This window comes from Vicugna pacos, chromosome 6 (assembly GCF_048564905.1).
Source record: "Vicugna pacos chromosome 6, VicPac4, whole genome shotgun sequence".
In the NCBI taxonomy this organism is placed as follows: Eukaryota; Metazoa; Chordata; class Mammalia; order Artiodactyla; family Camelidae; genus Vicugna; species Vicugna pacos.
The window spans coordinates 71,012,489-71,083,395 of NC_132992.1; the positions used below are offsets into that span (position 1 = coordinate 71,012,489).

General features: G+C 47.1%; 2 protein-coding genes and 1 long non-coding RNA gene across 3 annotated transcripts; 2 read left to right on the forward strand and 1 right to left on the reverse strand.

Moving 5' to 3' along the window:
* The first annotated feature begins 10,671 nt into the window (after positions 1-10,671).
* On the forward strand, positions 10,672-19,027 carry VRTN (vertebrae development associated). Its single transcript, XM_006206067.2, has 2 exons — positions 10,672-10,813; positions 16,396-19,027. The coding sequence occupies exon 2, from the start codon at positions 16,397-16,399 to the stop codon at positions 18,536-18,538; it is 2,142 nt and encodes a 713-aa protein (XP_006206129.2). The 5' UTR covers positions 10,672-10,813; position 16,396; the 3' UTR covers positions 18,539-19,027.
* Positions 19,028-27,341: 8,314 nt separating this feature from the next.
* On the forward strand, positions 27,342-39,485 carry LOC140697151 (uncharacterized). The gene is made up of 3 exons (XR_012073990.1): positions 27,342-27,425; positions 38,549-38,675; positions 39,294-39,485. It is a non-coding gene; the product is annotated as an uncharacterized lncRNA (long non-coding RNA).
* A 1,591-nt stretch (positions 39,486-41,076) lies between these two features.
* SYNDIG1L (synapse differentiation inducing 1 like) lies at positions 41,077-43,372 on the reverse strand. Its single transcript, XM_006206068.4, has 3 exons — positions 42,956-43,372; positions 41,375-41,515; positions 41,077-41,235 (listed from the first exon to the last, which is right to left on the reverse strand). The coding sequence occupies exons 1-3, from the start codon at positions 43,370-43,372 to the stop codon at positions 41,077-41,079; spliced, it is 717 nt and encodes a 238-aa protein (XP_006206130.2).
* Between the last annotated feature and the right edge of the window lie 27,535 nt (positions 43,373-70,907).

Consider the following 70,907-nt stretch of genomic DNA (forward strand, 5'->3'; position numbering starts at 1 on the left):
AAATGGCCAATAAACATGAAAAAGATAAATCTTCTTAGCAACAGGGACAAACAAATTGAAACAATATTGCAGGGAGTTTCTGCCTTATTTTCCTAGGGTGCTTAAGGGGAATAACCTAATACTCATTGAGTACCTATTCTGTGCCAGGCATTGTGCTAAACATCACATTGTGCTAAACATTCCTAAACATCAACTCAGCGTTTAATCTGTACAGAAAGGTTGAGAAGTAGAAACAAACAGTATTGCCATTTTACTGATAGAAAACTGCAGCTCTGAAAGGTTAGTAACTTGCCTGGAATTCACTCAGCTGGGAAGGGCAGAGCAGGGTTCTGACCCAGGTTTGCGTGGTTCCAAGTCCTTCCTCTCCCCACCCTGTTTTTTCTAGGACTCCAGCTGGACGAACTTCTAATGCTTGAATACAGTGCTTTGGAGAAGGCCCTGGAAGCTATGAACCCCAAGCAGCCAAAGAGGAACGGAAAAGCAAAAATAAACAAAAACCTCAGAAAATCCAACAGCCTTGGGAGTAGGCCTGGGGAAGCAGAGTGGAAAGCGGGGATTTGGGGGACTGATGAGATGGGAGTTCAGAAGGCCAGCTGGGGGAGCGGGGAACCAGTTCACGGCCGCAATCCTAAGCAGGATGGAGTCTGGCTGGCCTGAACGTTCACAGCCTTAGAGGCTGGAACCCAAGGAATCTGTTTTTCGTCCACTGCATGCTGAGTTGTAAATTCTCATTTCTAAACCTTCCAGGCCGGAGTCCGCGACTCCCTCCCCCATTCTCGCACCTGCTGGCAGCGGGGGCGCCAATGAATAGACAAGTTCCATGAATTCTTGCCCCTTCCCCCACCTTTTACATAGCCAAGCCCTGGGACAAAAGGCGCCCGAGGTCTGGGGCTCCTTCCTCGGGCTCCTGCCAGCTCTGGGGAGTGCGAGACAGCTGGAGCCACTCCACACCGCACCATTTACATTTTTTACAGTCTCCCTCCCACCCCCTCCCCTCTCCCTCAGGGCCATGGCCAGGGCCACCGGTCTGCTAGGCCACAGAATTCCCTGGAGGTTGAGGGTAGTTGGCCATGAAACACACAGCCAGGGCAGCAGGAATACGGATGGGGCTTCATGCTGGGTCCACATCCTAGAATCCTGTCCCTTTGTTCAGGACAATTTTATCCCACCCACCTAACAGCAGCAACCGGAATTTGCTTCCCCGTTCCTTGTAATTCTGATTCTGGGCTCCACATGGTGACTTCCCTGTAGGATATTGGTCCCTATCTTTCTAGGGTGGCTCTCTAATCCACTGATAAATGCAGCTACTTTTTATTGAGCACCTACTGTGTACCAGAGACACTGCAAAATGCCCTTGCATCTTCTGTCCCCTCAGTTAATTCTCACAACCACTCAAGCTGAAATAAGTGTGGACCCCATTTTCCAGATGAGGAAAGATGAGGTTCAGAGAGGAAAGGCTCACCCCAGGCCTCCACACAGTCAGCCAAACAGCTGTCAGCGGCAGTGCCAGGATGTGAGTCCCTCACTTTGACTGAGTCTGAGGACCAACTGGACAACTCCTTCCTCAAAGTCTCTTGCACGATTCCTCAGTCCCTGCTCTTTACCTGTTTACATTTTCCACATTTTGTCTGAAACAGTAGTTCAGTAGGGCAGGCCAGGAAGAGGGACAGTCATTCCTCACTTCTGTGAAAAGCTTGTTTAAGATTGAGGCTTGGCTCGGATTTGCTGCTCCTTGACCCTCCTCCATCTCTTGGCAGGCCCTGCCCATGTGGACTGAGCTAAGCTTCAGACAAAATGGGTGCTGGTTGATTCTAACTGGCATGTTTCACCTCTTCTGATGGCCCCCGCCAAAGCGCCTCCAACTTCCTAGGTGATAGGCCAACACATCAAAAGGCACCCTGCAGGGAGGGGAATGGAAACTCTGTACCCTGGCTGCCTCCTGCCTTAGATAGAAAAGCCAAACTACAGCCATGGAGGTGCTCATGGTTCCGGTCAGGCCAGCCAGCCCTCGACCTCAAAGAGCCCAGTGATCCTGTCCTTTGAAGGGACTCAGAAGCTACTTCATCCACAGTGATTCCGTGGACATACCTAGAAAATGACAACACAAAGTGCTTTTTTCATTCATTTACCAAAACACCAAAATATTCAAGTATATAAATACCCATCTACATATTATGTTCTTTATGCAATTCCACTTTGTGAATCTTATAGAAATGTTTGCACAATATGTGCAAATATGTCTCCTGCATGTTGTTTGTAATAGTGGAAACTGGAAACAACCTAAATGTCCAATTGCAAGGGGCTGATTAAATACATTATTATACATTGCTACAGTAAAATATTCTGTTGCTGCTGTTAAAGGTGTCAGTTAATTTTATATGTACCAGCAAAGAACATGACCCATGACACATTGTTGGATGAAGAGAAGTAGAACAGAATATAAATGGCATTCTATTTTTGTTTAAAAAATTATTTATTAAGGTAGAAGGTAAATAGATAATTTTTTAACCTGAGTATTTAAAGCAGTGGGTCTCACCTTAACTGCACATTGGAATACCTGGGAATTAAAGACATCCAGAAGCCCAGGCCCACTCCAGACCAATTATATCACGATCTCTTGGGGTGGGAGGCAGGCATTTTTTTTTTTTAACCTCCCCAGGTGATTCCAATGAGCAGCCGATGTAGAAAACACTACCTTAAAGAACCAGAAGGAAGGAAATGTTGACTCAGAAAGGAAAATGAAATTGTAACCTCTTTATGTGAAATCTAAATAGACTTTACTGGCCCTGCTCTTTCTGGGGAAAACAAAGAGGCTGGGTTGCCTGGAATTATCACTAGCCTTCTGTAAGCACTGAATTAGTTGACTATAACCCTGAGCAATACCAAACTTCCTGACTATACTTGACTACATGACTTCAGGAGATGAAGTCTTCAAGAGTAAATGAGAGGTTAGGAGCCTGTATTGCTGTGCTTTCTGAAGGACATGGGCCACCACCTCATTAGTAAGCGGGGAACACGATTGAAACACTTTGCACTGTTCCTGACACGGTAGAGTATGAAAATTCTGCTGAAGATCATCTTGTACGCTCCCTGGGAAGACACAGACCCCTTCTGTGTCCCCTGGTACAGTAGGTGGTTCTATGGGATGCATCCCGTCAATAGATAACAGTAGCTGACTTCACATCACCGTTTCTCGTAACGACCCTCAGTGGTGGCCCAAAGCATGACACAGAAAATGCATTTCAGACAGCAGTTGTAGAGGGACCAAAATAATGTTGTCCAAGTTAGTATATCTTTGATCAGCTGGTTTGATCTAGTAATAACTATTTTATTAATTATATATAACTGATATTAATTGAGTCTTTTCTGTGTGACAGTCATTGTACTAGATGCGTTACTCATGTTTCCCCATTTAATCCTTACCACAGTCCTTTGAGGTAATTATCACTATAATCACCATTTTACAGATGAGGAAACTGAGGCTCTGAGAGGTTAATTTGTTAACCTCTCTGGGGTTTAAACTCCTGTTTATTAGAATCTGAAGCCAATTCTCTGAATCACCTTCTCTCCAGCCTCAGAAAATTTGAATATAGATGGTTTTAAACAGTAGTTTCTCCCTTTTACAAGTCTTTTTTTTATTTACCAAAAGAATGCATCTTTGTGGTAAAAAATGCAAACAAAACTTAAGTAAAAAAGTAAAGTAAAAAAGCCATCTCTTCCCACAAACAAGCTTACCAGGTTTCTCCTGTTTGTTCTTAAAATCTTCCAGACTTCCTTCTACTTGCTGAACATGTGTATGTACATATCAAGTTTGCAAAATGGGATCATAACATACATTTCACTCTGAACTTCCTCTTTTATGTGGCTGTATTTCCAGGTTGGTTCATGCAGATCTATTCATATCTTAGGAACAGGTATCACAGTTGACTGCTCCCCTCTTCTTAAAATATTTTCCCTGGGTTTTTCCTTCTGCCTCTGTTTTTTTCCTCCAGCTGACTCTAAAGGGTAGTCCCTTTTCTTTCTTCCCTATTCTTCCCCCTCTTCTTCCTCTGTTATCTCTCCCACTCCCTTGGCTTTAGAGCTTATCTATACACTAACAACTCCCAGACTTACTTCACTTTTTACCTGGAACACTACAATTTTCTCTATTTTCAATTTGCTTTGTTGTTAATTGTAAGTCTACAGGAAAATGTATATTTGCATGTGCTTATACTTACAAAAAGAAACTCTAGAAGGAAACTAATAAAAGGAGCTAACTGTGCGTGGAGTGGAGGGAATTAGGAATAAATTTACCAAGATCAAGGGCACCAAGCCTGAGATTACAAACAGAGTGACTGGGTGACTTCGGATTTGGTCTGTTGTCTTGCCTCCTCTTTATGGCTGAAATCAATTAAGGTGACAGAAGAAATGCAATGAACTTGGGAGGAGAGGACCACAAGCCCTTGAATTCTTGTCAGAGGACTAGCTGTTCCAGTAGAGTACCTGTGCCTGTTTCCTTGGGATAGAGGAGGGGTTAGTTATCCACAAGCCTTCTTCCCTGTCCAGGTAAATTGCCTAAGGGCAACTGCTGCTGTCCATCACCCCAAGGGCACCTAACAAAGGCTCTGTAAATAAAGTAGGTGTCAGTCCAATGACTTTCCCCACCCTCTGCATGCTGCCTTCCTGGCTAAGGACAGGGCTGCCTGCTCTCAGACTAAGTGGAATGCTGTTTGCAGGTAAGTTTCCCTCCCCTTTACTTCCATAAAGTGATACTCCTATTCATCAAAAATAGGTATTCAAGGTGGGGAGAGGATAGCTTAGTGGTAGGCTGTGTGTTTAGCATGCACGAGGTCTTGGGTTCAACCCTCAGGACTTCCATTAAAAAAATAAATAAATAAAGTAAATAAATAAATAAACCTAATTACCTCCCCTCCCCACAAATAAAAAATAACTTAAAAAACAGATGTTCAGACTTTCAATTATAAAGCTTATTACACACACATTAAACTGAGAAAATGGCATTATGAACCACCCTGAATGAATGGTAAAATGAAGCCCCGATTCAATAATTATTGACATATTGCTGTATACACTTTACCCTTTGTTCTTTTTCTCTGATTTTTAAAGAGCAAATGCCTAAGGTCTCACCATTTTAACCCTAAGTTCTTACAAATACATTTGAAAATTTAGAACATTTTCTTACTCTATCATCTCTAACAAATTTAACATTAATTACTTAGAATATACTCATACCCAGTCTATATTCAAATTTACCACAAAACGAAATGACTTTAAAGCCATAAATAATGCCAGATTGGTGTTGCACATGAAACCAGAGAAGCCAGCATCAACCTGACAGCCCTCTCAGCAAAGGTCTCTAAGAAATGCCAGTGTCCAGGAGTGAGAGGCTCAAGAAATACTTGTTCTTTTTTTGGTAAAAGCAAGTAGTTCTTTTTGACCACTTACTATGGACCCACCTGACTACATTACTCTTTGTGTGTCTTCACAGCACTGAACATAATGACTATGTAGAGTAGATGCTCAACTAATGTGATTTGAATTGATCATCATTTCTCCCTGGTCTTGAATGTTTCTTGACAGCCAAGGAGTGAGGTCACTGTTTAATTCAATCATTTGAATAGAGTGGATATTATTATCCCTATTTTACAAATGAGGAAAGTGAGGGCCAGATCTAAGTTCCCTTAACTAGGAAGTGGAGGACAGGTTGGTCCAATTCCAGAATCTGAGTGGTCATCTGTCTTGGTAATTGCCAAGGGTAGAGAGTCCTGGGCAAAGACAGGGTAAAAGGGAAGAGTGGAGGAGGAGAGAAAAGGAGAAAAGAGAGAAAGGAACAAAGAAAGGAAATTAGCAGGTTGTGATGTCATAGAATTAAAACTAGCAGCCACTGGACAAAGAGCCTTCGTGTACAGTGAACACAGGTGTTTGTTGTGCCGTGAAATGAATGGGAAGCCTTTTGTACATCAACCCTCAGACTCTAGAATCAGGTCCATAGATAACACTGTGGCCACAGGGCTAAACCCAGGACCAGGCCCCTATTAGGAGCTCAAATATCTGCTGAATGAATGACAGTTGAGTGAATGACAGTGAATGTGTGAGTAAATGAATCACTGAATAAGTGACTGAATGAATGATAGACTAATTATATCAATTATTTAATAAAGCATTGAGTAGCTGAATTCATTGAATGACAGATGGATGAATTCTTTAAATCTCCATAGAAAGAGAATGAGTAAGGAAGACAGCTAAATCTAATAGCAGTGTCATTTTCTGTGCATTTTATCACTAGGCCTGTGCTAAGAACTTCATAAACAGTTTTTCATTTAATCTCCATAGCAAACTCTCCAGTATTATTATCATCATTTTCAAAGTAAGGAATTAGGTCTGGAGATGTGAGAAAACTTGTTCAAGGGCACATAGAGGGCAGAGCTGGAATTTCAATCCTGCTGTTACACTGCAAAGCTCAGGCTTTTCACTATATAGTCAGTGTTCAATAAGTAATACTTCACTCAATACAGGACTTGTTTTCTGTAGCTGATGCAAATACAGGTGAACCCCCACTTACACAACCCCTGGAAAGCTGGTAAATTTGAACATAGCTAATTACTTATCTCAGCTCATTATGCAAAGGAGGCTTTTCTATTGTATGTCTTTTTATAAGTGAAGGATTACCCTCAACTCATCTGCTTCCTAAATCTGAATTTTGTTCAAAGCAAGGTATATATTAACTAAAGATGTCTTTTGTAGGAGTTGGCTTAATTATTGCTGGGAATCTGGGATCTTAAGACCAGGCCCTTAATTTTGACACTCCATCATAACGGTTTAAATTAAATGTACAAAATCCAGTAAAGGAAAGACAACATAAGTTCAATATACGTAAAAATAAAAAGATTTCTTCAGAATAAAAACCAACGTAAGCCAAGTCCAATTACAAACCACAAACTAAGAGAAAAATATTTCTAGTTCCTATTGTAGACCAAGGGCTGTCTTTATAGAAAACTCTCATTAATCAATAAGAAAAGGATGATAACCCAATAGCAAAATAGGCAAAGGATAGTTACAGAAAAGCAACATAAATGTAGGAAAAAGGCTTTCCTTTACTCACAATGAAAAAAGTGTAAATTAAAACCATACTGAGGGATGAAGTTTTCACCTATTAGATTGGCAGAGATTTAAAAAAAATGATAACACACTTAGGGGTAGGGCGACTATACTCTCAGACTTTGTTTTGGGGGAAATAAAGTGGTACAATCTCTACAGAGGGAAAATTGGTAAAACCCATATAAATTACTATATACATACACTTTCAAGGTATAGGTATACCTACATGTGCAAAATTTTGTATATGCAAGTCACCCACTATAGCATGGTTTAAGAGAAAAAGAAAATGACCTTAAATTCCATCAGCGGAGGACTGGGTAGTTAGTACATTATATTCATTTATAAAATAGAGTTCATGCTACAGCTAGGTATGTGCTAAAATATTTGCTGCCATCCACATGAGGCTATAGAACATTTGAAATGTGTCTAGTTCTTTCTTTCTTTCTTTTAAATTGAAGTACAGTTGATTTACAGTGTTGTGTTAGCTTCTGGTGTACAGCATAGTGATTCAGTTATACACATATACGTTCTTTTTCATTATAGGTTATTACAAGCTACTGAATATAGTTCCTTGTGCTATACAGGAAATGTGTCTAGTTTTAGTTGAGATATGCTTTAAGTGGAAAATGCATACAAGATTTTGAAGACTTGGTACGAAAAAAGGAACATGAGATATCTCATTAACAATGTTTTACACTGATTTTCTGTCAAAATGATAGTATTTCTGATATATTGGTTTAAATAAAATCTATTGTTAAAATTAATTTCACCTGTTCCTTTTAACTTTTCGAATATGGTTACTAGAAAGTGTAAAAGTAATGTGTGTCTGTCATTACATTTTATTGAACAGTGGTGGCTGTGGGTAAAAAACTGAAGTGCAAAAAGCAACGTGCATAAGTCTTCAGTGTACTACCATTTGTGCTTTAAAGAAAGGACAAAAGTGCTCTCTGAGCGATTTGCTTGTTTAAACATATTTCTGGAATGATACCCTAGAAACAATATTGTTTGCTTCTGTGGAGAGAAACTAGATAGGGAACAGGGCTGAAATTTGAACCCTGAATCCTTTAGTAAATTCCTGAACTAAAATTTACAAGCATTTTAAATAATAAACAGTGGCTCCCCTTACCCGCTGGGACCCCTGTTCTGAGACCCCCAGTGGATGCCTGAAACCCCAGGTAGTATTGAATCCTATAAATACTATGTTTTTCCTTATACTAACTAGGTGGGTAGTGTATACGGCATGGATAAAATGAACAAAGGGATGATTCACTTACTTCCCAGGTGGCACAGAGCAGGACAACGAAAGATTTCATCATGCTACTTAGAACAGCATGCAATTTAAAACTCATGAATGTTTATTTCTGGAATTTATCATGTAATATTTTTGCACTGCAGTTGACCATAGGTAACTGAAACCAAAGAAAGCAAAACTGCAGATGAGGGACTATTATTATTTAGATATCATTTATGTATATTATACATATTATGTATATACATATTAGTCAGAAGTAGTTTAAAATGTTTAACATAGGGTAAAAATATTCAGAGAAACTAGAAATAAACACACGTGTATGTGCACAGAAAAAGGAACTGGCCAGATAAACACAGTGAAGAGAATGGGTTGGATACTGAAAGTGAGGATTTGCTCAATGTGCTCAATTTTTTACTCTGTACTGTTTGGGTCTTTTGTAAAGAGAAAGTTTAATTTATGTAACTCTAATAAAAGAAACTAGATTAGAAAGAAATGTACCAAGATGTTCACAATAGCTGTCTTTAGAACATGAGATTATAGGTAATTTTCCCTTCCTACTACTTTAAAATTTTTCCCAATTACTCTACATTTTCCTAATTAGTCTATAAATAAGACTCTTTGGTAATGGAAGCACCAAAAACCTTTTTATCACTATAGTTCTTTTTCTTTTTTTCATAGTTTCTTTTAAAAAAATACTTTTAAAGACTCCATTAGCCTCTTAAGGAATTTTAAATTATTTTTGTTGCTTTTTTAAATGATAGCAAGTACTGTGGGCTCTTTATAAAATGTCAAATAACACAGAAGGATCATGGGGAAAGACAAAGTACCTCGTAATCCCATCTCCTCTACAAAATAACGACCATTCTCTGAAACTTTTTAAGTACTGCTTTTATATTAAGAACTTAATTTCGAATTAACTGGAGAGATTGAGACCTGGAATATACTTGCATTGTGCCAAGCACAGTCCTAAATGCTTTAAATTTATCTTATTAAATCTACCTAACAATTCTAGGGGGTAAATGAACTCTCTAGGGTAAACGTTTTGCGCCAGTAACCACTCTATCAGGGCTAGGAGGGTTTAAACAGTTTGCCTAAGGCCGTACTCCAGTATTGGACGGGGCTGGCATTCAAATCCAAGTCCAGGAGGAGTCTAAACCACTGCCTCAGGCGACTGCCATCATGGTGGGTGGGGCTGGTGTGACTAAGATCCAGGGACTGGACTTGAGTTCAGTCTGGTGGCCCCCTCATTCCAGCGTTCCCGAGAATGGGTGTTTGATAAAGGATTTTTGACTTAGGTGATAAGTGTAGGTAGGGTTCATGATTGGCAGAGAGAAAATGGCAATAGTGGAGCTGGGGCACAGCCATCACTGGGGGGCATTTTATAGTGGTAGCAAAGGATAAGGTGATACAGGAGAGGTGGGTGGGCTCGGGAGAAGCTGCTAGCCCCAGCACTCCAAAGGGTTAAGGCTGGGCAGGAAAGCCCCTGGGGGGAGCTACCACCAAAGGCTGCAATCTGGCAGCTCTCACCTCCCCCACCAGCAGGGACTGGACGGGCGGATAGGACTGGTTCCTCCAGGATGATCTGAGGCCTCTGGGCTGAGGTGAGCTGTGGGGAGGGACGGAAGCCCCAGGTGCCACACGCCCCTATCTTCCTGTGGGGCTCAGAAAACCAGGTGTCCTGGATAGGTGTCCTGGGCCCAGATCGAAGCATCTTTGGCACAGGCACACTTTGGGAGTGAGAGGTGTTGAACCTCAAGGCTGGGGGATGCTCAGAGAAAGGTGGGGATGGAAGCCTTTCTGAAAGGGAAGAGGGCCTGTACCAAGGTGGGGGCAGTGAGTTCTCCAGCCTCCTGTCTTGCAGGGCCAGGGATGGGGGAGTTGCCTCCGGAAGAGATGCAGCTTTTGGGTTCAGGGAGCCTCCAGTTCTCTGACCAATCATCCAAGGGTAGTTTCCCAGCTTCAGTTTTGCTCCCCGCCCCGCCCCCCACCCACAGCCTGTCCACAGACTTTCTTTCCTTAGGTCTTTCTATCTAAACCTTCTCCTCCCCTCCCCCCAAACTCTTTGCAAATCTTTCAGCTTTCTTTCAAATTTTCCCTGGGCAGTTTGGGGTCTGTTTCAGAGCTAGGTCAGGGCGCTTTAACACCCCCAGCTGGGTAGAGTGGACGAGACAATAGCTGCTATCACTTTACCATTGGAAGTGACCCCCGAATTTGCACTTCTTTCATCTTGGGACCGGAGCACTTGAGGGTGGGCGATTTCCTGGGGGGAGTGGCCTAAGCCGCTTCTCCACCGGCCAGTTGGCTGTAGACGATCCATGCTCAATGGTCCACCACAGATATGAAACCCGTTCTGGAGTGAGAGTGGTGCTTAGTTGGGGACGCTGCCCGCAGGGTACTTAAATGTCCCAAGCTGGAAGGTGGAGAGAGAAGTGGATGCCCCCTGGGCTCTGGGCCACCCTCGAGGTCAGTAAACTAAGATGTTTCCTCAAAATTTGGAAGGGTGGGTGCCTCATGCAGCTTGGAGGCCCCCGGGGTGTGAGGGGGTAGACTTGGGACACCAGTGGGCCCAAAGACTAAGGAGTGACTCTGAAGATGCTGCAAGAGTGCATGTGTGCGGGTGCACGTGTGCGGGTGAGGGTGTGTAGAGGAAGGTGAGGCTTTGTTTCAAGTTCTCTCTCCCCACCCCCACCTCCAGGCCCTTCCCCACCCCCACTCGCCTGCCTATCTCCCCTCCCCACCCAGCACAATGATCTGGCCTCGGCCCCTCCCCAGACTCCCAGTGGTTCCTGAGTTGGGTCCCTTGTTTCAGATGGCCCCAGCCAGCCAGCTCTTTTGCCAGCCGCCCACGGCCTCCTGGTGGCCTGCACTGCTACCCCTCATGGGCCACACTCCCCATTCTCCTTCCCTTCCAGACATGTGGTCCACTAGAGCTACTAAACTTGGGAACTCCCAAGGTGTGATTGACTCGGCGACCTCAGACCTATCTCAGTGCCCTCAGGCGCTCCCGCTGCCCTTGGTGGTGGGAGGTTCCTTGGGAAGTCACAGCCATGAGATTCTCCTGCCACCAAGCCCAGTGGCCGTCCATGCCCTGTGGGGCCTCCTGGCCACCGGGGAAAAAGCCAAGATGGCTGGCGCTCCCTTGAGCCAGGGGCGCAGCCCGGGGGCCAGGCCAGTGTAACTGGGGGACTGGAGGGCAGGCCAGAGAGGCACGGAGCCAGGTGGGGTGAGAGGCCAGCTGGCCTACCATGATCTTAGCCAGCCTTCCTGAGGCCTGCGTGGCCCTCCCTCATGCTAGTAGGTCCTGACTGGCTGTAGACTACAGAGCCACTTTATGAGGGATGAAAAGAGGGGGGCTGAGGAGAACATGCGGTCCTTGGTGAGTGGATGCAGAGCCCAGGATGAGGCTGGCAGGCAAGGTGTTCTAGAGGCCAGAGACTTTAACCAGCATTGTGTCAGCAGATCCCTTGGCCCATTCTTCCCTTGCCCTGCCAGAGCCCTGGCTCACCCTTTTAAAATGCAAGGGACAGAGGCCAAACCTGGGCTCTGAGACCCCATCTGCTTGAAATGAGAGTGGGGGAGGAGGAAAGAGGGCCTTGGTGAAGGTGAGGCTTTGAGTCACCTGCAGAGTTGCCTGTGTCCGTTCATTCATTCCTTGGCTTCAGAGTCCTTAGGTGCTAAGGTGCTGGCTGGGCGCTTTTTGGATGTCCTGTTTTCTCCCTTCCAACCTCCAGCCAGGGGAGCCTGCAGAGTCTGAGGAGCCCTGCCTCCTTGGTTTCATGCCTTTTTAGATCCCTTCCAAGAATTGTGGGGCCAGCGGAGGCCAGCTGGGCAAAGCCCCTAGATTAACTTTTTTTCTGCTCCTTTTCCATGAAGGCACCTGGTAAACTCTAGATCGGCTCTGCCATCGCGGAAAAGACTGTTCCACCTGAACCCCATCAACCAATTGTCTACTTAAGTATGGTTAGCTTCCCCATAGCGCCTCTGGCCTTTCCCCGCTGCCCCAGTCTCCTCTGGTCCAGACCCACCTTTGTTGATGCGAGGTGCAGAGTGTGTCCAGGGAGCTACGTTTCCTCAGCAAGCTCTTGAGGATAAAAAGAAGTAGGGTATTACCTACTCATATCTTCTCTTACCTCTTTGGGGAAGAGGAAGGAATGAAATAGGGTGGAGTGGGGTGGGACTGGGACCAGGAAGAGTAGGTAGGGTGGGACGGGGAGGGGACGGAGTGGGGTGGGGTTTGCACAGGAAGAAATGTGGTATATCTGGACATGTTGGAAGGTGTTTGGATACTGCTGCGTGAATTCAGGCAAGTCATCTTTACCTTTCTGGACCTCTATTTCCTTATTTGTAAAATGACCAGGTTTGTCTCAAAGTCCCAGGAATCCATGTGTTTCTGCATTCTGTGCATGATGAGCATTTGGGGCCATGTATTTCCCTGGGTGGTGGAATTTTAGGGGTTAGGAAGGTAGCTGTGGCATCAGATTGCTTAGGTTTTGTGGCTTCAATAGCTATGTGGTCTTGGAAAGGTTACTTAACTCCCAAGCCTCCGTTTCTCCAGGTGTGAACTAGGAGTTGCCATCCTAGTGGAAGTGCAGGTGTGATGGAGTTGTAGGTTCATGTGGAAGAAAAGTGAGAACCACGTATAAATAAAATTACCTCAGAAAAGCATCCAAATGCTCACTCAATGTTAAGCCCACAGAAATTTGTAATCACTCAAGGGAACGTTATGCTCTGCTCATGGAGTGGAAGGGCAGGAGGAATCCCCCACACAATTTAAATTAATTGTCCCCTCTTAATTTTTTTTCTGTGAAATTTTGGTTGAATCACCTAAGTTAAATGCATATAGTGAGCAGCAGGTAAATGGTGGCTAGTTTCATAATTTTGTTTGCAAAATATCTAGCAGAGCAGAGCGCTCATTTATATGCAGCTGTAGAACAGCGTTCAACAAGTGACATGCAAGAAAAACAAAAAAAGCCCAGCATCTTTGTTGTTTGCCAGAATGAAAAAGCTCTTCTGTGTGTACAGTGTGTTCCTCAGGGCTTAGTTTTTTATCGTGTATGGAAGTGCTCCCAGTGAAGTTTATCTCCTGAGTCCAAAAAAAACTTAACAATTAAAAAAAAAGTAAATATAAAGTATATAAAAGACAAAAAAGTAAATATAAAGTATATAAAAGACAAAAGTATATATACTTTATATATAAAAGTATATAAAAGTATATAAAAGACAAACAGATTAAAAGCCCAATTCCAGGGTCAAATAATGTGATGCAAATAGAAATTTGGTGAGAGGTTAGACGAGATTTGTTACAATAAACCCATTAAAAAAAAACACTACAGGCAAGGAATTTTATCTAAAGGTGATTCTGATTACTTGTTTTTAAAAAGCTTTCTTTTTTATGATTATCAAGTAAAATTATGGTGGTACAGCTTTGGTTCTTTAAAACTTTTTTCAAGTCTGCTGAACCATAATTTACACTCAAACACCTCCCTTGAAAGAATTCAAAACATCCCTTTCAAGTGTGCAGTTCAATGAGTTGACAAATATATACACCCAAACAATTTTTAAACCTAAGGCTAATCTAAAGGAATTTAATGAACTCTGAGAACAAAAATCTGAGAAAGGATAATGGTCTCCTTTTTAATTTAAAAACAGTGCCCACAGAGGAATATAACTCTGCTTTGCAATACAACACTGAAAACCTACGAGTAATTAGGATGATTAGTTTGTATTGAAAGGTGGCTGGCATGTTAAACTGCAGTAGATGAATCACAGGCCTTAAAGAGCATCTGGTTTCAACTCCTGGCTACACCACTTAGGTGAGGACTTGGGCAAATTGGGCAAATGAGCCTAACTTTGATTGTCTCAGTTTTTTCACCTGTAAATTGGCGCTAATGGTAGTATCCATCTTAAAGTTCAGCTGCCAGGATTAGGACAGTGCAATGGCAAATAGTAAATCAGTTATTAGATCTATGTCAACACAGTGGCTAGGCTGCTGCTACCCCTTTGAAAAGACTTTGTTCCAGGGCAGCAGTTCTCAAACTTTTTGCTCTCAGAACTCCTGTGAGCTCTTAAAAATGAAAAACTCTGAAGAGCTTTTGTTTCTATAGGTTACGTCTGGTCAATGTATGTTACATTCAAAATGAAAATTAAGACATTTAGAAAAGACTTATTTATTAAAAAAGAAAAAACCTGTCACACAGTAGCAAATAATAGTTTTTGTTAGAAAAAAAAACAACAACAAAACTTTTCCAGGACAAAAAATTTAGTGAGGACAGTGCATTCTTTTAAATTTTTCAAATCTTTGTACTTACCTGGTTTGACAAGAGATAGGTTCCCACCTGCCTCTACATTCAATCTGTTGTGATTATTCTGGTAGAAGAATAAGGAGAAAATCCAACTTCATCCAGACATGTAGATGGGCAGAAGAGTATTTTGATAGCTTTTCCAGTGGATATCTTTTTTTTTTTCTTGGTGGTGAAGGGAAGTGCAGCCTTTTCTGTAAAGGCACCAATATAAGGAGGGCGCGTGGCTCGTGCTCTGAAACCCCAAACTCAGTGGATATTCTTTGATAACTACACCAAAACTTGACAAGTGGTGGTTCCTCAAAGCTTTGTCATAATGCAGAATCTGAAACAGTATCCAGCAACTTTTGTACACTATTAAAATCCATTGTTTTCTTTTCTCTTTTGAATGGATCTTTTACCCATGCACCACCCATGGGTTATTTGTGAAATATGATTCATTTAAGTGATGCAGATCTCCAAATGTTGACCATCACATTAAGTAATATAAAAAGTTACATTTGTTAGTGTCACAACTGATCCCATCAGAAAAATCTTTAGGTATTGGGAAGCTGTCAAGTTCACTGTAGTGGATATAGTTTTTCCAAAATTTTGATTTTCAAATGAAAGCTCAAAAATTTTCACTGGCCATAAATAGTAGTTTTCCTTGAAGTGACAGGCTCATGTTACTCATTTTTGAGAAAATCCCTGCCAAATGTACCCAAGTTCAAATGACTAATGCCTCTCAATCTTTCCTTCAAGTAAGGATGATATTCCATGAAAAAGCAGCCAGTTTCATCATACAACCCAGACCGTTGTTACTCATGTATTATGCTTCAGTGCACAGCAGATGCTCTGGGTACCCCTGTCTTGTCACTCCCAATATTGAAAAGCCAAGTATTTAAGAGTTGTGATTAGAAAATAGTAATAATCTTTGTTGCGTCATCAAGGACATTTTTGAGTGAAGTAGCTTTCTTTTTCCTAACTGCAACTACACGGTGGTGAAGAACAATGCTTTCTAGTTCGATTCATGCTAAGGTACTACAGTTTTACTCAAATGTTAAAACAATGAAAAAGGCAAATCACAGTGTTGTTATCTTAGTGTATCTTAGTATTTTCATGAAAATGGTTTAACTTGCAACCCCCTCTGAATAAGTCTCAGGGAACCCCAAGGGTCCATGGAACATACTTTGAGAATCACTGTTCTAGGGAAAGGCAGACCAATTTTGGCTGTATGTGATTGTCAGTCTTTAACAGGTACAGAGTTACAGCTTTTATACCTGTACTCTATAATGCGTACGGTACTAGATGATACTCTAATGTATAATAGCTACCACTTCTATAATACTTTACTGTGTACCCCAGGTACTTTTCTAAGGATGAATGGAGATATATATATACCCGTTTATCTCCATCCTTTACTTTCATTGTCTCATTTATACCCACAGCAATCCACAGCAATCCTATAAAGTAGATACTTTTATTATTGTCCTCATTTTAACAGAAGCATAGAGTGGTTGAGTGACTCGTTCAAGCTAATGTGAGAACCAGAATTCAAAGCCAGGCTCCAAGACCAAGCTCTTCCTTAGCACCACGGAGTAATTAAGCCCCAGGAGGCACCTAGCCATTATCTGCTGTGGGGGAATGGGAGTAGATGGGCATTATATTGAGGGAGAAGGCACAGGAGTGGATGAGGCACCATTGCTGGGTATCATATGGGGACCTCGTCTCGTCTTGACCTCTGCCCTCCCTTCTTTGCCTCGGCAGGATGACATCTCGAGAGCAGCTGGTGCAGCAGGTGCTGCAGGAGCTGCAGGAGGCAGTGGAGTCCGAGGGCCTGGAGGGTCTTGTTGGTGCTGCTCTGGAGGCCAAGGAGGTCCTGTCTTCCTTTGCTTTCCCCACCTGCCGGGAAGGAGGCCCTGGCCCCCAGGTGCTGGAGGTGGACTCAGTGGCCCTGAGCCTGTATCCAGAGGATGCTCCCCGGAACATGTTGCCGCTGGTGTGCAAGGGTGAGGGCAGCCTGCTGTTTGAGGCGGCCAGCATGCTGCTGTGGGGCGACGCAGGTCTCAGCCTGGAGCTGCGGGCCCGCACCGTGGTGGAGATGCTGTTGCACAGGCACTACTACCTCCAAGGCATGATCGACTCCAAGGTGATGCTGCAGGCTGTGCGCTATTCCCTGTGCTCTGAGGAGTCTCCCGAGATGACCAGCCTGCCGTCTGCCACGCTAGAGGCCATCTTTGATGCAGACGTCAAGGCCACCTGCTTTCCTAGCAGCTTCTCCAACGTGTGGCACTTGTATGCCCTCGCCTCTGTCCTTCAGCGCAACATCTACTCCATCTATCCCATGCGCAACCTCAAGATCCGGCCCTACTTTAACCGCGTCATTCGGCCCCGCCGCTGTGACCACATGCCTGCCACGCTGCACATCATGTGGGCTGGCCAGCCCATCACCAGCCACCTCTTCCGCCACCAGTACTTTGCCCCCGTGGTGGGGCTGGAGGAGGTGGAGGTTGAAAGTGCCACCACTGGGCTGGCCCCGACTCCTCCAGCCCTGGCCTCGCTGCCCCCGCCTGCCAAGACCCTGGAGCTGCTCAACCGGGAACCCGGCCTCAGCTATTCCCACCTCTGTGAACGCTACAGTGTCACCAAGAGCACCTTCTACCGCTGGCGGCGGCAGTCCCAGGAGCACCGGCAGAAGGTAGCCACCCGCTTCTCAGCCAAGCACTTCCTGCAGGACAGCTTCCACCACGGGGGCGTCGTGCCACTGCAGCAGTTCCTCCAGAGGTTCCCTGAGATCTCCCGCTCCACCTATTATGCCTGGAAGCACGAGCTCGTGGGCTCTGGCGCCTGCCAGGCCCTGGCCTCCAAGGAGGCTCTGGCGATGGAGGAGCTGGAGAAGCTGCCGGAGGAGCAGGTTACCGAGGGGCTGGGATGCTCCTCGCCGGCAGCGTCAAGCCCTGGAATGGTCTTAATGCAGCGGGCCAAGTTGTACCTGGAGCACTGCATCTCCCTGAATACACTGGTACCCTATCGCTGCTTCAAACGCAGGTTCCCTGGCATCTCCCGGTCCACCTACTACAACTGGCGCCGAAAGGCCCTCCGAAGGAACCCCAGCTTCAAGCCAGCACCAGCCCTCTCAGCGGCCGGGGTGCCTCAGCCAGCATCTGTTGGGGAGAAGGCCTTACCCCTTTGCAAGGATGAGGCAGGAGAGGGGGCAGGGAAAGCAACAGGTGGGGGACCACCCGCCCCCCGGGAGTTCTTGCCTCTGAGGATGCCCCTGTCCCGCTGGCAGAGGCGTCTGCGCAGGGCAGCCCGCAGGCAGGTGCTGAGTGGGCACCTCCCCTTCTGTCGCTTCCGTCTCCGCTATCCAAGCCTGTCACCCTCCACCTTTTGGGTCTGGAAGAGTCTTGCCCGGGGTTGTCCCAGAGGCCTGTCCAAGCTCCATATACAGGCCCCCACTTTGGGCAAAGGGGGCATGCAGGAGGCAGAGGAGAAGCAGGAGAAAGAAGCTGGCAGGAATGTGACAGCTGTCATGGCCCCACCTGCAGGGACCCCACAGGTGGCAGCTTCTTCAGGAGAGGATCCTGGGAAGGCCCTGGGAGGGCCTTCCAGAGAGGGGGCCCTGCAAGAAGGGGCTGCGGCCCAGGGCCGGCCCCCCAGTGGGTCTCTGACCAGCCATCCTGTGGTGGCAGAGGCAGTGGGTGGCGGAGACGGCCAGGTGCTGGTGATGGACATGCTCGCCACCACAAAGTTCAAGGCCCAGGCCAAGCTGTTCCTGCAGAAGCGCTTTCAGTCCAAGAGCTTCCCCTCCTACAAGGAGTTCAGTGCTCTCTTTCCCCTCACTGCCCGCTCTACCTACTACATGTGGAAGCGTGCCCTCTATGATGGCCTCACCCTGGTCGATGGCTGACAGGGAGGTGTGATGGGCTGGGAGGAAGGGGACCACTTTGGAGGGGGTCAGGGACCTGAGTTGCCCACTGGCTTGGCCAGGATCCCTTTTGCTCCTACAGTGTCTACCCTGAATCCAAGGGCAGATTTGTGTTTCTCCCTAGCTCCAGGGCAGAGAGAACCAGAGGTCAGCCGTCTGGCCTCCTGCAGAGACTACAGGGCCGGAGATGTTCTCTTCAGTTGTTTACTGTTCTTATTTTTATTGTTGTGTCTTGGTTTTAGTTTTTGTTTTGATTTGAGTGGGTTGGCTGGGCCCCCTTGCTGATGTTGGAAGCTGTATGTGTGGGGATCTGAAGGGGGGGTTGGTTAGCTAAATCTGCTTTCAGCTTTTCCTGGGGACAAAAGGAGTATTGTAGCCTGGCCATCTGTCCGATTGGGCAGAATATGTCTTCAGTTCCTTTTGGGGGTTGGCACCCTCCTGACTCAAAGAGATTTCCCAAAAGAACATTAGAAATCAAGTGTGGAGCAGGTCAGCGGCTTCTGCCTGGCGCCCCTAAGGGAGAGGGTGTCAGGCTCAGTGTGAGTGGGAGCAGGGACCTGTCTGTATAGGAAGAACCAAGACTGGCCTCCAAGGGAAGGTCCTGAGCCAGATTGCTGAGGGCTGGCCCATCTCCTGGCTGGGAGAGAGGGCCTTGGGTCTCTGCTTGCTGGTGCTTGGCCCATCTGCATGGACCCTGCAGTCATCAGCCAGCCTGGCTGGCTCTTGGGGACCCCTGTCTTTCTGTTGAGCCTCTCCTTAAAGCCTGTGCTCCATCTGCAGTGATGGACCACACAAGGCCAGGCAGGAGAGAGACTGAGTTTGCGTTGTCCAAGAGTGAAGTTGGAAAATCAAAGAAATAAAGTGATATGGTGCTCACAGCTCTTGGTTTCTGGTATTTGTTTTGCCATATGTGACTGCCTGTTCCCACGTTTCCCTTTGGTTCAAGGGTACTGAGAGTGATCAAGTCTCTCCCTTGTTGCTCCCAGTTCCAAGGCTTGGAGGATGGAGGTGATTACTCTGGGGATTCTGCTTAGAATTGGATGTTGACCTTGAGTGTTCTTCCAGTTGGGGGCAGGGCTATGGCTGCCTGGAAAGATACTTCCCAACACTGGGAGAAAACTGTCCAACTCAGTGGGCTCAGAGGCCAGGCCAGCATGAGCATCCATCTGTGTCAGGCTTCTGTTTAGTCCTTGCAATGCACCAGGCAGGCGAGACCCAGCCATAGGTAAGGAAACCGAGCCTCAGCGTGGTTCACTTGCATGCCCCCTCCAGCGGGGCTGAGTGTTAAGGCCAGGCCTTTGCTTATTGGGATGTGACATCCTTGAGGAAAGGCCATCCTTAGGCCCTTTTTGCCTGTGTCTAGGTATCCTGTCCTCCTCCTGGCCTTGGGGAGTCATTCTTGGTTCTGCTATTTTTTCACCCCCATGTCCAATCCATCAGCAAGTCCTGTTGACTCTGACTCTAAGTATGCCCTCTATCCTCCCCTTCACGCTGCTGCCATCACCATCTCTCCTGGCTCACATCTCAGTTTCCTACCTGCCTCTTCTCTGCCCCATACTATCCATTCTCCAGAGGGCAGCCTGAGAGATCTTTAAGTGAAATCTGATTGTCACTTTTCTTGTCTAAAATGTGTCAATGGCTTCCCTTCACTCTTAGAATTCTTTGTGCTGCCTTACAAAGTCCTTTGTAAACTGGCCCCTGACTTCCTACTTCCTGCCTCTCTTGCCTTTACCCACCACATCCAGCCACACTGGCTGCCCCTGATCTTGAATGAGCTACACTGACTCTTGCTTTTGTGTTTGTTCCTTTGGCCTAGACAATGTCTTTCCCTGTCATCTTCACAGGGAAGGCTCTGTACCATTCAGATCTGAGTCACTACCACATATCCCTTCTGTGTTCTCTACGTGTGCTTAGTCCCATCTGTTTTTGTTGTTTATTTGCTTATTTGATTGTCCCCTCTCCCTTCCCCCGTTTCGGTCATAAACTCCATGAAAAGCAGGGCTCTCCCCTGACTAGCTTACACCACTGTATTCTCAGCAGGTAGATGAGTTTCTGTCACACAGTAGGTGCTACATTTTGTTGAAAGAAGGAAGGAATGAAATGGGACCACTATGATTTTCTGCTGTTACACTCTGGCATTTGTTTTTATCAAGTCTAATCCTAAATATTCCTCATGGGTCAGTTTTCTCCATCCTTGCAGCTACCGTCTAATCTAGGCCAGCGGCTCCTCTCATCTGTAATATTTGAGTGGTTTCCAAATGGACTCTGCCTCCACTCAAACTATTCCAGACAAAGGCTAGAATGACCTCATGAAAACCTAAATCTGGCTCATTGCCAGATTTCCTATTGCCTTTAGCACAAAACCCAAACTCTTAAGGCCTACCAATCTGATCCCTACCAACCTCTACATTTATTTTTCTCCACTGACCCCTCTCGCAGTAGCCCTCATCCAGACTAATCTTGCCCCTACCTGCTTCTCCTCTCCCATAGTGTAACCAAGCAGCAGTGTCATGGCATTGTCATTGCTTGTCTTTCTCGGGTCTTCACTGAAACCCTCCGCCCCCGCCCCCTGCCCAATGTAGTCTCTTGGTAGTCCCTTATTGTTTAGTGAAGGGGTTGCAGGAGTTATTTTCCTGCCTGGTCTGCGATGGCCACCTATGGCCAGCAGGTGGCAATCTGGTGCAACAAGAGACAGTCTGGGTTCCCAGTAGGCATAGCCCTATCTGGCTGTTTTCAACCCCAGCATACCCACCTTACTGCATTAGCTGTCAGAGGGTGGCATCAACCTCCCTCCTGAGAACTGGATGGGGCTCTGGATTCTCCTGTTTGCTCCCTGTACCCTCAGAACTAAAGCAGATCTGATGCCTAGAGCAGTGTCTGACGATGGGGTTTTAAAAAACACCTGGATCTCAGTCCCTGGGGGAGTGAGGAATTAAAAGTGTGGACTCCTACTGATTCTTAGACGTTGGAGAGGCAGTATATGCCCATGAGCGAGTTACTCAACCTTGCTGTGCCTCACTTTCTCCACCTATAAAATGGGGATTTATAGTAATGCCTATAGTATAGTACCTTGCACATAGCAAGTGCTAAGTGAGCATTTGTCATTGGTAACAATGATGTCCAGTTTGGGAACCCCTGGGAATCCAATTCTTGTTTCCTAGGAGGAAGCTAACGCCTGAGGAGACTCTTGCTTGAGGTTACCCTCTAAAGACACTTTTGTCCCAAGACTGAAAAGGCCCTTTGGCCAGAGGCCAGGACTGAACCTAAATCCATAGGGAGATATTTTAGCTTCTGTTGGAAAAAATTAAGAAAAATGGTATGTCAATATTTATTGATTTGGAGAAGGTTTTATAAGTATAGTTAAATTATTGTTCTGTAGAAAAACTCTTTTCTTTATAATCTGCTTAGAAAGGCAGAAATACCTAAGCAGTGACCATATTTCTAGTATGATTTCCCCTCCCCAACCCCAACTTCATGCTGATTTTGAAGTTGACATTTGTTGAAATTATTTGTATTTTTTGGGTGCCATTTTCTATCTCAGATGCAAATGTGGAAAGAAATGAACAATGTTTGAATAAAGGGGGAAAACATTTTATGAGATTAGCTTTTCACATTCTGTACTGTTATAAGCTAACAATAGGCTCTAAAATTTTGAATATAAAATCTTCACCCTAAAAAAGAAATCAAGTGAAACATGAATAATTAAAAAAAATTAAATATCCATGTATTTATCCCCTGGGGGCAGGGGTCCGGTGTTTTGGTTTTTTGTTTGTTTGTTTGGGGGGCATGATTAGGTTTATTTATTTTTAATGGAGGTACTGGGGATTGAACCCAGGACCTCGTGCATGCCTAGCATGTACTTTACCACTGAGCTATACCTTCCCCACCAGGGGTCCTGTATTTTGGTGGAGAGTATCTTGTCTACCTTGATGCATGAAGTTGCTCCTCAAATATTTCTGAAGTCCAGCACTCAGGCCCTTGGGTGGCTCTTGGGCTCTGAGCATTCATCTCATATTTCAACTACTCCTACTGAATACTCTATCCTCACCTTAATCTCACCAAACACCCATCTGGGCTCATTCCCCTCTTCTCTACCAACCTGCTCTTCTCTCAGTATTTTTCACCCTGGTTGCTGCCAGAGCCATATTATCAGATGAACTGGCCATAAAGCTAGATGTCATCCTAGAGTTTTCTCCACCCCCCCATCTCCATCTCAGCAGGACTCTAGGAACATTGCAGGTTTCACATGGTTTCACACTGCCGGATTATCACAGGGAAGAGAATTTGATTGGTACAGGCCATCCTCATCCTTTCCTCTGAACACAGCTCTCATGCCAGGTCACATCTGAGGCCGCTCAAGTCTGGTCCAATCATCTGTGGCTGAGGTGCTGGATCAGCCTTGCTCACCAAAGGGGTCTGGCAGATGTCATAGGCTTCTATCCAGCAACCCAGGATAGGCTGAGGCTTGTGCTGTAAGCAAAGGACACAGAGCCATTTGGCCTCAACGTTTGTCCTTGCAAAGGTCTCAGTTTATGGGCAGCTGTGGTCTCACATAATATGCTAGAGGCTTTAATAAGGAATGCACAAGAAGTGCAGAGGGGTCAGAAGGAAGCATATGCTGACTTTGGTATCTCATAGCTCATCCTGACCCCCTCCCGACTTGTAGCTTCCGAGGGCCGCCTCTTCTCTAAGAAATGTAGGCTGCTGAGGGTCTCGGAAATGCCTCAGTTGCTCATTAGATAATGCTGGTCGCTGGTTGTAAAACACACCAGTTTGGTGGTTGTCACGGGAGGATGGGAAGCTGAGGGACAGGGGCCCTGACACAAGGCAGTTGTTAAGGAAGGCAGAGAAGCAATGCTTGGGGAGTGTGGGCCTTGGGAGTCTGCTGTGGCCCTGGGCGCTTTCTGCTCACCTCACTGGCCAGACTTCTAGCAGGAAGATTCTAGTATGATTTCCCCTCCCCAACCCAGGGTGCATATAGTGTGTCACTAGTAGGTTCCTAAATATTCCCATTATAGGTTTATCTCATGAAAGGGGAGGAGGAAGCTTTCAGGGAGATGAGAAGCAGCAGAAAGTAGGTTTAACAGTATAAAAAATTTTTTTTCCCATGGAAAATGACTTTGAAAATAGCATGAAATCCGCTTAACTCTAGTGGCTCCTCCCTGCCAGGCAGAGAGAGCTGGAAGGGGACTTAGATCGGAGGGCAGCCAGGAGGAGGTGGGACAGACAGCTGCTCACGTATGGCCCTCCACCTGAGGGGCCACCGGGGTGTCCAAGGACAGGAGGCTGCAGGTGGTCCTCCCCGATGCTTCACCGATGCCAGACAGCAGCCCCAGGATGCAGGCTGGTGGGAGGCCAGAGTCTGGGAGGAGGGAAAGCACAGAATGTGGGGAGTAGGGAGGCCTTTGGAGAGCACCTGAGTGCCTTTGTGTTCTGCCTGCCCCCAGCCCAGCCAGGCTCTGAGGGGTCACTGCCGTTCTGTGGCTTGTGTGTTGACAGTCAGCCAAACTCAGTTTCGATGCCTCCTGACTTTGGGCAGAGTTATCTGTTGTTATTTAAGACAGAATTGGGGATAGTGAGGGGGTAAAACTAGGCTGCACTGCAGTACCCAGGACAGGTGCTGGTGGCTGTGGAGTCCAGACCTCACCCCCGTAGGGGCAGGAGGGAGGCTGGTATCTTTCGGATATTCAGTACCTCATTTATTTATTCATTCATTCATTCAGTCCACATTTGTTGAGGCCTGGAGGTGAAGGAGAGGAAGGATACAAAGCTCGGTAAGACCTAGTGCCCCTTGGAGTTGTTTAGAAACATTGACTATATAACTGGTTCTGAATCCTTAGGTTTAAAGAGTCTTCGGGCCCCAGTAAGTGTAGTTTGCAATTGTGTGTCTTCCTTCAGAATCTTCGATGATAATTCTAATTCGTTTCATTAGGGAGATGAGGATAGAGCCCTTTTACAATGATAATTTGCCATTGAAAGACATCTCGATGCAATAAGGCTCTGGTTTTTAAAGTCAGTCTCTCCAACCAGGGGCTTGTTATAAGCTATAAGCTGTAACAGAGGGAGGCAGTGATGCAATGGGGCACCAGGAAGCAGCCTGCCTCTGCTTGAGGACTGGAGAAAGGTTTCTGGAAAAGCCTCTTAAAAGGCTCATAGGAGCACCCTGCGAGGGTGAGGAGGAAAGGAAGGAACTGAGGATAATGAAAGGCCTGGAGCTGGGAAAACCCCCAAGAGAGCAGGATTTTTGACACAACCACTTGGCCCCAGCACTTTGATGAGGCCCCAAACCAGATAAAATATCTGCTTCCTGAAAATTACTATGTCACATTGGTAGCCTGAAATTGGCCATGAGGTAGTATTTCCACCAAAAAAACTGGCAAATCCTAGAAATCAGCCAGAGGGGGTGGAGCACCCCTAGACTCTCTGTGACATCCCTGTGGTCTTTCCTCTCCCTGGAACACACTTCCCTAGATCTTTACAAAACTGGCTCTTGTCAAAGCTCTTCAAGTCAAAGTCATGTCACCTGTTCAGAAAGGCCCTCCTGGAACCCTTCCCTCATGTGGGCCCCGGTCACTATTACCACGTTCCTTCACAGCTGTCATCACCATCTGAAATAGTTGTTTTCTGGATCATTGTCTGTCTCCCCCACTGAATGCAAGCCCCCAGAGAGCAGGAACTCATCTGTCTGTTCACTGCTTTATCCCTCTGACCAGAACAGGGCCTGGCACATAGTCGGTGCACACAAATATTTATTGAATTAAGAAATGAGTGGGTTTGGAGTGGGAGGCTGAGTGTTTCCCCCTGGGCCCTGTGCCAGGGACCCCCTCTGTAAGTTGCAGTGGAAAGGCTGGTGCCAGGTACTGGTCTACTCTTGGCCAGACCACTCTGGGAATGAGAGGGAAGGAAGAGGAGGAGGAGGAAGGGGAGGAAGTCCCCTATTGGTTTGGTTGCTACTGCACTAGATGGGAATGGGCCAAACACATCAGTTCCCTGTCTTGAGGATAGGAGTGCAGATTTAACAAATAAAAATGAGATATCCAATTAAAATTTAATTTCAGATAAACAAATAATGTTTTAGCATAAGTATGTTCTATCCAATATTTGAGACATACTTATACTAAAAAAATTATTCATTGTTTATCTGAAATTCAGATTGAACTGAGTGTCCTGTAGGTTTTCTGGCAACCCTACTTGGAGAGTCTGCCATGATGTGCTGGTGAGTGCTCCCTCAGCCCTCTGGTCTCATTAATGTCCTCTCTCCTCCCAGCCAAGAGCTGTTGTCAGCTCTCTCAGGCTGTGGGAGGTGGCAGGAACCCCCTCTTTCTGGCTTGCCTTCTTGCTGTATCTTCACTTAGCAGAGAGAGGAGAGAGAGCTTTCCCAGGTTTCTTCTTATAGGGGCACTGATCCCATCCTGAAGGCTCATTTTCATGACCTAATTACTTCCCAGAGGCCCCACCTTCAAATACCATCACAGTGATGGTGAGGCTTCACCATATGAATTTTGGGAAGACACAATTCAGTCCATAGCACCACATGACCCAGAAAATCCACTCCTAGGTATATATACCCCAAAATTGAAAACATACTAAAACAGATACTTGTATGTATGTGAATATTCAAAGCAGTATTCACAACAGCCCAAAGGTGGAAGCGACCCAAGTATCTAGCAACAGATGAATGGATAAACACAATGTGGTACATCTATACAGTAGAATATTGTTCACCCATAAAAATGGATGAAGTTCTGATACATCAAACAACATGGTTGACCTTGAAAGCATGCTAAGTGAAATAAGCCAGTCACAAAAGGACAAGCATTCTGTGACCCCACTTATGTGAGGTATCTAGAATAGGTAAACTCACAGAGACAGAAAGTAAATTAGAAGTTAGCAGGGCTGGGGTAGGTGGGGATAATGCAGGGGAGTTAGTTATTGCTTAATGGTGCCTGAGTTTCTGTTTGGGGTGTTGAGTTTGGAAATAGGGGTGATGTTTTCACATCACTGTGAGTGTAATTAATGCCATTGAATTGTACACTTAAAATGATTAAAATGGAAAATATTACATTATATGTACATTTTACTACTAATAAATATTTGTTGAAGATATTATGTACTGATACATGTTACAATTTGAATATACCCCAAAAATATGCTAAATGACAGAAGCCATACACAAAAGGTTATCTATTGTATGATTCTTTTTATATAATATATCTAAAATAGGGACATAGGGACAAAAATGTAGGTTGATGGTTACCAGGGGAAGGGAGGAAGGGGAAACAGGGAGTGATTGCTTAATGGGTTCTGGGTATTCTTCTAGAGAGATGAAAAAGTTTTGAAGCTAGGGTGAGGTGGTGAACACTGTGAGTGCACTACATGCCACTCAACTGGACATTTTAAAACGGCCGTTTGCAGTGTGAGCTTCACCTCAACTTAAAAGAATATTGAGCAACCCTGTATGGGGCCCCTCCCCAACCCTGTGCCTCGTCCTCCCCTGGTCTACAGGGTGGGACTTCTATCCAGGAACTATAGAATCAGATTCAGTTCTTATTTCTAAGAACATGGCCCATCACCAACGGTAGCCCCTAAAAACCCTTCTCTGGGTCCTCAGGAGCTGCTGGGAAACAGGACCTCCTGACTGTCTCTTGCCTAATTCAGTGATACTTGGATTCATTCATTTATTATGTATCAATTGTGGATCAAATTAGGTCATGGCCTTTAGGTTGCACAAAACCTGCGTGGGTGAGGAGATGGGAACAGATCAGGTATACAAACAGACAATAATGGCATGCAACATTTACCCTGGAAGTCTGTGCTAAGTGGAAGGTGTGATTAAAAGTGCCTGGAGGGGAGAGGCGGCTTCTGAACGGTGAGGAGGAGGAAGAGGAGGGTGGGAGAGTTCCTGAGAGAGGAAAGGGTATCCTAGGAGCAAAATCACCTGGAATAAAGGGCTGTTGCCCAGTGCCCCTGGAAGTGGAGTGGTGTGGGCAGAGGATAAGACCAGAGCAGATGAGGGGCCAGGCTGTGGAGGGCAGGCAGGTGGGGGATTTGGGCACATCTCGTAGACCACAGTGGACTGTGATCTGGGGTGTCCCTCAGGGGCTGTGGGCCTGCCTTGAGGTTGTGTATAAAATTGCTTGTGCAGGTCTGCGTTTTTCTGGGGTGGGTCCTCAACTGCCATCATATTCTCAAAGGGGTCTGTGTCCCCAAGGAGGTTAAGAAGTTAACTGTTAGCCGAGCTGATTATTGTTGCTCTCCTCCGGCCCCCCTGCTTCTAGCCAGGTCTGATTCCTCTCCACTCCCCAGCCTGGTGCTGGTTCCAGGCTCCGGCTTACAGCCTGAACCACCTATCCACCCCCACCTCCTATCACCCCTCTCCATCCGTGGCTTCCAGGAGCTGTTCCCAGCAGTCTTCACCTTGGGCATATGGACAAGGAAATCTTTAGTGTGAATTCCTAAGAGCAGATTCACTAAGCGATTGTTCTTGTACTGTTGATGGCTACCTCTGTGTGCGTACTGCAGCGCCCAGGCCAGTACATGGTGGACTATTCGTTGAATAGAAATCTTAGATGTGGAGTTCTGAGCTGGAAAGGGCCTCAGAGGTCACTAGTTATTATTTCACATGTCTATGGTGGGTTCACAGATGCGCAAATGGGGGTCTCTGCCCTTGAGGCACTCACAGAGGAATAAGGAGGCATGTGTGAAACGGTTCCAGCCAGCCAGGTGCTTTAATGAGGGCACGTGTGAAATGCAGTAGGAGCATTTTATAGGTGTTGAAACTGAAGCTCTCAAGCCTAAGTGATCTTACCGTGGCCACCAGTGTGGACTGTGGGTCTCTTTCCCCCTTTAGACTACACGTTTTTGGGGAGTCAGGTTCTGTCACATCTGTTCTACATCTGTTGTGAGCCTGAGCTCCCCTCCCCCTGCAGTCAATCTGCACTAGTCATTATGACATACCAGCCTTGAAATTTGCATTTTTATACCTAATCTCATTTAAATATCCCAACACCCCTTAGGGTAGGTTGTTGCCACTTGACAGCAATGTTCCCCCGTCCCCCTCCTCCAGACCTGCTGCCTCCTTGCGGAACCCACGTTGACTCCATTCTGGCCTCTGGCTGGCAGTACTGCTTGGTGAGGTGTGACCAAGAAGGCCACCTCAGTGCCCCAGGCAGACAGTGTACCAGGTGGCTAAGGGTTTGACCTCTGGACCCAGGATCAAAGCTCAGATGCCAATGCCACCACTATTACCTATGTGACCGTGAGCAGTGAATTTTGCCTCATCTGAATGCATCATAGTGATAGTCTCTACTGCAGACAGCTTGAGGGTGAGAGTGAAAGATAAAGTCATCCAATGCCTAGACTGGTGCCTGGCCCACTGTGAGTGTCCAGAGATGGAGGCTGTTTTTGTGGGCCCAGCTACATTACTTTATATAGAATCATGGGATCAGGGCCTGGAACCTGCAAGCGCCTCTTTTGCTGTACTGTCCATATCTTTTTTTTTTATCTTAAAACTTTTTTCTTTTCATATGATTTTTAAAGGTTACTTTCCATTTACAGTTATAAAATATTGGTTATATTCCCTGTGTTGTACAATACATCCTTGAGTCATCTTACACACAGTGGCTTGTACCTCTCATTCCCTCACTGCTATGTTGTCCCTCTTCCCTTCCCCACTGATAATCACTAGTTTGTTCTCTATACCTGTGAGTCTGCTTCTTTTTTTGTTTTGTTCACTAGTTGTATTTTTTTTAGGTTCCACATATAAGTGATATCATACAGTATTTGTCTGTCTCTGTCTGAATTATTTCACTTAGCATAATGGCCTCCAAGGCCATCCATGTTGCTGCAAACGGCAAATTTTCATTTTGTTTCATGGCTGAGTAGTATTCCATTGTGTGTGTGTGTGTGTGTACACCACATCTTTATTCATTCATATTTTGGTGAACACTTAGGTTGCTTCCATATTTTGGCAATTGTAAATAATGCTTTTATGAACATTGGGGTGTATGTATCTTTTCCAATTAGTATTTTTGTTTTTGTTTTGGATATATACCTAGGAGTGGAATTCCTGAGTCAAATGAAAATTCTGTTTTCAGTTTTTTGAGTATCCTCTATATTGTTTTCCATAGTGGCTGCACCAATTTACATTCCCACCAACAGTGTACTAGGGTTCCTTTTTCTCCACATCCTTGCTAACATTTGTTATTTGTGTTCTTTTTGATCATGGCCATCCTGACAGGTGTGAGGTGATATCTCACTGTGGTTTTGATTTGCATTTCCCTGATGATTTGTGATGCTGAGCATCTTTTCATGTGCCAGTTGGCCATCTGCATTTCCTCTGGAAAAATATCTTCAGTTCTTCTGCCCATTTTTCACTTGGGTTGTTTGTGTTTTGATGTTGAGTTGTCTGAGCTGTTTATATAAATTGGATGTTAATCCCTTATTAGTCATATCATTTGCAAATATTTTCTCCCATTCAGTAGTTGTCTGTACTGTCCATATTTTATAGGCTTTTGTCTACCAAACATATTTTAGTCAGATAGTATGGTCTTATCATAGATTTGGAAAAGCTTTTAAAAATAGCTCATGGTATCAATGGACAAATGGATAAACAAATGTTGGTATATCCACATGATGGAATATTATTCAGCCATAAAAAGAAATAAGCACTGCTAAATGCTGCAGTGTGGATGCATCTTGAAAACTTCATGCTAACTGAAAGAAGCCAGACACAAATGGTCACATATTGTATGATTCCATTTATATGAAATGTTCATAATAGGTAAATCCTTAGGGAAAGAACTCAGCTTGGTGGTTGCCAGGGGCAGGAGGGGCAGGAGTGGAGAGCAGCTACTTAATGAGTATGGGGTTCATTTTGGGGGTGATGACAATGTTTTGGAACTAGATAGAGGTGGTGGTTGCACAACATTATAACGCACTATTTGCCCCTGAATTATTCACTTAAAATGGTTAATTTTATGTAATGAGAATTTCACCTCAATAAAAAAATAGCTCATGGCCCCCCGCCCCTCTGATGCTGTTAAGAACTCCAATTAAGACCCCAGTTAGAAACCAGCAATCCTTTCACGTTCACAAAGAAGAAGCCTTAGGAGGTGGGATGGAGAGAGGCTCTCCGAGGGTGACAGAGCTAGTCCCAGCTGGAATAGAGACAGAATGCAAGTCCCTCTCACAGAGCAGATCTTTATTGAGAACCAGTCCCTGTTCTAAGCACTGAGGCTTCAGTCAGCCATGAATAAGACCTAAAGTCCGTTTTCATGGAGTTCGCATTCTGATGGGGGAAGGCTGACAAACACACAGGTAATAAAATGTTGAGCAGGGAGAGAGTAGGAAGGAAGACAAAGCAGATAAACGGTAGGGGTGAGGCAGCTAGGAAGGGCCTCTAGGATAAAGTGACATTTGAGCAAGCAATGTAGAGCGAGTATCTGGAGAGCTTCTGGTGGAAGGACCAGGACCAGCAGATGCAGAGGTTTGGTGTTTTCAAGGACCAGGAAGGAGGCGGTCTCTGTTTGCCTCACTTCTGAAGAAGAGAGACTCATTCTGCTCTGGGGAACATGGTAGACTGTTCTATGCTTAACAGATACTCAGCCAATATTGAACTGATGCTCAATATTGGAAGTTGGGAGGCTGAGAAGAGTCTGGGACAGGGGTTGGAGCTACACAGGTTTCTGGCTGGTGGAGAGGTCAGGGCAGTTGCCATCTGCCCAACCTGGTGCCTGGCCCATGACCCCTGCAAGGGGAGCTCCTGGCGGCGGCTCCCTGAGGCTTCCTGAGTGAACTCCTGGTGGGTGGGGGAGTGGTGGTGTTCAAGTAGCTCTGAGTCAGGCAGCTCTGCCAGGATGATGGTCTTTAATTGGTTTCTCTGCGTGTGGAGTCCTCCATGTGCCACCCCAGGGAGGTGGTGCAGCTGGAGAGAACTGCTCATCACCTCTCCGCCTGCAGGCTTTGGTGGGGCGTGGAAGGAGTGGGGCTGGAGCTGGTAGGGGGGTTGGAGGGGACTCTGAGTTAAGGTGGGGCTCCCATGCTGAGCAAAGGGCTGGTACGTTCTGAGGTGATTTCTTGCTCGAACATCTAGACACAGCTCCTGTCCAAGTTGGGGAAGAGCATAAAATAAGAATTGTTTCAGGCATGAGTGGAGGCTGTTCCCTGATCCCTCATCATTATTTTACTTTCTGAATCACCCTTGCTGGGTCAATGGGGTTTGGGGTCCAGACGGTTATTTTAAGACTGAAAACTTGGCAATTAATTGTAAGGCTCCCCAATTTCCCAGCTAGTTAGGCAATTTACTTTATCTCTTTGAGCCTCGGTTTTCCATCTGTAAAATATGGGTTATACAAAAAGAATGAGCCCAGTAGCCGGCACATGGGGGCACTCGGCAGTCCAAGCCTAAACCCTGAAGTTGCCTTTCAGTTTCTATCTGAGGTTGAGAAGATCCCTGCTTCACCCCACCTGAGCAAGCAGCTCTCCATGGGGACTTCTGACTCCAGTGCCATTTCTCCTAGCTCCCTTTGGCAACACACAGGTCACCTGCTTGGGCAGGGTGGCAGCTGACCTGTCCCCCAGGCATGGGGCAGCATTTTGGGGAAAGGTGTAGAAGCAAGGACCTGCCTTCGTGCCACAGAGCCATGCTTCCTGTGTCTCTAGCTGGATACCTGCCACCACCCCAACCCCATGCATGAACCCCTCCCCAGGTCCTGGTGGTCTTGTTTTCCAAGATTCCTGCTCCCTCTCTAGGGACCTGAATAAGCTGTGGATTCCTATGGCTCTGCCCTCACCCCTCATAGGCCACGCAGAAGAGGGCCAGAGACTATTCTTGGTCTTCTCCATCCACCAGGTGGCTTGAAAGTTGCTGGGCATGTTTACTGGGCTTCTTGGGTTACAGGGAGCAAATATTCCTTAAAATATGTTGATGGTTAAACATGTGGTCCTCTCTCCATGACCCTAAACCCTGCCCAGTATCATTTAGGGAAGGGAAAAGGAAAGAATCAATGGGAAAATTTGGGGGGCAGAAATGTGACTCTGGTGACATCAGACTTGGGCAAGATAGGGTAATGATCCAGGCATTTTGGGGGGAACCTCCATACTGTTTTCCATAGTGGATGCATCAATTTACATTCCTACCAACAGTGTCCTAGGCTTCTGTTTTCTCCACATTCTCGCTAACATTTGTTATTTGTGGTCTTTTTGATGATAGCCATTCTGACAGGTGTGAGGTGATATAGCATTGTGGTTTTGATTTGCATGACAGTGAATTTGTTTTTGTTTGCTGAAGTTGTCATCTACCTGGGCATTGGGGTTACAGTGGAGGGAGACAGACATTAATCTACTACTCAGAGAAATAAATATTCAATTGCAATGGGGATCTGGGCTTTGATAAAAGGGAATGTGGGGCTTGGGGAATGCACAGTTCTGGGAATAGACCCAGCCAGGCTGGTGACAGAGGGCTTCCTGGAGAAAGTGATTTCAGAACCGAGATTTAGAGGGTGAATAGGAGTTAATTAGTCCAAGAAGGGAGGAAGCATTTCAAGTAGAGGGGCTAGCAGAGACCCTGCACGTGTGAAGGGCTGACTCTACCAGATTTGCCTTCAGAAAATTCACTTTCGATAAAGAGAGGTCATTTGGGAGGCTTTTTTTCCCCAATTAAAATCATCTTTGAAAAGAGACTGAACAGATTTATAATAGTATTAGAGTATTTCTTTAGCATAGTAATTATTACTTTTCCCAATCTTTTAAAAAATTATGGTAAAAAAGCTACATAACATTAAATTTACCATTTTTCCATTTTTAAGTGTACAGTTCAGTAGTGTTAAGTATATTGACAATGTAGTGCAACTGATCTCCAGAACATTTTCATCTTGCAAAACTGAACCTCTGTCCCATTAACTAATAACTCCCCATTTCCACTTCTCCACAGCCCCTGGCAACCACCACTCTGCTTTCTGTTTCTGTGAATTTGTTCTAGGTACCTCCCAGAAGTGGAATCATATGGGATTTGTCTCTTTGTGACTGGCTTTTTTCACTTAGCGTAATATCCTCAAGTTGTAGCAGGTGACAAGACATCTAGGAGGCTTTTGCAGGACGCTGAGTGAGAGCTGATGGGGGCTGGGACTAGGGCTTGGCAACGAAGAGGCGAGAAGTGGATGGGATCAGGGAGATTGAGGAGAGGTGGACTCACAAGATTCCGTTAAGGATGGGAAGGTGGTAAGGTCAGGTGAGGCGGTGCTCCTGCTTTTGGCCTTGGACTTCAGAGGGGGCTGTGGCCAGTCCAGTGGCACTCAGACTTGTGGGCTTCTTTGGAGGATGGGGGTGGGGCGTGATGCAGGGGCTGAGTTGTGAGCAGAGGAAACTGAGAAAGAATCTCTTTACTGTCCTCAGCCCAGAGCCTCGTGGGGACCAGAGGGGACAAGGAACCAGCAGCCACTCTGGCTTCTTGGCCACCTTGTTTATATCTTCCTACAGAGCACAGATCTTGCTGCATCGGAAGGATGGGTCTCTATGGCATCCCAGATGGAAGGCAGGAGGACACATCTAAGAGTTCTGCCCTCTGTCCCTCCCTATTCATAAACCATGAGGCTGAGCACTGCAAGGGTCCACCCTGCTGTCCCTGGTTTGTTTCATTCTCCTTGGAATGGTATAGCCCTTCTGGCACAGAGACCCTCCTCGCTACTCCCATCTCCCCCAAGAAGTGGTTGTTTTCCCCTCTGAGAGATAAATTGCCTAGGAAAGAATCTTGACCCTGATCCTCTTCAGCTCTGTAGCAAGTCATTTTTTCCCCCAGTGATATGCTCGGAGAGCCCAGGTTGAACGTTTACAGAGAGCAGACAGGGCACCAGACCCAGCGAGGCCAAGACAGAAGCGGGCCCCCCCTCGGAGGAGCAAAGGGCTGTAGATGTGGCCATGATATCAGTGTAAACAGGTGTAGTGGTGGCTCATGAAAAAAGGTGGTTAGTTCCACTTGGTTTTGGTGTGAGGCAGTGGGAAAGAGTTGTCAGAAAGCGCTAGAGAAGATGTGATTTTCCAGGACTGTGTCTTGGAAGATTTCTATCAGCTTGGATGAAAAATTCAGGAAGTGGATCAGACATGGGAATTCCCAGCAGGGAGACACCCGAAACAGGCTCGTGCATTCAGCTTGTTATCAGCAGGCATCTGCCGAGAGAAGTCAGCTGGGTCTCCACACACCACGATGTGGCTTTAGTCTCTCTGGCTGTAGAAGGGGTGGGGGTGGAGGGAGGTGAGGAACTTCCAGCAGAGAAGCCATTAGGGTGGTGGTCAACTGGAGATAAGTAAAAATATTTTCCATATAACACTTACTTGACCCCCAGTGCTGTTGTAGAAGCCATACATGTATGAATTTATGTAATAATCACATGAACCCTACACAGTAGTCACCACCATGGTGTCCATTTTCCAGGTGGGAAAACACCCAGAGTTGCACAGAGCAGGGGATAGGATTTGAACCAGGCAGTCTGGCTCTAGACTCTGTGCTTTCAACCACTGTGTTAGGCTGTGTCTCCCAGCCAGCTCTGAGCAGAAGCATTAGGAGACCAAGGAGGGAAAATGGCCTGGAGCGGGCCTCCGATGAGATGTGGGTGGAAGCGAGGGTGAAGCCATGACAGGTGCCCAGATGCTGTGGTACCATTCACTGAGCTGCCTTCACTGAAATGTGGAACCAGGAAGAAAGAGAGTCTTGCTGGCCTCGTTCTCTCTATCTGTAAAATGGGGACAGGAATACCCATCTCAATGGTATAGAGCCTGCATGGAGGTCATTTATATGCACTAAAGGTGCTCTGTCAACATAGCTTGCCTCTGCCGCCTCCTTCCTGGCCCTGCCCACTATTGCAAATGTGCCTGTTGTCCCCTCTGTCCCCTTCCTGGCCACCTCTGGGGGCACCCTGCCCTCTGGGAATTTCTTTCTCTGTCATTTTCTCATGGAGCTAGAAGTGGCTTTGAAGCCTGCCCGGCTCTTTAGAGAGAGAGAGGTAAGAGTAGTTCAAGGGATGTAGGTTGGAAGTATTTGAAAATGCAGATGGGCCACACGAGTACCTTTTATTTCTGTTCAGAACATCTGCGTGTCTCTATGGTCCCCCTACGCCCCAGAGTAATACCTCCCCTCACCCCGTTGCAGAGAGGATGTGAGAGCGCCCACAGTGGGAGGGGGGCTGCTGTGAGCTCGGGGCAAGGGAGGCTAGGCAAAGCTGTCACCCACCCGCCCCACCCTGCCATGCCACCAAAATAGAAGGGCCAAGGGGTCAGCCCCAGGGAGGGGCTGGCAGGGAGAGCCTTTGAAGCAGGAAACAGCCTGGGAGGGAGGCTGAGGGAAGCAGTTTGTTAATATTCACAGCGGAGGCAGCAGTCTTCTCTAGGTTTTCAGTGTTTCCGCAGCAGGCAGAGACATCAGCAACCTCGCTCAGCAACGCCAGGGCCTGGGAGGCGAGGCCTGGGTTTGGCTCATAAATCCCTGGGTGACATTGGGCATCTCACCTCCATCTCTGGGCCTTGGTTGTCTTTTTTGTAGCATCAGGGACTGTGATTAGATCACCTTCCAGGTTCTTCTCTGCTGTAGCATTTGGGATTCACATCCTCAACAACTTGGCCACTGACCCCTGCCTCGGCAAACCCCCTTTCCATCCTCTGCGTGGCACTCAGGCTTGGCTAGACCCAGGAAATGTGCTAGGAATGTCTCCGGACCAGCAGGGATGCAAAGGCAGACTGAGGAATGGTGGGCCTGACTAGAGCCCGCTCCCCGGGAGCATCCTCAGGAGAGGGGCTGTGGGCACATATATGATGTCTTAGTGGGACATCTGAGGTATTTAACAGTCAGGGCAGCTCAGGCAGGGACTGATGCACTTGGGGGAGGGGGCGGCTATGTGCTGTTAACCCTTTGGGGGATGGCTGAGTGTCCTGGGGGGAGTGGCCAGGGAGGTGGGAAAGGGAAATACTTGGGGGGCTTGGGGCAGGGCCTGTTTATCAACTGTTAGGAAAATATTTCAGCATTTTGACAACCCGTGTGACTGTATCAATGACCCACTGTCTCTCAACCCTGTCTGTGGGGAGGGAGGGACACGGAAGACTGCTGGGCCACTGGGAGCTGATTTCTAGCCATTTCCACCACTCAGTGTAGATGGCGGGTTACTGTTCCCACTTGGCCCTGTGTCCCAAACCCCCCTGGCCTGCCACCTCAAGGATACCCCCTCTCCTCCTGCCCTTGGGTACAGTGAAGGGGGTCTTCCACTCCCAACTCCTTTCTACCCAGCATCTTAGCCCAGCAGCTGCCCTGGACCACTCGGCTTCTGCTTCTTTTCTGTCTGCCTCACTCAGCCATCCTCCCTCCTTGACTCAGGGCCTGTTTGGTCCCCACCCTCAAATCCCCCATCCCCCAGGTGATGACCTTTCCCATCTCATTCTGCCTGGCCAATGGGGGAGAAAGTTGAGCTGGGGTTGCAGGCTGGGGTTAGGGGGAGCAGGTGCAATTTAAGGGCAGCTGGTGGAGGAAGATCCCGGATACCTGGTAGAGGGCCCCAGCTCTACCCACTGCCCCAACTTCCCTATGCAGCAATTTCAGTTTCTATTTTAAACAGTTTGGGTTGGTTGCTTCCCTGCCTTCCTGCTGGGTGTTTATAGTGAGGAAAATAATTGGTAATATCTGCACAGATGTGCTGGCACTGCAGCTCATCACAGGCACCTATACCCAGGGGACCCTCCCTGCCCCAGCTTCTCTCTGCCAGCCTGAGGAACCAGCAGAAGGGGGGAAACCGCAAGCCCCCTGCCTCCCTGGAGCCTCAGGCAGTGAGGCACAGGCAGAGCTGGGAAGCAGGAGGTCAAAAGTGCCCCAGGCATGCCCAGAGGCAGGCCTCAGCATGACAGGGAGGGGGCCCTTCCTGAGCGGCAGGGACTGACCAGGAGAAGCCCAGGCTCCACAGGCTGGGCCCTTCTGAGGGGGCTGGGGAGGGAAGCCCCTAGGGGCTCCGTTTTTGATTCCATTTTCTCCTGCAGAGCCTGAATTTGCAGCTCGGGGTAGGGGAGGCAGGTGAGGAGCGTGAGGAGCAGGACGAGGGTTGAACATAGGAAGCCATTTGGCTTTTCTCCCTTCTCTCAAGGCCTTGAGCAGCATTCTGGAGGGCTGGGGAGGGAATGGGAGCTGTGGGGGCTGTGAGGCATCCTGCCCAGCCTGAGCAGGGCCTGGACTGGAGTGCATGCTGCCCATGGCCCACTCCAGGGCCCAGACAGGCTGGGGATCGGGAGACTGCAATGCAGGCGGGGCTGGGTGGGGCTCCTCAGCCACCGTGTCTCCTGTTTCACCCCGGCACGTGCATGTACTGCACGTGTGGACACATGCAAGTGTGTGCACGCAGCATCTGTGCATGTGTGCACGGAGTGCGTGGCTGTGTGCCTGTGCCCGTGTGTATATGTGTAGGTGCGGGCAGGTATATGCTGCATAGACATGTCCATGTGTGCGTGTCTGTGTCTTGGTTTGGGTTCCCCCGGAAGCTGACTCTGAGACTAGGGTTCCATTGTAGGTGGTTTATTGGGAGCTGATCCCAGGAAGCATGGCGGGGAAGTGAAAAAGAAAATTGGGAGAGAAAGACAGCCAGTGAGAGACATGCTCTTAAGCAAATCACCACTGCAGGCAACTGAAGCTGTCTCACTGGGAACCCTGAGAGTGTGTCAAACATGACTAGTGTCCTCCCATCCAGAGGGGCAGGGAATCTGGGTATTTGTCCACCAGCTCCCATCCGTCAGTGGTTGAAGGCACTTTTGGCTTGTACTGCCTGTGGGTCAAGGGTCAGATTCGAGTGGCCAGGAAGGAGCCCTCAGTGTGGGGTGGTAATGCCGAGGGGATCTAGGTGGCACCACTGAGCCTGCGCTTCTGCTGCTGCGCGGTGGGTGCGGTGGGTGCGGTGGGTGCGGTGGTTGCTGTGCTGTGCTGCTCAGGCCCCCTCAGGAACGACGGGCTGAGTCCTCCAGTTGTTGCAGGTGCTGTCAGTAAACAGTCTTCTGGGCAAACCTACCTTGGAAACTGTCCCATCTGAAGAAAGCCACCATGCCTGACGTCACACTCCTTTTCTGAGTGGCCCACGTCCAGTGACTGACTGATAAACAGGTATAAAAGCCTGATCCTTTGTCCCCACTTAGGTTAACTCTGAAGGGCATCTTGGCGCTAGTTCCCACCTTGGGTTGGCTCAGACTGTCATTTGGGCCTGCATCACAGCCTGGCCTCCCCACTGTTGAGCTCTGCCTTCTGTTCCCTTCCTTAAATGCTATCCCAAGAGCAGCCTTAATGTACCGCACTAATCTCTCTGAGTAGTACCCAGCCCACACAGTATGTGTGTGTGTGCGTAGTTCTGTCTTACAAGTAGGCACATATGGGTGTGGGTGTGTTAAGGCCCTTCATGCAGTGACCTAGAGGCCGGGCTGGTCCCTCTGCCAGCCCAGGCAGGCTCGTAGGGGCCCGGGACCGAGAGGCTATTGGGGATTTCGTGTTGAGGCTGGGGTCTGAGGTAGGCAGAGATGGTTTCTTTCGCACACCACCTGTGAGCAGCCCCCAGTAGGGAGATATGAGGGACTCGAGAGAGGCCATCAGGGGACTGGGGCTCCTCGGTGCTCCAGGCAGCTCAGTAAAGCCTCAGTCACCCTGGCTCACATCCCTTCCTCCTGACTTCCAAGGCTCTTAAGTCTAGAAGGGCTCTTTCTTCAGCATGGACCTTGCCTTGCCTTGCAGAATCAAATAGATGCCATCACCCTGCATCCAGGCTACTCCAAGCACAGAAGTCCTCCAAGCCAGAGTGCCTACTCCTCCTCCTAAGACCTGGATGTGGGCATGTCCTGTCAAGAAGGCTCCTGGGGGCCAGGAGGGCTTGAGGATGGAGGTCAGCCTTGCAGAAAGAATGGAACACAGTTGAGGTGGAGGCAGGCAAAGGACAGTAAGAGGCCCAGCGGGCACCAGGTGCTACAGAAATGTTTATTACAAGGATAAATATATACAATAATGGGACATTAAAACTGCTGATCCTGGGCCTGTGAGACCAGGGGGTACAGGGAGTGGAGGGCTGGGTAACTCCTAGGGTTGGGGAGATGGTGGGACAAGATGGTGGATCCATAGCTCCAAGCTCTGGATGGGGCCTGGGAATGACCAGATCCCCAGATTGTGCAAAATGAGATCCTATAGCTTGAACCCCAATGAACCTGCCCTCCCGATGCGCTTCCCTCTTGCCTGCCTGGATGTTCCCTAGTGGCTGAGGATGTTGAGTGCAGCTCTGAGCAGGGGTGCCAGTGAAGAAGCTTCAAGGCTGAGCAGGAGTCCACTGCTGACCTCCGAGGAATCAGAGGTCAGAAACCTCATTGGCCTTTGAGAGGAAGGCCTGACCTTCTTCTCCTTTGAGTTTGGCTCCAGCCTGGATGCTGTAGGCATAATCCAAATAGCTTGGAACGCCCCTCCTTGGGAGGTTTCTGCCATATCCCTACCCACGAATACTAAGTTATCCCTTAGTATCCCTTAGATACATTCTCCTCACTCTTGCTCACCTCCTCTAGGAAGCCTTCCTGGGCTGCTCAGCTGCCATGCCAAGCCTGTGTCCCTTCCGTCATCTACTCTCACTGCTCAGGATGAGCGCTGCATTCCCACAGGGCTGGACTGAGGGCCCTGCTCTTAGTGGCTGCTGGGCTGATGGCACTCTCTCGCTGTCTACTTGGGATGGTGCCAGCTCAGAGAACCCCAAGAGGAGCCCAGGAAAAGATGATGGGGGCAGGGAACAGGGGCAGAGTGGGGAGCTCTGTGTGGTCCCGCAATATTTCAGGGCCCTCCTGGCTCTCTATCTCGTCTGCCTTTCGTCCCTGCACAGAGAAGCTCCAAGAACCTACCCTTGGTGCAAAGTTTACATGCCTGAGACACCCCTTCTTTACCTAGAATCTACACTGTCTTACAAGCCCACAGGAGATATGAGCCCCCTCCAGAATCAGAAAGACCAAAGGATCCCTATGTTTCTGTGTATTTCCCTCTTGGCTGGCCGAGGCCTGGTCATCATGGGCCAGAGTTGGGGAAGTTCAGGTGGTCCCCTGGTGGAGACTCCTCTGGGCTGAAAGGACTGGGTCAGGTCCTCTGCCCCCTACGCAGCCCTTTCCTTCCCTGTAATCTGTTCTTTCTCTGAGGAGAGGTTAGGTAGTGGGCTGCCTGTAGGGCAGACCCTTTAGGGAATGAGCAGAATGGGGTGAGCTCCCAGCCAGAGGCAGGGTCTGCTTGAAGGGCCTGGTGGGCAGCCTACCCTCTCCTGCTTCCCAACATGGCCTGGCCTGGAGAGGGTGCCCTTGGCCCTGCTCTGGGCTGGTTGCAATGGGTAAGAATTGAAGGTTTTGCCCCGGAGGCTGCAGACTGGGAGGCCTCCTCCCGACAAGCCACCCTCATCGGTTGTCTGCAGGGGCCAGGGCTTCCCAGAGAGTCTGCAACCCCGAGCCCCCCACCTCCTCGTGCAGAGTGGTGGGGTCAGGACGCCAGGCCTTCCTGGCCACTAGCTATGGCCATTCTGGGACATGTAAGCTGCCAGAGCCACCACCACGGCCACATAAAGACCAGTTCCTACGGCGATGGAGAGTGTGGCCAGGAAGAGGGCCCGGCGGGAGGTGGTGCTGGCCAAGCGGAAGTCCCCCTTAGAGATGGCCTTGCTGGTCTAGGGAGAGAGAGACACTGATGAAAGGGAGCATCACCACGGCCAGCAAAACAGCCCCAGCCCGCCAGGCCCCTGGCCCCAGGCCCCTCAGGGGAGGGGAGAGGCCAGAGCAGAAGCCCTGGGCCCCACTGGCTCTTACCCCCTGGGAGAAGTAGAAGGCGGCAATGCCCAGTGGCCAGAAGCAGCAGAGCATGGAGAAGATAGTGAGACCCAAGTGGTCCCTGGGAGGCAGCGTAAGGAAGTTGTCTTCACTTTCACTCTCTGTCGAGGTTGCGTCACTCTGTAAAACATGAGTGGGCTTCTGTGACCTGGCCTAGGATCACCCACTGGCAGTGAGTCTCATCTGCCATTAGTGGGAGTGTGGGCTGGACCCAGCACTCTCTGCCAAAAGCCTTGACAACGGCCCAATGCTTCCACCCTTAGGAATTTACTACCAGGAAAGAATACAAGTATACACATACAGGAATGTTCATCATAGGAGAGTGATTGTGAAGGATTAGAAAAAAATTTCAGTGCCCAATGACTAGGCGAGTGAGTTAGTAAGTGATAGAAGAATTTACAGTGGGATACTATGTAACCCTTAAAAACCACCTTGAAGAAAAAAGTTACGTGGAGCAATACGGAAATTTGCTGCTTAAAGAGGAGCATTTGGTAATAGAACTATGTATAGCAACATCTCTTTTGGAGAGTAGGGTAGGAAAAAAAATATGAATAAAAAAGGCTAGAGGATCATCCACTGAAATAATAGTGATCTCGGAGTGGTTTTCTGTATTGAGTTTAAATTACTTATATAATTAAAAAACAAAAGAACAACATGAATTTCCTCAAAGACTAAATGTCCATCAATGGATGGATGAATGGATAAACACAATGTGACCGATGTATCTACATCTATATGCACAATGGAATACTATTCAGCCATAAAAAGAAAGAAATCCTGCCATTTGTGACAACATGATTCTTGCTGCTTTATGCTAAACAAGTCAGAGAACAACAAATGCCATATGACTTCACTTATATGTGGGATCTAAAGAAGCTGAACTCATTGAAACAGAGAGTAGATTGGTGGTTGCTAGGGGCTGGGGAGTGGGGGAAATGAGGAGACGTTAATGAGTACAAACTTCGAGTTATAAGAGGAATAAGTTCTGGGGATCTAACGTACAGCATGGTGTCTGTTAACAGTAATGTATTGCATACTTGAAAGTTTCTAAGAGAGTCGATCTTAAATGTTTTCACTGTAACAACAACAGCAAAATGGTAATTTCGTGAGGTGAAGGACGTGTTAACTAACCTTATCGTGGTAAACTTTTGCAATATGTACGTGAATCAAATCATCACATTGTATACCTTAAACTTACAAGTTACATATCAATTGTATCTCAATAAAGCTGGAGAAAAACAAGAACAAAAATGCTATTAAAATTAAAGAGTCATAATCTTTGAAAATTGTGAATCACTATGTTGTACACCTGAAACTTATATAATATTGTAAATCAATTATACTTCAATAGAAAGATACTCTAAAAAAAATCCTAATGCAATAAACATTAAAAAAAAATTTAGTCAGCCCAAGCTAGTGTTTCTCGAAGTGTGGACAGCACCTGTGTCAGAAGTGCCTTTTCTTTGATGACATGCAGATTCATGGGCCTGAGCCAGGCCTATGGAATCTCAACACCCAGAGGCGGGCCTGAGAATCTGCATTTTAAACACATGGACTCACCTCCTCCTCCTCCTGGTCATCCTCTTGGCCTTGCAACTCCTCTTGAACCCCATAGGACACAGTCTGGATGGTGACATCCTCTTCTGCTGGGCCAGCGTCCGTGGACTGCTCCGTAGGCCCAGCCTGGGGCTCCCTGCTCTCTGTGAAGCTGGTCTCACAGCTGCCTGCCCTGGGCTCCTTGACCTTGTCCCTCCCTAGGAGGCAGCTGGGCCTGTACCAGGCCTCCACAGCCAGCTGCAGGGACCCTGGGTCCAGGAGCTGGTGGGCATGAGCAGGGCCAGCACTGCCCAGGAGGTAGGAGTAGATCTTCTCCTGGCACGGCCAGGGGGGAGAAGCCTCGGGGTAGGGGTAGGAGCCGGGGAGGTGTGCGGGGTTCCGAGGCAGCAGTGGATTCTGTAGCTCACTCAGACTCTCCATGGTTCTGGGGGCAGCTCTGGGGAGGGGAACCCCAGAGCCCCGAGACTTGATGGCCAGCTGAGCAGTCCTCAGAGAGCCTGCTGGGAGAGCAAGACAGACTGATGCTGGAGGCAGGGCTGGAAGTGGTCAAGAGCACAGGCTCTGTGGTCTGACCTGCCTCAGACCCCGCCTTTACCACCAGCCAACCTCGGGGCCTCGAGCTGGCTGCTCAACTTCTCAGAGCCTCCGTTTCTTTGTCTGTGAATCAGGGAGAGCAGCAGTACTTACCTCATAGAGCTGCTTCATTCATTTATCCATGCAACACAGTTATGGAGCATCAGTGATGGTCAGGTACTGTGCAGATGCTGGGGATGCGATGGTCAGAAAGGCAGGAAGTGAGGAGAGGAAGAAGGATGCACACTTGTCTTCCCGGAGCTTACAGTCTGGTGAAGACACCTGCCCTGAAGAAGTATAGCAGAGGGTGTAAGAATGGACAATGGATAGAACTGACACAGAGGCGCAGGGGAGGGTTTGGAGCTGGGATCTGAGGGAAGAAGACGAGTTGACAAGATGAGGGGGGCAGGAACATATTTCCTGAAGAGGCAGGATAAAGGATGGCAGGTCTGGGAGCCTAGGGGAAGGCTGGTGTGACTCAGGGTACAGAGATGTGAGACGGAGTGTGGGGTCAGACTGTGCAGCCCTGTTTAGGTCTAAGGGGCCTTCAGGGTTCTTGGCAGGGGTGATAGGATGAGATCTGGGTCCTGAAGCTTTATCCTATGGCTGTGTGTGGGGAGTGCCCTGGAGAGGGCTGACCATGACGCCATGCTTTGCCATGGCTTCAGGTAAGCTGAGGACAACTAAGACTCAATAGTAAGGCAGATGGAGAAAAGGGGGGAGAATGTCTTGGGAGATATTAACAGGACTTGGTAGCAGGTGGGATTTTGGGTTGAGGGAAGATCTGTTTTAAGGTTGGATGGGATCACGCTTAGCTCCTAGCACGGCACAGGCCACATGGTCACAGAAGTCAGCTCTTCCTGGGTGAGGATGCTTCTCCCCAGGTATGGCCTTAGAGGGATGCACTTTGGCTAATCTCACTTCTAAGGCAAATTGTGGGAAATGGGGCAACTCCTCCTGGGTGCTGAGGTCTGAACTTGCACATGCCAACTGGAAGTGTAGACACACTCAAGGGCTGCCTCTTCCTCCTTCAGCCAGCCCTGAGCACCCACTATGTGCCCTTCCCAAGAGTATAGCAGATGCCCAGGGCTGGCTGAAGGAGGAAAAGTCAGCCTTTGAATGTGTCTACAACAAATCCACAATCGGGGCGTGGCAGGTAGAAGTGGGGTCTGCAGAAAGAGTAGGGGCAGGCCAGGTGGCTTGAGAAGCCCTGATCTCCAGGAACATCATCTGTAAAGTGCAGACGACAATCCCTGCCCACAAGGTGTTTTGTGTTTTGTTTTAAATGGAGAAGTACTGGGGATTGAACCCAGGACCTCATGCATGCATGCACACTACCACTGAGCTATATCCCCTCTCCCCTACTAGATTGTTCTGAGGGTCAAAAGAGATGGCTGAGATGCAAGTATGTTGTAGATTGTAAGTGGGAGGGGCTGCTGCGCTTATTTCTGAGCTTCAGAACTTGTCCTCACCCCGTCCCTGACCAGGGCCATTTCTGGCCTTCTATCGGGTGTTCTGCTAACAGTAAAGGGAAAACTGGGGGAGATATTTCGGTCCTCAGGGTTGGGTTTATCCTCCCTAGTCTTATTCTCCACCAAGAATTCACAGCCAAAGCCCGGCAAAGGTCATTTCTACTTCTGCCCCGAGAGGAGTGGCTGGATTTTCGAAAGCTGGTTCTTAGGGAAACTAAAGACAGAGCATAGCCCCAGAAATAATGCCCAGGGAGTGGGACAAAGCAAGGGGAGGAGGAGGGCCAGGCAAGCCTGGGGGAGGGCGGCGAGGGGGTGTCTGTGGCAGGGCTGGGCTCCCCTGGCTGGGCTGCTAGAAGGGTGGAAGTGGGCTGTTGCCTGCTTAGGGGCAAAGAAGCGAGGAGCAAGAAGAGGCTGCCCTTGTCTCAGAGGCTCTGAGCCCCTCAGAGGTGTGGCCCTGGGGCTGGGGCTCCAAGAATGTCTAACAAAGACTCCTGGAAGGGTGTAAAGAAGAGCATGTGGTCCAAGTGCCCAACTCTTCACCAGGGAGGGCACAGATGGTGCTGGAGGTACTGGACTGCCATGTGTCCGGAGGCCCCGTTGCCAAGTTAACCAGCTATGGCAGAAGCTTCTCCACATGCAGAGAGGAGGGCTGAGAAAGGACAGAGCTTAGGTCACTACTCTCCAGTGCTGACAAATACAGGGGCCTCACTACTTCTCCCTCCTCCTTCCTCTCCAGGGGTCAAACATGCAGGGAACCCCTGAGTGACGCGGAGGGGCTCTTCCCTCCAGGCGAGGAGTGCCCAAGGCAGAGGCCTCACTGGGCCAAGCTCATGCCCGGGCTCCTCTGGGTAGATTCCCAGCAGCACTGGGCTCTCTAATCCCCAAAGACATCTTCTGAGCCCCTGTCACAGCCTCCCCCGCCACCAGCAGATGTGACCCACAGATGTGGAGCTGAAGGACATGTGACGATAGGATCATGGGTCTGAGAGTTGGGTGCACTGAGTTTCCATTCTGGATCCATCCCCATTAGCTTTTTGACCTGGCACAGTTACAGTCAGTTTCCCATCTGTAACAAGAGGGACTGGATTAAATGATCACTGATGTCGATGGTGACACTAACATTCCATGATCCCATAGCTTCAAGGAGGACTTCTATTTCACAGAAGTGACATCCCCCCACTCCCCGCCCTCTTGCAGTAGTCAGGAGAAGATGAGGACACTCAGAGCCCAGTGAGCTCAGTTGCCACCTTCCCTACCATGGCCCCTCCAGCCGGTTGAGGGAGGCAGAAGAAATGCACGACGTCTGTTTGCCAGACGAACTGTGGGGCCATGGAGTCTTTGCCCGGTTTCTCAACTCCCCCTGGGCTGCCCCTCTCCGAGCCCTGTCCCTCCACCTGCCCCCTGCTGTCACTCATCTTGCCCACCCTCTGGGCTTCCATTCATGTGGGCATAGGCACACAGGTGCCTTTCTGAGGGGGTAGAGTTGGGGGGACCAGCCCCAGGGCCCTCAGAACAAATGAATGCATCAAACTCACCCCTGCCCCGTGCCCTGCCTCGCCAGGAAGCCAAGCTCTAATCCTCCAGAAGGAAAGGAGGGAATCAGGCCCCGGAGCTCTGGAGACTGCAGGGGCATTTGCAGGGCAATTGTCCAGGGCAGGTAGGAGTGGTTGTGTCCCAACTCACCCCTCTGCTCCTACCAGCCACCCTCTCTTGGTCAAAGTACACCCAGCTGAGCCTCTGAAACCCAAGCCACACAGCCTTTCCTGGATCACCCCCTACCCCACCACGCACATACCCCAATCATGCCTTTAGGCAGAACTTCTCAGCTCTTCAGGCACAAAGATGTATGATCTTGGATTTTCCACAATAAGGACAAACTGGAAAGCACCTGAACATCCAACAATCGGGGACAAGTTAAGTGAATTATGGTGCAAAAACACAGCAGTACAAGGCCTTCGAACAGGTTTGCAAAGAGGAATAATGTGAGAAAATGCTTTCTGCAGATTCAGTGAGAAGGAAGAAAAGAACACTGTATGCGCGTGTAATCTCAACTCTGCCAAAATGTCAACAGTGATTATCTCCAGGGGTGGGAGCACAGGTGCTTTTCTTTTCTTTTTTTTTTAACACCATGTTTTTTTCTGTTTTCCACATTTATTTTTTCCAATGAGCGTGCACTACTTTTGAACCAGAAAGAAATTAATAGATTTCTCCTGAGCCAAATTATCTAAAATCAGTTTAAATGCCCCAGGCTGGGCCGTTCCTTCTGGGTTTGGAGGCCAAGCCCAGGATCGAAACCTGCCCCACCCTCACCTTAATATCAACAGACAGGCACACAACACATGCACACACACACACAAGCACATACTCACACCCACACCTCCACTTCCATAAAGCAACCAAGTTAGGGGCTGCAGCACCCACCCGCTCGCAGTCCAGCCAAGGGTCACAGTTCTTTAATGGGTCGTGTTCTTCCCATAACCTGCTAAGGCCACCCAGGAGTTCAATGAGCTGACCCTAAGGGCCAGCCCTGAGTCCTGGTCAGAAGTCCTGGCCTGATCCTTTGGCTTGTTGCTTAGGGCTCCTTCTCTCTGCTCCCTGGAATAAGGGACCAGAATTCAAAGCAGAGCAATTTTCATCTCCACCTCTACTGCCTGGTCTGACCTAGACTGTGCGTCCTTTCAGGCTGTGTGCGGTACTGTGTGTGGTACTGGGCACAAAGACTTGCTGGTGAGCATGCCTCTGTGAGTGTGTGTGCGCACGTGTGCACTCTGCTCCGTGAGATGTCTGGGATTCTGAATGTAAAAAGATTGTTCCAAACTTGTGGTTGTGGCTGGGGATCTGGGCCCCACAAGAGGAGAGGGAGAGAGGTGGATCTGTGAGGCCACAGTCCCTGGCTTTTTCCCTTTTGAGCTGAGAACAGGTTTTCCACACCCTGATTTAGGGAAGGAGACCACACTGCCACCTCCCAGACTAGGACGGAAAGCCATCCAGGAATCCACTGGAGTCCAAATGCAGCTTCCCACTGGAATCTAGTCATGCAGTGTAGTATCAGTTGGCTTACCTATAAAATGTGTGGAAAGGGTAGGAGGAGTCGATTTTTAACAGCTCAGCTCAATACGAACCTGGAATTCTACTGGGAGAAGAAGAATTTCCATTTATTGAGCTTTTTGTCACATGTCAGGAATTGAACTGTTCTAAATGCTCACTTTGACTCTATAATTCTAGTGGGAGAATAGCCATAGGACAGAGGGCTTCCTTTTCAGAAATTACAGACCAACTTGCGCTACACCAAATCTGCCAATGATAGCTAGAAAAGCCAGGGAAAAACACGAAGGCATTGAAAAATCACCAAGGAAGCAAGAACTTGAGGGGCCAAAGCACCAAGATTCCAGGGGGAAGAGAAACACAAACAGGTGAGCCTGACTTTGGCACCACTGGCTCCTTCTAGCAGTATCAGGGGCCAGGAGAAAAACCAGAGTTTGGGGCCCGTTCAAGACGAAGGGCCCCGGTGAGAAGATTCATCAGCATCACCCGGAGGACTTGTTAAACCCAGACTGCTGGCTCCCACTCTCACAGTTTCTGATTTTGGGATGGGGCTTGAGAATTTTCATTTCTAGCAAGTTCCCAGGTGATGTTGAATCTGCTGGTCCAGGGACCCACTTCAAGAACCACTGCTCCGATAATCCCTGAAAGAAGAGTAAAAGAATGTACAACCAGGAAGCTAATAGATGGGGGAATATGAAAGAACAAAATACTGATTTGTCCAAAATGAAGCAAGAAAAGATAGAAAAAATGGAATATAGAACTGACCAAGACAAATAGAAAACAAACAAGATGTTGGATATACACCCAACTATATCAGTAATTATACTGAATGTGAATAGAATAAAATTGTTCCCAAAAGACAAAGATAGTCATATAGTATGTTATTACATTTATAAGAAATTCTAGAAAAGCCCAAACTATAGTGACAGAAAGCAAATCAGTGGTTGTCGAGGGCCAGGGTTAAGGGATACATTGTAAAGGAGCATGAGGACCTTTTGGAGTGATGGAACTGTTCTATATCTTGATTGTGGTAGTGGTTACATGACTGTACGTATTTTTACAAAACTCACTGAATTGTACCCTTAAAATTAGTGATTTTTTTGTATGTGTATTATACCTCAAAACTCATTAAAAAAAAGACAAAGACTGGATTTTTAAAACAGCAAAATCCAACTGTATGCTGCTTATAAGCAATGTACCTTAAATTTAAAAATACAAAAATGTTTAAAGTAAAAGTATGAAATAATAATAAAATCTCACACTAAGTTCTTACTGTGTTCCAGGCACCGTTCTAAATGCTAAATATCTCAGTTAATCCTTACAGTAACCCTATGAATCATTCTCTCTATTTTACAGATAAAGATACTGAGGCATAAGAAATAAATGCCCACAGGCACACAGCTGGTGAGTGGTGAGCTGGACACAAGCCCTGGAAGTCTGACTCCAGAGTCACTGTGCTCTGGTGTCACTCTGTTGGCTGCCATCTATTGAGTGCTTTCTTTGTTCTGAACACTAAGCCAGGTGCTTCAAATGCAGTATCTCAATCCTTCCTCTTTCACGTGGTGGGGAACTGTGGCTCAGAGAGGTTAAATAGGGTTTCTGAGATCACACAGCTGGAGAGTGGCAGAGCCCCAGTTGACCCAGGTCTGCCTGATTAGAGCTCATGCTGGCCCAAACAGCATCCAGTTCTCTGGGATCAGTTGCAGGGGGTGGCTTAGAGAAGATTTGTTGTGTGCCCTACCTGGTGGGCTCTGAAATGCCTGGAAAGAGGCACCACGAACACTGTTAAAAAGAGACCACAGGGAGGGACAGTGTGATGTGGGACAAGGAGGTGGGTCATTATCCTTGGGATGGGGCCAGTCTTATCAGAACCCAGTAAAATTATAGTGGTTGTTATTTACTGCATCCTTACATGAGCCCCGTGTTTCACACACTTTATCTCAAAACTGTACAACCACTGATGAAGTTGGCTATTAATATTTCCCATTTTTCAGATGAGGAAACTGAGGCTCAGAAAGGTTAAGTAACATGCAGAAGATTAAATAGTAATAGACCCTGGATTTGAACCTAGGTTTAATTGAGTCCAAAGCCTGGGCTGTCATTTACTACTCCTTTCAGAGCCTACCTTTCATAATGTGTAGAGGAGTGTGGTAAACGGTGTGGGCGTGAGAGTGGTGAGGACTTGGCTTTGAAAGGGTTAAAACCAGACGCTCAGTGAAGGGAGTGGGAAATGGGAGTTTTAGGAAGAGATTAAGAGATTTGGGGTGATTTGGCAGCCCAGGGGTGGCTACATAGATAACCTTAAGATCTGGCTTCAAATAAATATAGAGCCATTGTGAGGAAGCCCAATTGCTGACCACTGTCTCTCAGTGCAACAAGAGAGATTGCTTCTAATCTGAGATAAAAGCCAGAACTTCCTAGCAGGGCAGGAGATTGAATAGAATTGATTACAATCCGAGGAAGAGGTGCCTTCTTTAAGAATAGGCGCTAGACCATCCTCTAGGCAGATAATATGTAAACTGCTCTGTAAACTGTGAAGTGCTATGACTTTGATGGCTGTTGGCAGATAGCTTGGGGCTGGGCTTGATGATTTCTGGCCTGGAAGCTTGGAATCATGGTTGCAGCTTGTATCTGATAGTAGAGAGAGAAAGAGTCCAGGGTCAGGGGTGGGTAGAGGAGGTGAGGCTGGCAGAAGCAAGGGAAAATGGAGAATTTAGCTTTCTTTTCTTCAGTTTGCTTCCTCAGGAAGCAAACACAGTTGATCATCCTTTCTCTCTCTTCCATCTCCAAATGCTCCTAACTCTTGACCCTTCCTAATGGCACTTAAACATATTGTAGTTTCTCTGGTTTAAAAAAAGAAATTGTGATGACTGTAAAACCTGACTGCCTGACATTTCTCCCCATTGAGAGGTAGGGGTCTATGTCCCTCCTCTCTAATCTGAGTGAGCTTGTGACTGCTTCAACCACAGAGCACAGCAAAAGTGATGCTATGTGACTTCGGAGGGCAGATTATAAAAGGCCATGCATCTTTCACCTTGCTTGCTGGAACACTCACTCTTGGAGCCTTGAGTCCGCCATGCTGGATAGGCCATGTGTGTAATGCTGTGGTCGATGGAGCCTGCTGAGCCCAGCCTTCTGGTCATCCCCAAGATGCCAGACATGTGAGTGAAGCCATCTTAGATTGTTTGAACCAGCCTATCTGTTTGCTGAGTACCACTGGGTGACCTCTGTCCATGTCACACAGAGTGGAATAATCACACAGCTCAACCCTGCTTGAATTTCTGACCTCCAATGTCGTGAGATATAATAAACTGTCCACTGTTTTAGCTGCCAAATTTTGAGGTAGTTAGGCAGAAACATATAACTGGAACATCTGTCCTCTCTGCCATTTCCCCCCTTTGGCTCCTGTCCTCTCTCTCTCCTTTACTTCACGGTCATGCTTCTCAGAAGCATTGTCTCCACACACGTCACAATACTTCAGCTCTCAGCTCAAAAGTCACTTTCTCAGGAAGGTCATCCCTACATCCTCAGCCTAGATTTAGCTTGCTTGGTTATCTGCTCTCCAAGCTCCAGCTCTTCCTCTCAAGGAGTTTATCACAGTCTCTATTTATATATGTGTGATTCGTTGATTAGTCTTTCTTCCTCATCAGATCTTGTGAGCTTCAAGAGGGTGGGAATTGTGTCTACTTCCTCATACTTGCAGCCTCTTGCCTGACATATAGTAGGCACTCCATAAACAGTTGATCTCATGAATGAATGAGTGAAATAGTGAATGAGTGAGCTAGCTGTGCTGAGGCTCCTCCTTAAGAAAGTACTTTCCAGGATCTGGGATGGATGGAGCACATCTGGCTGGGGCACATTTAGTTCTGCACAACAAACATTTCAAACTGGTTCAGACCAGTTCTTGGAATGCAAAAATAAACAAGAAGTGGTATCTTCTCTGAGGAGGGACGGGAAACACAGACTATCAAATACAAAGTTTCCTTGCCATGGTGTAAGTTGTGCTAGCAGGACATGGAGTGTTAGGGTTGAATTGGTAAGGGACTCCTATCCTGAGATGAGAGTGAAGGTGACGGTGGGAAGTAGGAAGAGGCTTTTAGAGTAGGGGACATCTGAACTGAGTCTTGAAGGAAGAAGATTAGTCATTGTGTGAGACAATGAGAAAAGAGCATTTCCAGCAGAGAAAACAGCGCAGAAGCCTGGGGAAGTGGTACAGAGGGGAAGCCAGGTGGCCTGGTATTGATGGAATGAGGCAAGAGAGGTGGGAAGGCCTCCTACTCCTTGCAGAGAAGCTTTTTTCTTTGGGCAGTGGGGAGCCAAAATGGTTGTAGCAAGGAAGTAATATGGTCATATTTGTGTTTTAGGCAGAGCACTCTGGTTGGCATTAGTGGGTAGAAAGGATTTAAGGAGTGTGAAAATGGAAGCTAGGAATCCTGTTAAGAGACCATTGTAAAAATGCAGGCAGGAGAGGATGAGGAGCTGAACCTGATCTATGACAAAATGGATTGAGGTTGTAGTTAGGGGGCTAAATGAATAGGACTTTGCAGTTAACTAAGAGTAAGGGAGAGGGAGGAGCAAGAACGACTTCCAGGTTTCTGGTTTTATCAGCTATGTAGAAGGTGATGCCACCAAGTTAGACAAAAAGTCTATGGGGAAGTTGCTGGTTCAAGCAGGCAGCCTGAACACAAATGACCACTTCTTCTCCATCTTAAGCTTCCATTAAAATGATAGGACATATATTTTCAAAAGAACAAAATCACAACAAAACCGGAAAACAGAGAAGAATATCAGTGGACCAGAAACACAGAGGCATTTCTAGAAGATAAAAAGCAGATGAGATTTCTTATTGAAGAAATCAGTACAGAGAAACTTTCAAATACAAACATCAGAGGTAAGAACAATTCTCATTTAAAGGAGAAACCTATTAGGGAAACAAACTTACCCAACTTCAGAGGAAATCCACACCAGCTGCCTATGCTAGTGAACACCTTCTTTATTCATTAATTCTGAGTGAACAACAAAAGATAATGAAAAATAGCTATATGAAAATAAAAGAGAAAGATTAAATAAAAAAACAGAAAATTGACCCATAAGATTCCTAAGTCATTCAAGTTACAGAAAAGACCTTTAACTTTTTTTTCAATTCATATCCTCAGAGAGATGTAAGAGGACATTGCATCCATAAAACAAGAACAAGCTGCTATGAAAGAGGAACAATAAAAGAACAAAAAAGTGTTTTGGAAATTGAAAATAATTGTCTAAATTTTCAAAAATTCAGTGGGATAAGTACAGTGGTAGAGCACACATTTAACATGCACAAGGTCCTGGATTCAATCCCCAATACCTCCATTAAAAAAAATCACCCCCCCCAAAAAAAAATTCAGTGGAGAAACTGGATAATAGAATGGACACAAAGACTAACTTTTTAATATAAAAGAAAAAGTTAATGAAATTTCCCAAGACAGAGCAAAAAGACAAAAAGATGGAAGATACAAAAGTTAAAAGACATGGAGGAGAGTCCCAGGAGGCCCAACATCCACCTAATAGGAGTGTCATAAAGATACAATAGAAAGATTTGAGGAGAAAAATAATAAAGAAGTGAAAGCAAAAAGTATTTCCTGAGCTGAAAAAAAAAGAATATTTAGATTGAAAAGGGCTACCAAATACTAACTGGGAAAAATGACACATACACACACACAAACACACACAAACACACACAAACACACACACACCCCACATACAGAAGAGCAGAATGGGAAGGAGAAATAGATAAGTTTGGTTTTGAAGTGCTTTTGGGATATGAGGTTAGAAACTCCCCTGGCAAGTGGATATATGGAGTTGAATTTCCGGGTAGTGGTCAGGGCTAGAGAGAGATCTGAGAATGACTGAAGGACCTACAGAGAGTGAGAAGAAGAGGGCAGAGAGAGAAACCCAGGAAAGAGAGGTAAACAGCTGGAGCACTTCCCAACTCCCATGAGAGTCTTAACTGCTGTTTTCCTGGGAACATCAGTCTACCCTCTTTTTAATCCATTGCCACCCTAGGCTCCTGTGGGCTGGACTGGTCTCTCTTAGAACATAATTCACTTGCCTAGGGGTTGGGTTTGGGGCTGAGAAAGGTGGAAATTGCTGGGAGGATTAAGCTGGTGACACCACTACTCAAATTAGTTTGTTTTCAGGTGGAAATCAGATCTTTATTCTTGCTGAAACAACCTGTCTCTCCACTGAAGCAGCTCATTCCCGACCACTTATAAGCAAACAGCAAATCTAATGGTGGAAGATAACACATCTAATGGAGAAGTGGAGCATCAGGCTCTCATTCCCTGCTTGGTTTGCTTGGGGCAGAGGGGTGAGACTGGTGGGGAGGGGATAGAGTGGTTGGTGGCAGCTGCAGGGAGAATGGAGAAGAGAGGATAAGGAAAGAGGCAAGAGAAGAGAGGACCTCAATACAAAGAGCAGAGATGAGACCAGTCTTTAGTGTGCCCTGGCTTGCAGCAGAGGGGACCTTGCTCCAGGCAGGCTGTCCACCGAACCCCTGAGAAAGGAAAGGAGTTGTAAAGTGCCAAAAGTTTAGAGCTCTGGGATGTTTCTTCTTCCCAAAGTGTAGCCTGTTCCTTCTGCTTTTTTCTCCATGGAGTGGTGTACTTTAGGGTTGAAAGTCCCTCTAGGATGCAAAGATGAATTGACCTTTTGAATTGGAAAGTAATTAATAATGTACAGATTTCTCCAGATATTCTCTGCCTCTGTCATTTTGTGTGTGCCACCAGGGAAAGGGGCCTGCATGTCTGTATTTCAGTTTCAATCTCTTTCTTACACACACACACACACACACACCATTTCTTAATGACCATGTCACACTGATCTCTCCCTCTTCCTCAGATCTCCCTGCCACCAACCCCACCTCGCCACCAGCCCCAGGTCACTGAAATCAACCAATCATGTGCCAGGGTTGACTCTCTTCTTCCCTTGGAGGCCTTGCAAAGGTGGTCAGAGTAGAAGCCTCAATAGGGAGGGGGCTGGAGAGGCAGGTAAGTAGCCAGGGGGTAGTATTCCTGGTTGGGAGAGGAGCCAGATGTGTCTGCCTGGGTGACCAGAGGTGCCCTGAGCCCTGACAGCTCTGGGGGTAGGGTGTCCACCCAGACAGCTGCAGAAAGAGGGGTGATACATTGTTCTAGCCCCAGCAGCAGACCAGTCTTGCAGAAAATAAAGCCCCTTTCTATGCTTTCGGCTGCCACTGTTGTTGTCACTTTGTTATGAGGGTTAGTGACTGTCCATTAACTCCAGAGAGCTGATTCTCGCTAGTGCTGCACCAACAGCTGGGAGCCAGAAAGTGCTGACATGGGGGGAGGGGTTGATTCCCCCACCCTGGCTGGACGCTTGCAGGGTAAGTCAGGGAGGTCACTGGCATGGCTTACTCAGCTCTACCCAAGTGCCAATTAGCTAAGGTTTTTCTTAACATAGCCAGGCCTGCCACAGTTGAGAAAAATTATTGTCAGAGAGGCTCATTTTGTTTTTGTATATAAAGAAATCCTCCCCACCAGGGATAGATCTATCCTGACTGTCCCCTCCTCTAGTCTTAGGAGGAGGATCCAAGCCAGGCAGGGTCCCTGGGAGGAGATGGCCAAGGACTGGCTACTTGCATGGGATGTTGTGGGGGGAGTGCTTTCCTGGCCTCTTGGCTTGGATGCAGAGGCCCTCCCAGCTCAGCAACTCTGTACACCCTCATGGCTTTCTCAGGGAAATAAGGAACAAGGAGATCTTAAGAAAATACCAAAAACATAAATAGCCTTTTCTGCTTCCTTTGCTCCTTTCCACTCCATTAATAAAATCCCATTCTTCACAGAAAGGGCATTACCTTCCTTTTCCAACCAGGTTAATGAAGCTGGTACTCTGTGTTCAAGGAGAACTGGGGATTTGTAAGCTCAGGACAGCCCTCAGAGAGCCCCATAGGACATCAGGGCTTGGAATCTTAAAATTCATCTAGTCCAACCTTCTTCTTTTACAGATGACAAAATTGAAGCCCACACAGGGGAAGGGAGCTGCCTGCGACAGTCTGTGTCAGATCTGGGACCAGAACACAGGGCTCCTGACTTCCAGTCAAATGCTTTTATTCTGAGCTATTTTAAAACTTCATTCTCTTATTTTACACCCAATTACTGAGTCCTTACTATCTTGCAGGTGCTATGGGGGTGGGGAGGTGTGGAGGAAAGCAAAGAGATGAAAACAACACAATCCTTGCCTTCAAGGAGCTGTTTCCCTAGATCTGTGATTCTTGGAAAAAAAACCAAAAACAAACTGTGAGTCAGACTCTCACCCTATATTGTCCTCTATAGGTGATGATGGAAGAAGAGAAGGGGAGAGAACCCTTTCGGCAACTCAGGATTTATAAGCTGGGCTTCACTGACTCTGGAAACCCAGGAAGGCCAAGGACAAAGAGAGCCACGGCCAGGCTGGGAGAAAAGAGGGTAAGGGTGGCAACGATCAGGTCACAGCCAGCAGGCCTGGTAGGTGGATGGAAATAGTGACAGCAGCTCACACTGGTATGGTGACATACAGTTGACAAGCCTTCAACCCCAGACATTCTTTCATTGATTCCTAAGGCAGCTCCCTGAGGTGAACAGAGCAGCTACCTTATCCCCACTTTAGGTATGAGGAAACTGAGGTTCAGAGAGCTCAGGTAACTGGCCTATAGCTGGTAAATGCCAGCGCCCAGCCAGGAACTCCTAGTCTAGTGCTCTTTCTACAACTGGCAGTGGAGAAGTTGTGCTGGGTTGAGAGGATGAGGGTAAAGCAGTGGTCAGCCACAGGGACAGGCCAGTCTTCCTCTACGCAGTTTTATTTTGATCGCCACATTCTGCTACTCGGAGAACTCTGTTCCGAAGAACTGGAAGCACTTTGCAGGCCTGAATGAGCTCATTCAGCACACTCTTGCCAGAAAGAGGGAGGACTCCAAATGGAGATTCTGTCTAAGGTCACCAGTATTCAGTCACATAATGGAAAACAGGACTCAGATTCCCCAACTCTGCCCTCATGCACCAAGCAGTGTGATGCAAAACCAGCCTCCTTCCATGAGAGTCAAGAGGGCCACAGAAGAAAATTGAGATATCTCCTGGTAACTCCTTCTTTCTCTGGAGAAATGGGTCTGGCCCATCCCTTGACCCATCGGCCATTTCTGGGGCAAAGAAATCTTGAGGCATCCACAGCCATCCCAGTTACCCTGATGAGCAGGCTTGAAGGAGGAGAAGGGAACTTAGTGAGGCTGGCTCAGATTTCCCTAGTGTCCCAGAACCTTGGTGGGGACTGGGGTACCAGGAGCCAGGGAGACTCATAAATTCCTCGTGGGCAGGGCGTCTCAGAGCTGCCTGAGTTCGGAGTCAAGGCCTGGTGGCGTAGGGTCAGGGTACCCAGGTGCCTGTCCGGGCCCCAGTTCCTCAGGGTCCTCCCAGCATCTCCAGCATGTAGGGAGAGGGGGAGGGTTGGACTTGGCGCGATCTCGGGCTGCCAGCAGGAAGTAAGAGCCCCCATCCCCGAGAGGGGTCCCTCTGCACTCCCCAGTTCAATCCCGGCTTGGTGCCTAGCTCTGCGCTCCCACTGCGCCCCCAGACGGCTCCTTACCTGTCCCGCCGAGAACAGTCCCACCTCCTCTTCGGGGCTTGGGGGCCCGGCATGAGCTGGTGCGCGACGGTGCCCCCGCCTCGCGGCCGCGGTGAAGCTCCCAGAAGGGCGCCTGTTCTCCCGGCCCCGGGTCCCTGCCGCCGCCGCCGCCGCCGCCACCGCTTCAGCACCGCGGACAGCTCCTGCTCGCCACCCGCCGCCGCCGCCGCCACCCGCCCAGCCCGGCGCGGTCCCGGGAGCCCCGCATCATGACCCAGCCCCGCCGCCGCCGCGCAGCCCTCAGCCCAGCCCGAGGCGGCTCCGCGCAGACTTGGGAGAGCTGCGAGGAGGGTCCCCCGCCTCCCTGCCTCCCTCCGCCGCCGCCGCCTCCCTCTCGCCTCCGTGCTCCTTTCTACGCTCCGGAATCAGCCCACCAGGCACTCCGGACCCGCTCCGGGGTGGGGCGGGGCGGGGCGGGAAGTCGGGGGAGCCCAGAGGAGGCGGCGGAGCGAGGGGCGCGCAGCTGGAACTGGCTTCTCTGGTTCCTGGAGCTGAGACCCCTTTCCCAGCCCTTTTCCTCATCCTGTACCCGCATTCCCCCAGAAGCGATGGGCGGTGCTCCGTCTTCTTGAAGCATTTTGGAGCCCCTAGGCTCCCAAGCCCTGAGTTTTAACATTATCTGCCCTAAAAAGAAAAACAAGCAAACAAAAAGCACTTATTGAGCTCCACTGCATATCAGACACCATGCTGACTTTTAATGTTTTAAACAAATACAATCTCATATAATTTTCTTAAAAACTCTATGAGGCAGCATTTTTTTTTTTCTATTTTACACTTAAAGATGCCAGGCTCATAGGGATTAAATTTCTTGATTTAGAGATAACAGTGCTGTGCTGGGAAGTGCATAGGCTTTAAAGACTGTGGGCCTAAGATTTAATCCTAGAGTCTCTCTTATTAACTACATAACTTTGAATAAGTTACTTAACCTCTCAAAGGCTTAGGTTTCTCCTTAGCAAAATGGGGGAGCTGAATCACCTCATAGGGGTCATATGAGGACAAAGTGAGGTGGCATATGTGACACATTGGCCCCAAATAGGCCCTCAGTGGGTGAGTGTTCCCCTCAGTTCTCCCACAGGGGTACCTGGTATTCTCAGATATCAGCCAGGGTTTCCAGCTGCTTTGTCTCCCTGACTGTGCTGCTTTTTATCCAATCCCCCACCTCTGTCCCTTTTTTGAGCATGGGGATATCCTCATCTTGAGTGTTATGAGTGGATGAGGATTTTTTTTTTTTAAACAAGGTCTTGGGTCTCACCTTAGTACCAGGAAGTTGGGAGAGGAGAAGATTCTCATTTTCTGAAGGTAAATAAGGGCCTGCAATGTAAACCCAAGAGCAAACTAAAGTTGGGGCTGGGGATGGAAGGAGGCACTGAGAACCAGGCTCTGGCATTGGGAGTCCTCCCTCCCTGAGCTAAGGATACCATAACACAATGATGGGCTCCAGAACCCCCTCACTCTCGCATGAAGTGGAGTATCTGGACCAGTTTCATTTAGCTCCTAGCATGCACTGTAGGAACTGGGAGCCCCCATCATGGAGCTTGGATTTCCTTCTCTTCAGAGATGGGCAGAGAACTCCCTAAGCCTTGTGGTCTGTCTCAGGGCTGGTACTAGTGTTTAACCTGTTGAGTGTTAAATATATTCTTGCTATTCTTGCCCCTGCCCCATTAGAGTGGAAGCCCCAAGACTGGGAAGGCTCTTGGACTACTCATCCTGAGGCCAATACAGCCGCTGCACTGACCCCTCTTCCCATAACACACACACAAGGCACTGTCCCTTGAGTCTATGTGCCCTCTTGCACCTTTGCTCCCATCTGGCCTCCCTTTCACAAGGGCTCATGGCCCCTACTTGGCCTTGGCCTTCCTCTGTTTCTCCCCTCCCTATCCTGGCTTGCTCCATGTCTGGGCTGCATACGGAATTACTAATCAAAAGGATAATAAAAAAGCCAGTGAAGCAAAAGCTGCATATAAATTCTAAATACTAATGTTGATAATTATATGCTGTTGCCTGGTGGGAAAACTTGAAGAAAGGCTATTGGCACCAAGAGACCCAAGTTCTAGTCTGATCTTTGCCATGAATTGGCTGTGAGACTTTAGGCAGTCACCTAATCTCCTTGGGCCTTTGCTTCCTTGGGATTCCAAGCCTCTTCCACAGCTTTGAAGAAACTGTATGGGCAGTCAGCACCTTGTGAAACTTGTGATAGAGAATGGTGGACCAACACAGTAGTAGAAGTTTCTTTTAGGGAAATTACCTTTAAACCTTCACAAGATATAGGGGGTGGCTCAGGAATTGAAAAATCTATAACTATGCAAAGTTTCCATTCCATTTTCCATTCCCTTCTTTTCTCGACTGAGCATTTCCTGCTCTGTAATGATGGTCAGCTTCCCTGCTAGACCCTGAAAATACAAAGTATAAGACATTGTCCAGGACCTTGAAGGAGTTGCCATGAAGGGGTGAGGTAGACAGACATGTTAATCAATAATTCGAACACACTGAAATAAATGCTATCATGGAGTAAGTAAAAAGAGCACAGAGAAGGAAACTGTCTGGGGTAGTCCCAGGAGGCTTCCTGGAGGAGGTGACATTTGAACTGAGTTTTATTAAAGGATGAGACACTCATCAGGCAGGCCAGGAGAGGATGCAATTCTGGGTAGAAAGGCTGGAGTGAAGAGATACAGCTGGAGAACTGATGAGGAAGCTACAGCAGAGTCCAGGGAAGAAATGGTGAGAATGTGAATAAGGCAGACTCAGCAGGATGGGGAGCAAGGAATGGGTTTGAGACACTTCTGGAAGAGAACGGAGTGGAGAGGTTGGTTGTGGGGAAAGGGGCAAGATATCAAGGGTAACAATGGGGCCTCCTGCTCCTGGAAAGCTGATGTTACCTACGAGAGAGTACTGGGAGGGAAGCAGAGATTTCTGCTTACCCTGGGTAAGGCTGCTGAGTGCCATAAACCCCTCAGTCTCTAGGCTTTTACACTGTTTGTTTTAATTTTATTCTCTCTCTAGTGCCTAAGAAATGTCCCCCTACCACCCCCAAATCCCATCTTATCATGATTGTCTCAGGCTTGGAACAGGAGCGTTCAGTGGGACAGAGCAGCCCTGGAAGCCTTCCTGGAGGAGGCAGTAGGTAACCTAGCTGGGACCAGAGCAAAATCCATAGATAAGGGATGGAGTAGGCACTGGGTGAAAACCTTTGAAGAAAGTCCTTCATTTCTGTTCTGTTTCCCACCTCTCTGACATTCCCAAAACAGAATAACATGATGGGCTCTGTTTCTGTTGGAATCAGCTCTGGTTGCTAATCTCTTTCCACCTGGGGACTGCTCTTCATAAGCTCTTTCATACACAGACTCTTAGCTCTTTCTACAAGGGGTTGATTTGCTCACAGCATTCCCTAAGGGATGTAAATCAGCACGAAGTGTGGGGAGATCTGCTTTACTCACTACATCAATAGGCCACATATTGGAAGAGATGCTCCTCATAAGGGGAAGGCAAGCCCCATCCCCATCCTAGTGAGCTCAGTACCACCAAGTCAAGCTCATGGACAAGGCTACATGGGGGGGGGGGAGGACCCACAAAGCCCTGGGTAATGGGGTGGGTTGGGTGGTGGTGGAGAGACAGGAAGGCAGAGTGCAGGGACAAGGAGGCCTTTGAGCTGCCCATCAGCCAAATCCTACTCCCATGGACATGGCTCCAAGGAGGGGTTCATTTCTGGGCATAAACATGACTCTGGACGCAAGAAAGAACATTGGAGATCTTCACTGCTTCTAAGTCAGGCCTTTTGGTTAGAGGCAGACCTTCCCCCACTCCTCTACCAGCAACGGGGTCTGTAGTCTGTTTCTTAAACTTCTTTGGGGGGTTTTGAAAGTTCATTACCACTGCTGCCCACTTCTCACCATAGGAGATTGTAAAACTGAATTGTAACACACCAATTCATGCCAGGGAAAGAAGATGAAGACAATTCTCAGCACCACTCCTGTGGAACACCCTGCTCTCCCCCCAGGCACAGGCTCACTCAAGCCTGGAAAGGAGAATGAGTGACTTACTGCAACTTGGAGAGGCATAACCAGAGCATGAGGTGGAGGAATACAGAAACCGCGGACTGCTCGGCTCAGAACTCCATCAGCATCAAATCTGGCATCCGCAGGCTGCCTCGGGGGATGTGAGCATTGGCTCATTGGTAGAGGAACCTGCACTGTTGGCATTTCCCCACTTTTGCAGAGCGGGAATGTGTGGGTGTATATGTATGAGGGTCTGGGGTGGGGGTGGGGGTGGGAATTAGCAGCAGTGACAAGCACACTGACCAGGTTTTTCACCTGATGCAATAATGAAAATAAAAATGGGTGCAAGAATAAGAATCCATGATATTTGCCTTGCACTCTGCAGCTTCTGAAGCATCTGCTCAGCTGTTGCCTCATTTGTTCTTCAAAAACATGTATCATTCCCAGGTTACAGATGAGAAAAAGGGAGTCCCAGAGAAGCCAAGCAACTTCCAATTTGGAAAAAGCAGTCAGAGTTCAATAGCAGGCCAGAGGAAGAAAGACACAAGACTGATGCATGATTTTGCCTTCCCCTGGATGCTACAGCCAGCCAGGGGTCTGCAGCGGGGAGGCCTTCTATGCCTTTACCCTGAGCTGAAAAGGTACAGAATGGGCCCCTAACTCCTGCCAGGTTCTGCCTTCAAGGAGTCCTCTGAAGAGCGACATCCAGGACCTGGGACTGCTCCCGTGTGTGTGTGTGTGTGTGTGTGTGTGTGCACGCGCTTGCCCCAGGGGTGAATTTCTAAGTTGGGAAAGGAAAGACTTTTCTTCCTCTGTGTGTAGGAAAACACTTTCTTGTGCCTCCCTGATGTATGTGTCTGTGTGTCTAAGGTACTGATGAGAGAAATGACCCTTCACCCCTCGCCAGATCAGGGTCTGGGGAGGCAGGAAGCTGAAAGGCAAAAGAGCTACTGATGCTAAGAAAATGTTCTTAGAGAAGCTGGAGTACTTGTTATATCCTTCAGCTCAGGGTAAGTGAGAGAGACCCATTCTGGGTCCTTGCTCTGTGTGCTTTTACCTTTTAATCCTCAAAATAATTTTAATCAAGGCTCATGACGGTTAACTTAGTGTGCCAGATTCATATATTCTGCAAATGACAGGCAAGATTTGAAGCCAGGTCTGTCTGATGTCTAAGCTGAGCTTTTAACCCTCTCCTCCCCAGCAGCCCTACTCATCTCCAACATCGTGTGAGGGATTGGGACATTTAATGAGGGAGCAGAAAAAGAAACAAGAGGAAACAACCTCAAAATGTAAAAAGAGCCTCTCCGGTGGAATTAGGATGGCCCATTCTCTACTGGGTCAGGAACCTGTACTTACCAAACTTGACGGCTAAGGATTTCCATGTACTTTTTTCAGTTTGTTTCCTTTTTGTTTTGCCTTGATTTTTCTGATGTTCCTTTTGAAGATCCTGGCCTGACTCAGATGGGCTAAGGGGACCCAGAAGGGAATGGGTGGCGGAAGGAGGAACAGTGGCAATGTAACCCTGGGGGTGAGCAGGGTGTGCCTGCAGAGAGGAAAGTGACAAGTTTTAGAATGAAACACTCCAGCTGCTGTTTCCCTTTTCCAGAACACCCACTCCCAAGCGCTCTTCTCTTCTGCTTTGGAAGGGGTGTGTGTGTACGTGTGAGAGAGAGAGAGAGAGAGAAAGGGAAAGGGACAAAAGACAGGTCCTCAGAGACCAAGCTACTTGCAGTTGTCAGCTTCTTGATCCACCCATGGTCCCAGCAGCATTTGGGGCACCCACATGATCCCTGTCTCTTAGTGAGCACATGTTTGGCTCCATTGTAGCCTCTGTTCCATCTCTTATCCAGTCTTGATACTTGATCCTCTCCCTCTGGCTCCCAAGCCTGTTATTCCAGCACAAACCTTGGGCCCTGACTACCCCAACACAAGAGCATTCTGCTGTGTCAGTGAGGATGCTTAACAGTGAGGGCAGTGAAGGCACACCTTGCCAGGTTTAGCACTGGAGAACTAAGGAGAGAGAAGTACAACAGATGACAGAAAGAGAGATGGACAGATGGATAGATGAAGAGATAGCTGATAGACTTTATTGAGTGCCTACCATGTGCCAGGAACTGGACTAAGAGCTTAATGAGTATTCTTTCAACGAATCATCTATTAAATCTATGAAGTAGGCATTCACTATACAGTATAAATTGTATCCATTCTCAAATAATTTAATGGGTGCCAAGCACTGTGCTAGATGATTTACTTAGTCTTAACAATAATCCATTTCTTTTGCATTAAGAGAACAATTAACACAGGATTCCTAGCCTTTGCCTGAGGAGAGGGGGGCCGGGCTAGTAGAAAAAACAGGAGTCTTGGCATTAGGCAGGTCCAAATGTAAATCATGATAGGTTTGTCAATACAGGTGTGTTCTTTTTTGGAAATCAATTTGGTGTTGTGTATCAGGGGCTAAAGTAAATGCACTACTAGGAATTTATCCTAAGGCAATACTAATAGGTAACATTTATTGAGTAAATACTCATGCCAGGCATTGTTCTAATTGCTTTAGGTGAATCATCTTATTTAATTCTAACAACAACCCCACGAAGAAGGTACTTTTATCATCCCTGTTGTACAGATGTGAAAACTGAGACATGTAATTTACCCCAGGATATGTAGCTTGTAGGGGTAGAGCCCAGATTCCAAGCTAGGCAGCCAGCCTCACTCTTCAACTCTACGTCACACTGACTGTATAAACTTTGCACATAAAACTGGCTATTACAGTATTGATCATTGTTACAGAAAATTTGGAACACAAATAAATGTCCAAAAAACAGGGCACAGGGTAAGCAAATTTAAATACAGTGCAAGCAAATTTAAACAATGTTTTTTAAAAGTTTACAAGACCATGAGGGAAATGCTTATGTTACAATATGAAACAGAAAAAAGTAGGTTACAAAATTGTACATAGAATATAACCACAAGTATGCAGAAAAGCCTAGAAGAGTATCCTAGGAGGAATTAAAACAAAGTGTTATTAAAGGTTATTTCTGGATGGAGGCAACCATGTGGTTCATTTAAATGTTCCTCTTTTTTCTTTTCTGCATTTTCTAAATTCTCTGCAAAGTACATGCATGACATTAAAGTTACTTAAAAACTTAAATAAAAACAGATATTTACTGAATTGTATGATTAGTATATTGGGTGCCCTTTGAAGACCCATCTCTCTCTATTTCATCACTCCAAGCAGGGATAATGGTGGGATTGGTGGGGGGGGGTGACCTCTCCCCCTGGCCTGCGCAGTGGGAGAATTATAGTAAATGAGGTCACATTTCTAAAGGGTTATGTTCTCCTTATAGCTGGGTGGACTGAAGCCCTAGTGATCCTCACAGAAAAAAAAAAAGAAGGCAAAGAAGAAAGCAGCAGGGAGGATGCAGAGAGTGAGAAACATAAGGTCAGGAGGGAAGGAGGGGACAGAGGAGACAGCCTGGGGAGGAAAGGGGAAGTGAGGAAGCAGAGCTGGAGCCCCAAAAGGGTCAGGGAGCTGGTGGGGTGAGTGAATGAGTGATGAGGCAAGATAAAGAGTGAGCAGAAAGGAGGATGAGAGAGAGACATAGAGAGAGAGAGAGAAAGAGAGAGAGAGAGGGAGAGAGAAAGAGCAACCTGTAAGAGACTGAATTCTTCTCAATGCCAAAGCTCCTGTTAAGCTGCAGTGGGTTGCTCCAATGTTACACAAACATATCCTGCCGTTAAATGATGCTTTTGCATCTAAAGAAAGTCTTTCCCTGGGCTTGCAACTTGAATCTCTCTCCCAGCTCCCTGGCCACTCCCAGGTCCTCAAGTCTGCAGGCAAGGAAGCACCTTTCTGGGCTGTAGCCACTGCAGTTTGCCAGGGACAACTAGACCTATCTCTGCTGAAATTCATCCAGCCAGAGCTGGGAGCCTTGGTACAAATGGACATGAGTTATGATATGAACACGGCATTAACACCCAGCTGTCCCAGAACACAGTTTGCAAAGGCTGCCTAAGGCTTTTAGTTTATAGGCACTTAAAAAAAAATCATGGAACATTGTGAGAGCTGCAAGGGTCATCTGTAGAATCCACTGCAGGGAAGAAAATGAGGCCCAGAGAGGAAAGAAGAATTGGCTAAGACCAACAGCTGGCTGGCAGCAGGGGAGTCTGGGCTTCCTGATTCTTCATAAGTAGAAGAACTGTTCATAATATGAGTGAGTGATGTTTTGTGTTTTCACAGGGCTTGCTGTGAATCTAACTACCATTCTTTTACCCTCATAATATGCTCCTGAGATAGGTAACTCAGGAATAAGCTTGACATTTGTGGGTAGAAAAGCAGCTCGGAGGGGCCATGGAATTCTCCCAGTATCTGTGGGCTGATAAATAAGGTGCTGGGTCTTAAAACTAAATCTTCTCAAGAACGTGAGTGTGGACCACACACTTTCCTGAGGAACCTTCAGCCCCAGGAAGACAGGAGCAATGTCAATCTCTGCAGTTTGCTGGAGCCCTCAGGCAAAATTTCCTGCTTGGGGCAGCCCATCAAGTGTTAGAGGCAGAGAGTGAGTATGTTCAAGTTTCTACTGTAACATTCTGGTTTCTACCATGAAATCATCTGCATGGCTACACAGTTCTGATGTGTGAGACCTTAAACCCATTATCAGTGATCATCATTGTTGAAGCATTTATTGTTTATAGGGAACAGAGTAGGTTCTGGGGTTACACAGAGATGTAAGACTTGGCCCTGGTCATCAGAAACAAGATGATTTTAACTGTGGACTAAGGCCAAATACATACAAATACAAAGAGGTACTGAGTCTGAGTTCTCAGACAGTGCCTCGCCTCTGCATGTGCTGTTCTAATGCCTTGAAATCCTCTGCAGCACCCACCTGCACATCCCTAAAATCTCAGCTCAAGTGTTTCCTCCTCAAGCATCTTTCCCCAGAATCCTCAACATGGATTGCATTGCCCTTTTCTGGCTTCTTGTAAGATTCTCTATGTTCCTCTGCTATAGCTCTCAGCACACTGTACTTTTTTTTTTTTTTCAGCACACTGTACTTTTTAATCTTACTTGTTTCTTGCTTCCACTTGACTCTGAGCTTCAGGGAGGAGGATGGGGCTATATTTTTCATCCCTGGTAACCAGGCTGTACCTGACATAAGTAGACAATTAATAGATATTTGTTGACTAAACAAAAACAACCATTCTGCTTCTACTGCCTCTAGCATATAAGCTCTAAGGGTCCCTTGCAGCTCTAACATACTGTGACTTTTTACTTGCTGGCGGAGGCATTGTTTTCTTTGAGGCTGGATGTGCCAGCACTTAGTAGTGATGGAAACCAACTCACCGCTGCCCCTCTTCTCCTCCACAGGGGCCTAATGATAATCCAAGCATGGACAACATTGGGAGCTGTGACTTACTGCACCTCCCTTTTATTAGAATGACCAGGGCTGGCAGGAGTCCACTGGGAACTTCCTGTCCACGTCTACCAAAGTCTGCCTGGTTACCTGGTTGCTGTGCAGATGAGGCTGGGAAAATCCAGTGGCTAAGCAACACCGAACACTCAGGAAAGGAAACCAGCCAGAAGTATTTGCAGATTAGAAAGGCAAGGAAACTTGATGGAAACAAACATTCAAAGTACCTGCCAGGCTTTTAATAATGTCAGAGGAGAAGAGCCAGGAACCAGCTGGAGGAAAAAGATAAGAAACACATTTATTTCCTCTGCCCAGACCACATTAACTACCTCCCCACCCCCGCTCCTATACCTTGTGTTTTACTATTAGAAAACAATGGTTGCATTTCTCAGGCATGCTGCATTGTGCCAATCTCTCTCTACATCCAGGAAAACTGAGTCTAAGATGTTACCGAATTTGTTTGGCAGCCACCTTGAGGTGTGTTACTGTCTGTGGTGCTGAGTTTCTGATAGGGCCCAGAGGCCTCTGAGTCTTAGCCAGGTTTGTCTGGCCTCACAGATGACCCAGCCAATGAATGATAGGAAGCAGTGGGACTGTGGACAAGGAAGACTTGAGAGCCTGTCTGGAAAGACAGGCCCTCAATATATTATCTGAAACCCTTGGAGGCAGATGTTTTTCAGAATTCAGAATTTTTCAGACTTTAACAAGGTAATATGGTGCATCTACTACATGTTATGTAAAGTCCTTAGTGAGATTTGGGGCAGCACCACTTAATCGAGCACATTGATATTTTCTTAGAAAAATGTATGACTAATCGTCACAAGTGTGATCAATAAAGATGTTAAATAGCCTCATGGCAGTTCAGGGGCTTCCTTCAGATGAGTCTGTTTGCCTTGGACTCACGAAAAGCTTTTGGTCTTAGAGTGTTTTGAATTTCAGAATTTTGGTTAAGGAATTGTGATCCCACAGTGGTTCCAGCCTTGGATTTCATCTTGGGTCAAACTGACCTGCAAAACTTCCTATGGTTGATTAAACTTTCTAAGCTTATACATTTCTTGACTGAGGATTGGAAGCAGGGGATAGATAAGGAATGAAACTAAACCAAAGAAAAGCAGTTTGAAATATCTAGTCCTCAAACCTCCCTACCTACAAAAATTCACAAGTGTAATTTTCTTCTCAGGATAAATAGCTAATAATTCTTAAAGTATAGCTGGAGATCCTGGAAGCCTCGTGGATGGCACACAGATTGAAAAAATTAAAGGCCATTAGCTCTTCTTTCCACCCACCAGCCTGCTTGTTCCTTGACTCTAGGCAGCCTCACAACTCCTATCACACAATCATGAGCATAGCTGGAATACCTGTGATGGGGGAAGAATGTTTTGTTATCAGTGTATAAAAGTGGCTACCAGCCCTATTGACTCCTATCTGCCAAGCTTAGTACTAAGTGATTAAACATTCATTATCTCTCTTATCCTTACCACTATCTGGTAAGGCAGGATTATCCCCATTTCACAGATGAGGAAACTGAGGTTCACAGAGGTCAAATAACCCACCTGGAATCATAAGCAGGTAAATGGTGGAATCAGGGATTTGAACCCTGATCAGATTCCAGGACCTACATTGCTTTACTGCTCTTACTTTGCCTTCATCATTGTGTTGGTATGAATGTGAAAAGGAGGATTAAATTGCTGCTAGTATAGAATCAGTTTCGTTTCTGGTGGGTTTTTAGTTAATCATACTACACAAGTAATAATAGCTCATGAAGTAGAAGAGTAAAGAGTGAAAGGCTGTTTCCTGCTTATGGCCTCCCGGGCCCACATCCAATAGATTAATGGGTTACTGTGTATCCTTCCAAGAGTGTATATGTATTTTTAGTACATGTAGGAGATTATACATAGTCTACTGTGGCTTTTTTTTACCTTAATAATATATCTTTTCATATCTGAACATACAAAATACCTCATGCTTATTTTATTAAACTAGTTTTTAAAATAAACTGATAAAGGGGGAGGGTATAGCTCAGTAGTAGAATGCTTGCCTAGCATGCACAAGGTCCTGAGTTCAATCCCTAGTAACTCTATCAAAAATAGATAAATAAATAAATTAACAAACAACCTAATTACCCAACCCCCAAAGCCTGATAAAGGTGCTAGGCAAATAGTAGTGAAAGGAATGAATTTCCAATTACTAGACTTTGAAACATGTATGCATGGCTGTTTGTTTTTAAAGGAGCTTAGCATGGTGGTTAAGAGCCTAGGCCTGGAGCATTTGGATTCAAGTCCCCACTCTGTCCTTCAAAATCTCTGTAAATTTGGGTAAATCTTTCTAAACTTCAATTTCTTTGTCTGTAAAGTGGGCTTTATCGTGGTAGCTCCCTCATGGAGTTGGATACAGTAGAAGAAATAATGTAGTTATTGAGTTTGGCAGTTTAGTACAGTGTCTGGGACAGAACAAGTCATGTAGTTCAAATCTGAAGCAGCCACACTCCTGTTGCTAGAGCAGATGTCTAGGGATTCCCTCACATTTGCTTGTAGGATAGCTCCTAATTAATAGCACCGAGTTCTTTTATCTCGGAAAGTGAGAGTAGGTGGAGTCAGGGATCTCTTGCTTTCTGTTCTCTTCTTCCCCATCACAACCTGACCACAGTCAAAAAAGTCTGGAGACCATTGGTCTTGGCAGACGGAATTCTGAACCTTGAACACTAAGCTCCTGCTCTGGGAAAGGAGGCAGGGTTTGTATACAGAATCCAGGATGTAAAGCACTGAGTTTGCAGTTATAAATTCTAACCTTAAATCTGACACCACTTTGCTCATAAATTTGGAAAGATAGCTTTCTTCTCATCAGAGGATTTCTAAATCCCACCCATCTTCAGGATTCTAGGATTCTGCTCTAGTTTGCAGGATCCTGCTTTTGATTTTCAGGACTATGAAGATGTGGCTGCAGGGAACGGGTGTCCTTAGCAAGCTGGTTGTTGATCTGGTTTTGGTGTTTGGTCCACTTGGGAAAGCAGAGTGCTGCTTAAGCATTGCAGGCACTGGAATCAGAAAGGCAGGCTCAAATTTTAACTCAGCTACTTCTTAGCTGCATAATGTACTTAACCTATCTAAGCCTCAATTTCTTCATTGCATAACACAGGGTTAATAATAGTGCCTATCTTTTAAAAAGTACCTACTTTTTTGATCTTTCTTCCTACAAATATTTGTTGAGTGCTCACTGTGAGCCAGGCACACAGTGGGATACAATTATGAGAAACAATAGATGGAACCAACAGTCTAGTGTGGAACACAGAAAATGATTGAATAATAGTACTAATGAATATGAAATTGCAACTGTGAAAAGTGCAGCTAAGAATGGCAACAATTATAAAAACCTATAACAGAGGGAGCTGATGTGATAAGGAATTTTGGGTAGTTCTTCTGGGAAGATACTTGCATTGAGCACTTACAAATGAGGCTAGCTAACTGGATAAAAGGGGAAATAGAATGTGCAAAAGTCCTGTAGTAGTAGATAAGGAAGAAGACTAGTAAGGTTTTAGGGAAAGGAATAAAAGGGAACCAAGTGAGGGTGAAGAGATAAGCAGAGTCTCACAGTGTTTTGTTTTCATCCAAAATCAGTGGGAGGCCATTGAGGGGTTTGCTATTATCATTTTCCTTTAGAAGAGATCGATAACTAAGAATAGGTTTGGAGGAAGGTGGTAAAATAAGTTTAGGTACACCAGCTAAGAGGCCACTACTGTGGTCTGGGTGAAATAAGATGGTAGCTTAGAAAGAGGTGGGAATAGAGGGAGTTAGAGAAAATTAAGCAGATTAGAGAG

Coding starts and splice junctions, on each gene's coding strand:
- VRTN (XM_006206067.2), top strand. CDS start 16,397: ATGACATCTCGAGAGCAGCTGGTGCAGCAGGTGCTGCAGGAGCTGCAG.
- SYNDIG1L (XM_006206068.4), bottom strand. CDS start 43,372: ATGGAGAGTCTGAGTGAGCTACAGAATCCACTGCTGCCTCGGAACCCC. Junction 41,516..42,955: donor ATGACCAGGAGGAGGAGGAG/GTGAGTCCATGT, acceptor CATGTTTTACAG/AGTGACGCAACCTCGACAGA. Junction 41,236..41,374: donor CCTTCTACTTCTCCCAGGGG/GTAAGAGCCAGT, acceptor CTCTCTCCCTAG/ACCAGCAAGGCCATCTCTAA.